Source organism: Musa acuminata, chromosome BXJ3-5 (assembly GCF_036884655.1).
Source record: "Musa acuminata AAA Group cultivar baxijiao chromosome BXJ3-5, Cavendish_Baxijiao_AAA, whole genome shotgun sequence".
NCBI classification, from domain to species: domain Eukaryota; kingdom Viridiplantae; phylum Streptophyta; class Magnoliopsida; order Zingiberales; family Musaceae; genus Musa; species Musa acuminata.
The window spans coordinates 38,067,279-38,139,367 of NC_088353.1; the positions used below are offsets into that span (position 1 = coordinate 38,067,279).

A 72,089-nucleotide genomic window follows, 5' to 3' on the forward strand; every position below is an offset into this window, starting at 1 on the left:
AAGAAATCATAATCCATATCTTATTTTTAAGGTAGTTTTGTATATATTATTTTTTCCTTATCTTTAATTGAGTATTACTAAAATCTCAAATCAATCTTCACTTATACTTTAGTACCTTGAAGTTGATCAAATAAATCATCTATTCAGGGAAGAATTTTTTTTTTTATTTCTGGTCAATTGATTTAGCTACCTCTAATTAATGCATAGTCATATGGATCCATCTTTCTTTTTTATAAACTAAATAGGGGCACCTCATGATAATACATTGGGTTAAATGAAATCCTTATCGAAAGGCTCCTAAATTTACTTCTTTAACTTATCCAACTCAATTGGTATCTTTTTATAAGAAGGTTTGAAAACAAATGCAAATCAGATAAAGGATCAATTTTAAATTTAATGTATTTATCAAGTGACAATCCAAATCAGTCTTTAGGAAAATATTAAAAAATCTTATATAAAAATCTAGCTTCTTAGATTTTTCTCTAGAAATGAAGACCAAAAACTCCTAACATCCTTTTATTAATTAATAGTTTAGTACCACTCAAGATTAAAATAATACAAGGGATCTCTTCTTGAATCTCAATAAATTGAAAGGGTGGTTGATCTAAGGGTGAGAGAGTAATAGTCTTTAAAAAACATTCAATAATTGCATAGTATGTTAAAAGTCAGTCCATACCCAAGAGAATATCGAAGTCACAAAACTCTAGTGGAACAAGGTCTATTAGTACAACATAACCCTCAATAGTAACAACACAAATTTCAAATATCTAACCACCTATTAGAGAATCTTTAATTTAGAAAGTCATAGCAAAGCAAGATAATATGAAAGAATCAGTAGAACTAAAATCTAGAATCACAATAGCAAGCATACTATAGAGTATGATTATACCTTGAATGATTGATCATGATATGATTATACCTTGAATGATTGATCTTGATGCTTCAACATCTCGATGGACAAGTGCATAAACCCTCATCTAGCCTCCCCCTCTAGGTCTTAGCTTTTGCTATTTAGATTCTTACTGTGAAACTTGGTATTGATACATGATGAGATGGATGTAATATAACATTATATGACAACTTGATTACTTAAAACTCCTAGCTATTGATGATTGGATTATCTACTCTAATCCTTTTTTAAGGTCTAAAATGTGATCCTCGCGTATAAATGGTGTAGCACTAAAACGGTGTTTTCGATCTTTTGTCTATTGTAAATTATTATATAATATTTTTATCATTGAAGTTTGATTGAGTACTACAGCATATGTTAGCAAAACCAAGATAGCAACGGACTTTCTAATAGATAGACGAAGTCTCCTTTCAAAGTAATAAGCTTTTTATTATTTATTAAAGGCAAAATAAGGAGAGAACTTGGATAGCTCAAATGAAATAGTGAGTATACTCCATCACCATCCTACTTTCTTAGTGGATACTAAGGAACTATTATTTTTTGAAGCAAAGTAAATCTAGGAAAATCTACTTATATAATATATTTTTAAATTATTCTCAAATTATCACATTACCACTAGCCTCCAACATTCTTCTTTTTTGAGTTTATCAAGTGTTTGTATTCTCTTCCAAAATGAAAGAGGTAAAATGTACATTCTAATTTTCTCTACATTCAATAACCTCAAATGTCTTATCAATTTGATGGATCTAATATTCAACATAGACTAGATCCAACTTGTCATAAAAAATAAGATGTCTCAAACTCTTAAAGTGATCCAAAGTGTTATTCCCACCCCGAAAAGGTTCATTCCACTTCTTCTCATGCTTAAAGTAGCCCTTAATAGCATTAATGACTCCATATACATCATCTAGGGCATTGGCAGGTGCTAAAGCTTAAGGTGCATTCTATGGTATTGGGAAAGCTAACACATAATTAGTAATAAATATTTATGAAAACTAAGTTTGCTTTAAAATACATAATATTTTCAAGTTATGGCTTGTTCAAATACCTCTCCAAGTTTATAGGATAATATAATTACACCCATGAGCACCCCAAAAGATTAAACTACTGTTCTCTTGAATTGACTCCTTCACTCAAGCAAATAGCCACAAGTTTTATTAATTTACATAAGTGATGTCAAATCTAGCTACTCAGTGGTAGAGAAAGATCTACCCTTTACTAGAATATAATATAGTGCTACTAGGATGTTACTTTAAAAATTAAAAAAAAAAATTTTAGAAACACGCTTATAAATCAAACCTCAAATATATATAAATAAATGCACATCCTTAAAGTCAACAATAATAATCCACTAATGTATGTTAAATACCCACTTTTCCAAAAGCAAACGGAGAAGCTTTATTTTTATCCTATATGATAGGTATATATTCTCCCATATATAGCATAGTGTCACCCACCCACTAAAGCAATAATATATTCCTCTAAATAGTAGTTGAAGGAATCATCTAGTCGTTACATTTGATGACCCACTAATCATCTTATATAAGGAAACATAATCATCTCGTATAGGTCATGTCTAATTCATGATGAAATAATCATATTAAAATATCTTAAATTACCTTTCAAACATTACTAATGTCAAAGAACATTAGTTATGTCTCAATTGACTTGAACTCTAGCTCATTCAATATAAAACCTAGCTCAATCGATCCAATTGATTTAAACTAGACTTGATTTAGTTAGAATCTAATGAAATTAACTTCTAATCCTTATTTAACCTATTTAGCACCACACTAGACTTGAATAATTTAGATTTGATTAGATTTAGTTTAGGTTAAACAAGCATGAACCAGTTAAATCCGATTAACCTAAGTTGATTCAATCAATATTTAAGCTAAAATCAAGAAAAGAAAAGAGTATTGAGCTAAGTGCATAAGCTAAACCAACCTAGTCATATATTAGTGATGTGCGTCACAAATATCTATCAAAACAAATATATAAAAGGCACTAGGCTAGACCGAAGGCCTAATCTACAAGCCAGGTCTAGCCTAATAGTTGGACTAAGCCTATGAGTCAAATGCATATTGAATCAACCCCAAATCCAACCAACCCTACACTAATTTAAAATTAAATAATTAATCAAATTTATGCGGATCAAATCATTGTAACCAAACTAATAGTATTAAATTAGCCAAATAAAATTTCCTTTTAATGAAGAAAATATTTTTTTTACTAATTAACTTTTATATAAAACCTAAGAGAAATTAAGTAATATTTTAACAACTTCATGATATATAAATTTTTTAGAAAACTAAAAAATAACATGAATAATATGAAATATCTACATGTTTTACATCTAAATCTAAATATGAAAAACTTCAAATAATTAAAAGAACAAAAACTTTTATTTTTAAGAAATATAAGGAAACCTATCCTTTTAATTTTTCATTCCTCTCAAAATAAGGTTGATGATGAATAAATGAAAGGAATCCATCTCCTTAAATAGGAGAACATGAGACCTACCAAAAGGTAATATTTATTTATATTATTTATATATTTTTTAATATTTTAAATTTATTAACAAAAATGACATCACCAAATTTGGAATATCAAATATTCTCTTCCTAAAGTTTATTAGTAAGAAAGAAAATTAAAAAAAAAATCAGGGCATAATTAGGGGAGTTGATTACGTCACTAGTGGCCTACTTTTGTAGACATAGATATTATTCCCAATTTTTTGAACGATGTCAGATTTTATCATAAATGATTGTTGTAACCTTGGTCTACTATATAATTATTTTTATCCTCTCTTAGTGGATATCATTCTCAGTATTTGTATCTCTAATAGTCCTAACGATACTCACTGGATAGAGTCTCTCACTCCAAGTGGTATGATCTCAGTAAAAAATGCATACCACTTGTTGAGAGAGGGAGATTTTTCGTAACAATGATACTTAGTTAAATTAGAAGGTGCTATGACAATCAAGTGTGCATTCTAACATTAAAATATTTTTATAAAAATAGTTGTGGAACATATTAAGATTACATCATCAAAGTTATACATTAATATGATACTTTGTTATGGGAGATAATCAAATATTATTTTTATCTAGAATTTATAACTTTGAAAATTGATAATATGATTACATGATCGGAAGGACAACATTAGTAAGAAAGGCACGGAGGTGATCTTAAGGATGACCATTATTTTTTATTAAAAAAATAAAATATATTTTTTATTGTATTAAATACATACACAACGCTCATATATGAATTCGAATCTAAGATATATTACTTTTTGTAATAATACACTATTGTCTCAACCGATTGTCTCAACAGAGATAAGTAGGATAGTCATCGTCAACATCTTTCGATAATTATGAATAAACAAAAATAATTATCATTATAATAACCATCAGACCAATATGTTTTCTATATTCAGGAAAATAGTATCATCCATTATTGGCTCTTGCAAAGTACCCAACAATTCGTAGGGACCCCATGAAAGGATGCATGATTTCATTATACCATACGATGGATTGTTTACTTCCGATGATGATACAGGTTTAGGGTATATAGTCATATTCAAGCAAGGTCATCTACTGCTGTTGGATGTGCAGGCTGCAAGGTGCGCTTCCCAAGCTACGAAGTAAAAGAGCTGCAAAAGTAAAAGCAGCCTACAAAGAGAAAAGAGCTGCAAATTGTGATCTCAAATATAGAAGACCAAATAATCGTAACTCTTTATTATAACCTAAACGGCTTAATTCTTCTGCAAACGTTTGCAGTACATAAAAAAACAAGTTATAAGAACAATAAATCATGGACTTGATTGTTCTCAAACACCATATACTCCACACAAATAGAAAGTTCTAATGTCCAAAAGCAGTATTCTCGCATCAACACATCTATCTTTAGCTTCAAAAGATGGAAACAAGAGGACATATCCAGCAGTCAGGCACAAACCATCATCTTATAACTTAGATTTCCTATACTTCAACTGATCATTGACTTCTTTGGTTTCATGAATGCCCATAAGATGCAAGCTGAGGTAAAAGGCAAAGGGAAATGCAACACATTTGATGGAAGAGATCAGTTAGTACAGAAGAAAAGAGAAAGGGATGGAGGCACACTAAGGCTAGGCGAGAAGCCAGAAGTTTTTGTGAGTCTTGGTGTTGAGGAGATAGCCTGCGTTTTGGCCTTTCTTTTGGACGCCAACGCAGAGGCACTTGCTGTTCTCGATCAGGAATTCTGCTGCGTCTGCCCCTTTACTTGACATACCTCCACTTAGCTTGCACCTGCCAAGACAAAAAACACAAAAAAAAAAAGATGGTGATGCCACAACGTCTTCCGCAACCTTTGTGGCTTACAATTCATAACAAGAAAATATAGTTCATAGAAGCCATTTTTCTCGTGGGCTTTCCACAGATTTCTTGATGCATTTGTTTGATAAGTGATGAATGGTTAACACGAGGAATTATGTTTTAGCTATTAAGAACAGTTGAAAAGATAGTTGAATGAATATCTAATCCCATGTACGTTATTTGATCTTATCGCTCAGACTTACTCGGTGGATCTTAAAATTTCCAACATGATATCAAAGTCAACGTGTGCAAAAATTAAAAAATGAAGAGTTAAATATTATAAAAAAGAGAGAATAGGAAGAGATGTTAAGAAAATATTCATATAAAAATATTGACCAAAGTAAAGCTGGAAATATATATATATATATAGGATTTTTGTTGGAAATATTTCTTTATATTATAGTAAAACTTCTTAAGAAAAATAAGTACGTAAAACCATTAAATTTGTAGCTAATATCTATTTCTTGAATGATAAAAAAAATTAATTCTTTTCAATCCTGAATCAATTTAATTATGGTGGGTAGCATGAAATTAAGTTGGATTTGTGTCTGTTTCATATTTTATCCGAACACCTTCTACATTATTATATCCCACCCAAATGTTTTCATTAATTTATCCACATAAGTAGAAGTCTTCAATACGGTTGCGAAAGCTTGGCGAATTTGATTAGGCTTGTTTTGGGTGCATATATTTTACGTGTATTTCCACGAAATTTTCTTCAACAACTTGCGAATTGTCTTGTGGGGTTATACATTCATGCATTGTTGGAAAACGCTTACCCCAGGAATGAAGAGGAGCTCCGGCGATGACCGATGACGAGGAGGTCAACGCGGAACACCTTGGTGCACGTGAGGATCGTCGTCGCCTTGTCCTTGCTCTCCAACTCCACCCTCTCGACCTGCACCCTGACCTTGGGTTGCGCGAACTTGCACCTAGCTCGCATCACCTCCAGGAACTCGTAGTCGCCCTTGCCGTCGGCGACGCCGACGGCGGCGTGCGGGGAGACGCGGGGGGAGGCGGCCGCGGGAGGACGGCGGAGGAACGCTGACAACGCGGAGGACCGCCGCGCGTTCGCCTGCTCGATGTGGAGGAGGATGATCTCGTCGTGCTCGAGCACGGCGTGGTAGAGGGCCCACTCGAGTGCGCCCACGGACTCGCGGCCGGGGTCGGCGACCACCATGACCCTTCGCTTCCCTCCGGGAGTCCGGCCACCGTCCATGGCCACAGCGACAGCGACCGCCGCCACCACCGCCACCACCGCGACCACAAACATGAAAATAACTTAACGATGACACAGGGGAAGCCGGGGTAGGGATGCCAACGGAATCTTGTCCTGGCTCCCGGCTAAGTTTGGAACGTTAGGAGGTGAACGAACGACGAGCCCGTTGCTCGTCGTTCGTCGGGCAGTGCTAATTGTGGGGATTATGTTAAGCGCCACCCGCGCGACTCGGTCAACGCCAAGTCTGAGACATTGCTGGTTCAGTTGCTCACATGCTTCTGTTTCTGAATCTTTTATAAACACGACAAAAAAAAAACACGTTTTCCTGTTTCTGTTGCCTATTTTTTTATGTCTTACCTGCAATTTTTTTTTTCTTCTAAAAGGTACGTTAACGAAAAAAAATCTTATAATATTAGTGTCTACCTTGAACTTTAAATATTATTTAATATCTCATAATTTCGTTTCCTTACTATAATTTTGTTTGTTTTTTATTTATCTTATGCTCTAATTAATATATTACTTGATACTTTTGATTTTGATGGACTTATTATCCTCTACTTTTATCATTGGTGAAGACAATATTTTGGGATTAAACATAATAATAATAATAATAATAATAATAATTAGTAAAACAAAGAAATACCTTTTTATTTTGGGAGCTGCTCAACCTCATAGAACTCAGCCAATAGTTGGAAATGTGAATCACCATGCATGTAGTCCAAGAGGTGGTTTGTCTCGGCAAATTACCAGTATGTATAGTATAATTGAACATTAATCTTAGTGTAGATATACATTGAAAATTGTTGGAAGAATGACAAGAGAAACCACTAAATAACAATAGCATAGAAATTGTGGAATGTGTTAGCCTACTAAATGGCTCACTAAAGGGTTGATTAGAGCCTACCTGAAATGCATCTTCCGCTACTTTCAGATGTAAAGGTCCAAAAGGCTCCGACAAACCAACAAGAGAACCAAAAGATTCGGTTAAGCAGTGGAGCATTTTGCAAAGCAGCAGACATATAGGATGTCCCTCTTTTCACCTTGCACATCAAAATGAAGATCTTATCCACTGCTCAAAATATACATAAGATACCTACAATGAGACGATTATATTACAAATTTCAAGTGAATGAAGCCCACAAGAATACATTTTATCAGCATACCTCTTTTTCGGGGAAACTCAAGGCAAACCCAAGTTACTCACGTTGGTTTAAGTTAGACTTAAAACTGATACACTTGAACAGCAGTAAAGAACAAAACTTCCATGCTCTGCCCCCACGGACTCCCCAAGGATGTTACAATTGAAAAGACTTGTCATGAATATTGCATGATAACCCGTAAAATGTCGGCTCCATGCTGCTCCTGGTTTACAGTTAAGATAGCATGTGACATATCATCCATGGGAATGATTTCCTCTGTAGGATCTGAAGCCTTCGTGTCGATCTTCCAGAAGGTCTATTCCTGAGCTGCTGACTCATCTGAAGTAGATTCAACACCGTGTCTAGCAGAGAGCACTTTGTCTAGCGTCTGGTCTGAAACCTTGATTCCAGTAGTCTCCATATCGGCAACAATCGCAATGGCTGCATCCACTTCTCCAAGATCAAGACACAGCAGGATAACTTCATTATACAAGGGGCTGAATCCATCAGGAAAACGATAGTTAGAATTGCAAACCAAGAATGCAGAAACATACTGGTAGTTTTGCACTGCAGAAGTGTCTTTTCCATGCTCTTGAAATGAGAGTACACTAGACTTAAAAAGATCTAACATTTGGTGTCTTAGAACCTAATGGAAGAATCAAAAACAGAATCATTGAGAAAAACCCACATGCAAGTTGCATTGAATCCTGGATTTTAGAAACTCTAGTTTGAACTGGCCATTTCTAGGAGAATAATCGAAGAATCTTCTCCCACTGAATCATAGTTTGTCAGAAAACACAAATATACAATTAGAAGAAAATAACTATTCATTTAGCAGAAATGCTCATTCAGTTAATATTTTAATACTACATGAAGGCACCAACAATAACACCTTATTTTCCAAGTAAAATGTTGTTAGTTCTCCCTACACCTTTCCTCAGATCACTAATTCTAATCAACTCATTTGTCTAACTAGCGCATCTATAGGTCTTTGAATATGTTCATAGCATTTTAAATTTCTCATATTATTAATAGAACAGTCAAATCAAATCAAAGGCACAGATGAAATCTTGTTGACATGATGTCATATCACTGTGCTCAACCCAGATACTAAATGGTAGATCCAGGATCATGGCTTCATGATAAATGAGATCAATTATATCAACTTAACTTTAAAAGACTGGATACCATTTAAAGGGTAATGGACATAATTCAGCCATCTATATAGCTATATCAATAAAGCATGGTACGGTTATTCACAAAGACACTACAGGCACATGTAAACATGTGCTGTCACATGTACAAAAAAGCAAACACAAAAATATAAGCACCGTAATTTTCAATGAACAATATTTTACTTGTATCCAGCATTTAGGTTGCAAGCATGATCAAAATCAGTAACTATACAAAAATGTTTAATCATGTCTCTGAGATAAATGTAAGTATGAAACCAACTCCGGATCAAAGTATCATATTATCTGCAAAAATGTAACACATCGAATGCAGCACGAATGCCTGATGTATAACATGAACAATTTAAGAGGGCCCCATTAGGTTTAGTAACACCTGATACTTCTGCTTAAGAAACAGTCCTTACTAGGACAACAATTGATCACAAGTATCACTTTGAATAAAAAACTAAAGGAACCAACTGATGCATCAACCAGCTTGGTCTATTAGTATCAGATTACTAATAATCCATGCAAAGTTAAATAGGATTAGCTATTCTTGCATCATCTATGAGCTATATAAAGATTATAAACTTTACCTCCCAAATGCATAGCCAAGACTATGTGTTGTCTGCAAGATTGTCAAAAAAGCAGATGGCAGAGGAGCTCTTATAGCAGCACGGAGTATCATGGCACAATCTCCAATGGTTGGGGTCCCACCTAATTCAATAACCTGAAAATCACAATATATTACATTCAGTCGACTGACCTACTTACCACCGGCAATATTTTCTAATTTGAACATTAATAAAATATATCCTTATAGATTTCAGAACATATAGAATCAAGAGACTGGGAGAGTAGGGATGTAAAGAAAAACAATACAGCATATTATACAAATCTTGTAAAAAGGATAAAATAGACATTTATTAAAAACAGTATAAAGATAGCAAAAGAAACTACTCATACTGGATGTTAGCAAATCAAACAAGCTTGTAAAGATCGTCTTAAGTGCACTATCTCTTTATGGCTTTAAAAACATTGTTAATCTTCCCTATCTACCATTTATAGGGTAAAAAACTATGCAAATGAAATTACTTAGAAAATGGATAACTGATAACCGCATCAAAATGTTATACTGTAATTCAGATCTTTAATTTATAGCTGAATGATAAAAAAAAGGGGTACAAAATGCATCTATGAAGTACCAGAAATCAATCATGATTAACTGGTAAAACAAGTCTCTGAATTATAAATCTAGTTGAATAAAGGTAAATGTGGAAATAAATGGAAAAACTTCTTCCTTTGGAAATTTTTCCCGACTTTATGTAAGGGCACTTTCAAACAATTAAACTTACTATTTTGTTCACTCAATACTCAATCATCATAGTGCAAGCTTGGAGAAAAACTATTAACCATATAATATCATTTCTCTTGATGCTCAATTACAGAAATATCATACATAAAAGAAAAGATCACACTACAAAGACAATTAACAAATGTGGGTGTGTCAATGAAATCCAACATTTTTCACTTCAAATGATGAATAGTGGCACATAGTAATATAAAGAAACGGAGACAGCCGCTTCCAGAGGAGATGAAAGGACATACCTTTTGCATGATTTTAATTGCTAACTCCACTTCCCATTCTTGTGACCATTTACGAGGCATTTTGTTCTTCAATTCTCTCTCCCAAGTCCAACCCCAAGCATCTGCAATTGTGAACATATCTGATACATCAAAAATCTTCCTCTCTCTCATGACCTTAAATGCTTCATGTATATCCTCTGGAAGCCAGTCTTCATCAGCATCATCCTACATCAATAAGGCAATTATGTCATTGATATGAAAGAAAATCTGGATCATCCAAACTAAAATCTCTTTAATCCTGAACCAGACCCAAACCGAACGATCAGGGACAGTTCAATGGACCATTAATATAACCTAGTCTTTACTAGTCTGAGTGAAATTAAGAACCTTGGTAACAAATATTTATTTTTAGCAAGAATTTCATAACATGTCAACCTGAAAAAATGCAGCTCTTTAGTATTGTGAATCGCATTTGTTTGTGGATATATATATATATATATATATATATATATATATATATAACTAGATACAGATGATTTATGGAAAGGCCAGATTTAAGGTAAAGGCTAGGAAGTTAACCAAAATTATAAAAGCTACAGAGCCAAAGGAAAAGGACAGGAAACTCACAAGTATAAATATAGAACTGGAAACACGAGCAACAGGAAAACCAGAAATAAGATGCAAACAACTCAAGTAAAGAAAATCTCCGGAGCCCCAAAACACAATTTTCTTATATATCAGCAAAAGCTTTGGAGTCATTAGTTTCAACAACTAGAGCATCTCAGCTTGTAATCTCCAGGGAGAGCAAGATATTCGTTGTATGGTTAAGCATGCGGAATAACCAAGGGTAGAGAAGCATTAATGGTAAATATTTTGCACAAAAAATAATGGAATCTGATGCAAAGGACAACGTAATTCTTGAGCAACAATTAAACATGCTGGCCATGATGATCATTTTGCACCATGTTGGATGTGCACTTGCATGTGTTTATCATGGGCATGGCAGAACTCAACTCAGGCAGAACAATCATGCAAGAGCATTGCAATATAGATTTAAAAAAAAAAAACTTATCATGGTCTTGGCAATAGTTAACTGAATGAAAAGAAACAGTCATAGCTAATAAAAAATATTCAGAGTGTATCAAGATCACAGAATTGAAAGATTAGATATAGACCTAACATGATATACATTTGGTAGCAACAACGGGAAGAAATTTTTATCCTTGGGAATGTTTATTCATGTAAAATATACCTCAATAGAAGCTCGGGCAACCCTCCGTCTTGATTTCTTTGAAGAAGGAGCTGTTTCTTCAGAGTCCTTTAGCAACTGAACGCCAATCATTTGAAGAGGCTTGGCTCTCTCAATTACCTTGTCCTTAATCACATCGCCTTCTTGGTTTTCTGTCTGTTCAACCGCTTCCTCCTCTTCATCTACATCATCTTCTTCTGCTTCTTTTGTCCCATCCTCTAGAGCATCCGCATCATCCAATATATCATGAAGTTCAGAATCCTCTACTACAATATCCTTCTCATGAACATTTGTTAAGCTTTCTCCAAGAAAACGGAGTTTCCAGTACTCTGTATTTCCATCTTCAAGCTTGATACGTGATATCAATTCATCTAGTTCTTCATCGACCTACAATGAATAGAAGAGAAAAAAAAAATACCTCCAGAAGACAAAAGCGGTAGGAACCAAAAGACACCTAAAAAAGGCATGTACTAGACAAACAACATATGCTTCCTTTAATATTCATTCTTTCAAAATGAATGACTATTATGACAAAAATAACCTACAAACATGTTCAAGAAAAGATTAGCTACCTCCTCTTCTTCCTCCTCCACAGGAGGAACCCAAAGTGGACGACCACGTGAGCGGTTTATTCTTCTTGCTTTTTGCACTCGCTGATAGAGGACTTGTCTAGTTCCATCAGTAGGCAAATCTTGTGCTTCTAGCTCCTCCTTTAACTCTGAGACTATCATTTTACTAGCAGCCTTTGGTTTCAAAGCATTCTGGTCAGGCCCCTTAATTATTTTCTTTAATCTTTCCTCGACCCTAATATAATCAGCTTCAGAAACATCACCTAAAGCCGAAGGTCCTTCGTTGCGCAAGGTTTTTAGAAGCTTACGGTGGTAGATCTTCCATTCCTCAAGGCAGCACTGCTTGAAAGACGTTTCCATCGGGTTTGAATAGGCAAAACCAAGAGCATCTGGATCTAGAGGGGTCTTCCCTCTCCGTGGCACCCACCGCTTGCGTTCTCCTGTAAGCCCTCCTTCTACAACATACCTTTTAGTCCACAAAAGACACAATATGAGCAAACATATATAAATAGAACAAGCACGATAACAGATATAACTATAAAATTTCCATGATGCAACTCTGTACATCACAAGCTTCTGAAACTATCAAAAGCTCACTGAAGTATTAGTATTAACAGATTTTCAAAAGGATAAGGTTTACCTGGCTATGTAATCAATTTCAAATCCCACATCTGCTTCCTCTTGCAGAGGTTCTATCCAGGAACTCACAAGTGTACGATATTTTCTGCTCAAAATCATTGCTCTTGGTGCAATAAGTTGATTGTCCTTAGCCATTGCTTCTAAAGCTTCCAGCAGCTCAACAGCTCTTCCTGGTTATACAAACAACTAATTATAAATTACTACATTTAAGAGGTTACTCCAATGCTTAGTTAAACATAGCCCATGATGATAATATTTTAGTCTGGTCAATTTGGAATTTCTTAAATCCAAACCCAGACCAGACTAATGATTGCTTGATCTCCAAGTTTCCAATCAGAACCAAAAGAATCAACACACAGAACCCAAACAAAAACAATTTAGTCTATCAGTTTGAATCAGTTTTTTATTTTGGCCAGTTAGTTTGCATATCCCTAGTTATGACTGAATATTTAGCATGGTGCTCCCAGGAGTAGATATAGAAAATCTGAAATAAGTACTCTACAAATTGATACATAGCCTATGATAATAATTTTTTAGTCTGGTCAACTTAGAATTTCTTAAATTCAAACGCAGACCAGAGTAATGATTGCTTGATTTCCAAGTTTCCAATCAGAACCAAAAGAATCAACACAAAGAACCCAAACAAAAACAAATAGTCTATCAGTTCAAATCAGCTTTATGCTCTGGCCGGTTAGTTTGCGTATCCCTAGTTAAGACTGAATATTTAGCATGGTGCTCCTAGAGAGTAGATATTAAAAAATCTGAAATAAGTACTTTACAAATTGATTATGATATCATAAATAACTGTTTTCAAGAACATATTTAAAAGAAAACAATCTGCAATATGCCTAGACAGTGTGATTCATTGTATTTTCTCTGTCTTTTGTGCAAGTTACCATTAAAATTTCAAATATTATAATTATAGGGTAATTATATCATTTATGTAGTAAGCAGTGCTACTTGGCAATGCCAGTAAAGAATTCCACTTGAGAAACATTAGAATGATCAAGAAATTATATGTTAAAAAATTCTAAAACTCTCCAAATAACTGATTATATTATCATAATCTATTTGATTCTGAGTTGTCGAGATTTTCACTTAAAACCAAGAAGTATAGAAGCCAGAAACATGGAAGATAATGCATATGGCTAACACTTCCGGTAATACTAATTTTATAGGTTTTGAAGAGGTCTCCAATTGAAGTGGAAACAGAGCTGTCAGATCTGAAACAGTCCAACGGCCCTGCAGATGCAAGGAGTTAATGAACAATCAAAGAAAAACAAGAAGCAATAGAGATGGTTGCTTAGTACAGTGTCTTATTTCACTACTGATGAAGAGGAAAAATATCACAGTGGTAAAGCATATGATATGGATACAACGTATCGTCATCCACTTGCAGATAAGTAAGCCAGGCATATTAAATACAGTGACAAGAATGTTCTCTGGATTATGGGAGCCAATGGGACCAACTTTAACAACACAGGAGGAAAATTGATACCCTAAAGATATATATTGCCATCCATCTATCTTGGAGTTATGATTGTCATCAATAAGATTAAGAAAAGGCATACTCTTCAAATAATCATCCAGCATAACCTAGTGTGGATGCAATATAAAGTGCAAATTTAATTGGTACAGTCTAAAGGCCTTTCAGATGTTTAGAAATGAGTGAAGACACAAAATATTAACTTATTGGCATAGCTGGAATACTGGCCTTGCATAAGTGTATGCCATTGTTTGTCAAACGATGACACAGGACAGTAGATGCCACAAACCATAAGAATGACAGCAGACAGCACCTTAGTCATTGAAAAAAAATATTTAAACTGTCTATGTAATGTTTGTCAAGAATTAAGCCCACACTTCATGTCAGTACCAATACTTGTTTGGAACGAGACCCCCTGCTACTCTTTGCAAAGCAAAGCAGTGTATTTACTCAACCCTTCAATATTTTGTTTCAAATGATTGACACCACTTCTAACAGAATATAGAATCTTACCAACGTATACAGTACAATACTCTTTGATCTAGAAAAGATGGAATCTTACCAACATATAGTACTATTTGATCTAGGAATTCATAATCTTACCCTGATATGGTACTATATGATCCTATCTCTATCTGAGTCGGTGCTGATGGGTGGAAAATGATCTTATTCCATCTTCCCTTTCTTCTACCTGATAGTGGGTTTAAGCTGAGAAGAGTCTAGCCCCAAAGCTCATGTCTACCAATAACATTTTAGCAAAAAAAAATATGTGCACTACATGGTTTGACAATAGATTTTTAGAGAGAGTGGGTATTAAGCTTGGTTTGCAAGAGCAAGCAAGATCATAAAAGTGTGCAAAACAAGGATAGTGTATCACACGCATAGTATCAATGAGTTACGCGAAAGAACAAAAAAACACATTCATGACATTAGCATAAGCATCCACATCCTTTTAACTCAAATCTCAAGATATGGGACCAGAGAGTAATAAAATTTTCCAAGGAAAATTTTAAAAAGAATAAAGCATAAGGCCTAAGATTGTCAATTAAAGAAGCAATCTTAGTAACCACAGAAAGATATCACGACTGAAAATGACAAGTTAAAAGTACCTTCACAGCATAAAGCTCGTACATAAAGCGAGAGTGGATCCCCAAAGTTCCCTTCATTATATAAAACCCTTGTGCCCCCTGGAAAGTTCTTAAGGGCTCGAAAATGCCGAATTGCTTCCTTTACAACACAATATTTTGTAAAACACTCCACTAACAACCTAACACAAAATACATATCCATTATTTTGTGTCTAAAAAAAAGACATTCAAAACCTTCATTTCAAGTTACTTGTTAAAAAATATTTATAAACCATGTCACATAGAAGATCAAAACTAAAAGTCAGATTTTCTTTTGAACCTGACATATCATTTATGCTATTAGTCCATAAACTGAAAAAGAAATGAGCTATTTAACAAAACCATTAATGGAGATGTAATAGTATAATGTTGTCTTCAGGTGAGAAAGTAAGAAAATCAAGCACGCAAAGAAAAAAATTCTAAACATTATTTTTAATTACTTTGTGCTTAATAACATTGGTAATTGGTTTTAACATTGCCGCATAACTTACAATAACAGCAAAGTGCAGTAACTGGGATTGAAGAGGCAATTATTGAGATAACATAATTTTAATATTTATAAGTTTACACAAGAAAAAAAATCCTAGATAATGCTAAATAATTTATATGAGAAACTACATATTAGTGATGCCAACCTCCAAAGAAGTCCCACAACATGGACATTGTCAAACATGACCAAGCACGAGCAAAAGGATCAATGCTTGGCTAAGATATACTCACTTTGTTATACCTGTAGACCACCATGGATATGCATGTACATAAAAATCCAGATGGACAGATAGATATGACTTGTGATGCCAAAAGAGGGAACATTTTGAGAGAATATTTTTAACAAAAATAATATCTTAAATTAAAGAGGTTGACACAAAGAAAAAGTAGCCAGTGTAAACCAGGAAATATCATCCACTTGAGAACATGTAAAAAGCTAATAATAGATATAGTATAAACTTTAAATTTCAATTGAAATTAAGAAGAAATATTATACCAAAATATTTAAAATAAAAGGCAGAACAGAGGTAATGTCCTTACGCATAAGTTTTGACATTTGGCTGCAAACGTTTGTAATCTTCAACCATCATCCCAAGTAACTCAGCTACATCCTGTACCCTAAGACCAATCCAACCAAAGTAAATCACAAACTGCAAGTGAGAAAAGGTGAACAATTCATAGAACCCAAAATGTTTTATGGGCAATAGTGATAAGTTCCGAATTTTAGAAGAAAAATGACAAAGATTGTCTCCAAAAAATAATAATGTTTAATATTTGTGGATTTATTAATCAATCAACTAAAATTTCCATCTGTATTTTTCAAACTTCAGTATTCCCAAAAAAAATTTAAGCTAAACTCCACCAAGAAAACAATTCATTCTGAACTAATTTTCATTACAGTCGCTAGTAGAAATTCTACAACCTTAACCATTATCACAATGCCATTATTGATTAGATGAAAACTAGTGTACTTTCTCCATATAATCTGTCATAGACAGCAAATCCAACTAGTCGTGATCAAAGTTTTAAATACTGCCTCATACCTTTTCTGGCAACCATTCACAAAAATATGGTACCAATATGCCTTTTGGTGTACTGACCTGTAACAAATACCAACTGGTAATATAGTGTCCAGTGACAGTCTTTTAATTAGATGGGTAAGCACTGAACAGTACATACCGAGTATCCAAAACCTTGGTCATGAGAATATAGACATGGATCTATTCCTTAATATGCACTTAGATGCATTTTATGTGCTGCTTGTCAATTTTTCAGTCCTGTAATGTTATTTCAAGAATATAGTTGGGGCTTTAGGTTTTGTTATTGTTGTTGTTGTTGTTATTGATGTTGTTTCAATCATCCTTGTATAGAACAAGGTTCTAAATTTCGGTCCGTACCGCTGTACCAAGCCCTACTCGGTATGGTACGTGCCGAGACATATCAACAGTATGTCAGAGTGAAACGATGGTACGCCTAAAAAGAGCTGAGAAACCCCCAAAAATACATGGAGGTAATGGTCCAAAAATACCATCCCAACCAGTAAACCTAGATAACGGTCGAAATCCAAGGCGTACCGATCGATATGCCTCGGTAACGATCGGATTTCTACCGTTACCGCCCGGTATAGACCTCGTATTGCCTGATATGAAGGTAAAACACTGGTACCGCCCTGTCACAGACTTAGCTAGAATTGTCTAAGTCGTGAGGCACCCTTGCGGCAAAGATGCGAACTTAGCTAGAATTGTCTAAGTCGTGAGGCACCCTTGAAGGTAAAACACTGGTACCGCCCTGTCACAGACTTAGCTAGAATTGTCTAAGTCGTGAGGCACCCTCGTTATTGTTGTTGTTGTTGTTATTGATGTTGTTTCAATCATCCTTGTATAGAACAAGGTTCTAAATTTCGGTCCGTACCGCTGTACCAAGCCCTACTCGGTATGGTACGTGCCGAGACATATCAACAGTATGTCAGAGTGAAACGGTGGTACGCCTAAGAAGAGCTGAGAAACCCCCAAAAATACATGGAGGCAATGGTCCATAAATACCATCCCAACCAGTAAACCTAGATAACGGTCGAAATCCAAGGCGTACCGATCGATATGCCTCGGTAACGATCGGATTTCTACCGTTACCGCCCGGTATAGACCTCGTATTGCCTGATATGAAGGTATAACACTGGTACCGCCCTATCACAGACTTAGCTAGAGTTGCCTAAATCGTGAAGCACCCTTGTGCCAACTCTCCGGACTTAGCTGGGATTGCCTAAGTCATGATGCACCCTTGCGATACACGTCTGCAAAGGGTCAACCAATTTGCAACCTCACTCAGGTCCCGAAGGACCTATAAAAGAGAAAGTTAATTAGTTCGAAGAACTAGCGACGGACAAGTCCCAACGTCTCGCAAAAGAGGAAGCTTTACAAGCAATTCAGCAAGCACCTTGTGTGCACAGGAGAAAAGAGAGAAAGGAGGAAAAGAAGGACTTTAGAAGGTAGAACAAACAATTGCAAGTCCACAAACAACTGCTCACCGAGTGACGGGTGCGAAGGCAAGTTCTCGTCAAGTTAATATGCGAACTTATGAAGAGTTTTTCAATGGCCGACAATATACCGAAGCCCCATCCAACCTTGTGCCACCCGGGGGGTTCCAAGGTACTAAGATGGCTGACGTTTTGGTCATTGCAATGAGCTGCATAAAACAGCCCGCGACACGCGAAAACTGAGCCATTTTGGGGCTTTTTGGCCCGGCGCGGTGAGCTGTCACACTGTAGCGCTGCAACCTATTCAAACATGTATTTTTACAAGTAAAACACACAAAACCAAGGCAAAACAGGCTATCATGTCTCTGTACAAGCATGCAAAAGCAACGAACAGTTCGTTGAACGAAGTTGTTGCGAGTGCGCAACAACCGTTCGTGGCATTCTCCCCCACTTAAACTATCGACGCCCTCGTCGACGTTTGTTGGTAGTTGTTGATGATTGCTTCTTCATGTCGTAGGGCATCTTCGGACTCCCAACTGGCTTCAGTTCGGTCGTCACTTCACCAAGTACTCGGTCTGCTCAGCTCCATTGGGTAACTTTATCTTGCGATCCGCCAAAATGGTTTCAACTCGCTTCTCGTAGGAGGCTCTGGTGGGGGGTAGCCGAGTTGAAACACTTCGGGAAGCATCTTGCGGATCTGAGTGGTAGGCTTTCAAGTTGCTGGCGTGAAAAACATTGTGAATTTTGAGCCACGCCGGTAGCTGCAACTTGTAGGAGACGTTGCCCACCCTACTGATAATTGGGAAGGGCCCTTCATACTTGCACACCAATCCTTTGTGTACTTTGTTCCTAAAGAATTGGAGTGATGCTGGTTGGAGCTTTACGAACACCAAATCGCCGACTTTGAACTCCTGCGGTCGCCTTCCCAAATCTGCTCACTTCTTCATCTTTTTGGCCGTCTTCTCCGAGTAAGCCAACGCAATATCTACATTTCGGTGCCACTCTTTTGCAAAGTGGTAGGCTGACGGACTACTCCCAGTATATCCGATTGCTATGGTGTGAGGAGTGGACGGTTGTTGTCCTGTAAAGATCTCGAAGGGGCTCTTGTTGGACACAAAGCTCCGCTGCAAGTTGTCGGAGAATTGGGCTATGTCCAACAGTTTTATCCAATCTCGTTGGTTGGCACTCACGTAGTGCCGAAGATATTTGCTCCAGGAGCGAGTTTATCCTTTCGGTTTGACCATCCGTCTGGGGGTGGAGGCTTGTGGAGAAGTATAACTTAGACCCTAAAAATTTGAATAGCTCGGTCCAGAATCGTCCCGAGAACCGAGCGTCTCGATCACTGATGATATTATGCGGGACTCCCTAATACTTCACCACATTCTTCATCATCAACTTAGCCGCCTCCTCTGCTGAACAGTGTAGGGGTGCAGCAATGAAAGTTGCATACTTTAAAAATCGATCGACCACCACGAGTATCGATCCGAGTCCCCCTACTGCCGACAAGCTTGATATGAAGTCCAAGGAAATGCTCTCCCACGGCCTTTCTGGTACGGGCAACGGCTCCAAAAGTCCTACCGACTTCCGTTGCTCCACCTTGTCTTGTTGGTAAGTGAGGCATGTTCGAACATATTCCTCCACATCAGTCCCAATCTTCGGCCGATAAAAGGCCTTCTCCACGAGAGCCAAGGTTTTGTGAATGCCCGGATGTCCAACCCAAAGGGAATCGTGACACTCTCTTAAGAGTTTACGCCTCAAATTGTCCACTCAAGGGACATAAACACTATTCCCTTTTGTGTAAACGAGTCCCTCCTGGACTCAAAATTGTCTTGTCTTGCCTTCTTTGATGAGCTACATCAGGGTTACTGCCTGGGGATCGCTGTACAGTCTATCCCTGATCCTAAAAAGGAAGTTGGAGTGCAACTGACTTGCTTGGCCTCTACCCTCCAACTGTACGGCATTCACTCGCTCCATTTTCCGGCTCAATGCATCGGCCATGACATTTGCTTTTCCAAGCTTGTACCCCATTGCCATATCAAACTCAGCCAGGAAGTCCTACCATCGTGCTTGCTTCGGGGAGAGTTTCTTTTGAGTTTAGAAATAGCTCAAAGCAATGTTGTCTATCCTGAGCATAAATCGCGATCCAAGAAGGTAGTGCCGCCAAACTCGTAGACAGTGGACCACCGCTGTCATCTCCTTCTCATGCACCGGATACCGCCGCTCGGTCTCGTTGAGCTTGCAGCTCTCGTAGGCCACCGGATGACCCTCCCGCATGAGTACTCCCCCAATAACAAAGTCTAAAGCATCTATATGGACTTCGAAGGGCCCCCCATATTCCAGCAATTTGAGCATCGGTTCTTCCAACACAACAGCCTTCAGATCTTGGAATGCAGCTTCACATTTGTCAGACCACCTCTAAGGCTGCTCCTTCTAATGATTGAAAAAGGCGCTCGGGCGAGGCGAGGCGAGGCCCGAGCGCCTCGCTAATGTCCCAAGTGGCGCGCTTCAAACAGGCGCCGCTTGGGCGCTCGCCCGAGCCCAGGCGCTGGGCGCTTCGGGCGAGCGCCTGGGTAAACCAAGTGACCGAACCAGGATTTTAGGTCTGGTTCGGTCCTGGTTCGGTTGTTAGTTGGTTCAATCGAACCAACTAAACCGATATAACCCTTACCCAACCCTAACCCGCTGCCGCTCCCGATCCCGATCCCGATCTCGCTGCTCGTCGCTCCTGCTCCCGCTGCTCGCCGCTGTCGCTGCTCGCGCCTCCTGCTCCCTTTCCCTTTCCCGCTGCCGCCGCTCGCCGCTGCTTCCTCGTTTCTCCGTCAGGCTCAGTATACATTATACTCTTAATATTAAGTTTATTTGAATTTTGAAATGATTAATTTTCAATATTGTTAATAGATTAATAATATATTATTTTAATTTTAATGTTGTTAATTTTTATTTATTTAAAATTATTAATAGGTTTCAACATAAATGGCAAGTGTAGGGAGCAACTCAATAGAGTCTCCAATGGTATCAAAAAAAAGATCCTGCATGGAAGTATAATTATTTGAAGGATCCGAAAGATCATAATGCAGTGACTTGCATATTCTACGATAAGAGTACCAAATGTGGTATTTTTCGTGCAAAACAACATCTAGTAGGAAATTTCAAGAATGCAGCAGCTTGTAAAAAATGTCCACCTGAGGTAAAAGAAGAGTTGCTGAGTTATATGAATATGAAAAGAAGACACAAAAGAATGAATCTTACGGGAATTTATCAGAAGACAATGTTGAACATCTCAGGGATAAAGAAGAAGATTATTCTATGAGTATTAACCCAAGTGAAAAAAGAGTATACGACAAAATGGGAAAAGAAGTTATGAGTACTAAGAAAGGTAAAAAAGGACCGATGGATCTATATATGCTTCAAGGATCCCAGAAACGACAAGGGCAAGCAGGAGGCTCAAAATTTAGACAAACAAATATAAGTGATGCTTGTGATAAAGAAATAAGAGGAAGAACAATTCAGCACATTGCTCGCTTCTTCTATCAGGCTGGTCTTCCCCTTAGTACAACTCGTTTAGACAGTTTTAAGGATATGATTGAAGCTATTGGAAGATATGGTGCAGGATTAAAACCTCCAAGTTATTATGAGATGCGAGTTCCATTGCTGCAAAAAGAGTTGAATTATACAAATGACTTACTAAAGGGTCATAAAAAATCATAGGCAACACATGGTTGCTCTATTATGTCAGATGTTTGGACTGACAAGAGACGTAGGAGTATAATTAATTTTATGGTTAATTGTTTTTTAGGGACTATGTTTGTGAAGTCAATAGATGCTTCATCTTTTGTAAAATCTGGAGACAAGATATATTATTTACTTGACAATTTCATGGAAGAAATTGGAGAACAAAATATCGTTCAAATCATAACCGACAATGGAAGCAACTATGTTTTAGTTGGTAATATTCATCTTTTGATTTTGTTAATTATTTTATCTTCAATTAAGTGTGTTAAACTCTTAAGTCTTATCATTTTTGTTATCTTTTGTCTCAGGTAAATTGCTTGAATCAAAAAGACAACACTTGTATTGGACTCCATGTGCAGCACATTGTGTTGATTTAATGTTGGAGGATATTGAAAAGATCTTAGAAATCAAGAAAACCTTAGAAAGGGTAATTTTTATTGTTGGATTTCTTTATAATCACATTGGAGCTTTGAATATGATGAAAGAATTTACAGGGAATAAAGAATTAGTGAGACACGGTGTCACCCGATTTGCTACTTCATTCTTGACATTACAGAGCGTGCATCGTCAAAAACATACTCTGAGAAATATGTTTACCTCTGAGAAATGGGTGACAAGCAAATGGGCAAAAGAAGCAAAAGGCAAGAGGGCTACTGATATCATCTTAATGCCATCATTTTGGAATCATGTAGTTTATATATTAAAGGTAATGGGCCCTCTTGTTCGAGTCCTTTCGATTGGTGGATAATGAAAATAAGCCTGCAATGAGATATATTTATGAGGCTATGGATAAAGCAAAGGAGACGATTAAAAGATCTTTTAATGAAAATGAAGAAAAATATGAGAAATTTTTTACAATCATTGACGAAAGATGGAATTGTCAACTTCATCGTCCCTTACATGCAGCAGAATATTATTTGAACCCTGAATTCTTTTATAAGATTAAATCTGTTGGATTTGATACAGAAGTTTTGGGTGGGTTATATCAGTGCGTTGCAAGATTAATTCCCAGCCTTGAGGTTCAAGATAAGATTATTCATGAATTATCTTTATATAAAAATGCTGAAGGTCTTTTTGGAATTCCAATTGTCGTTCGATCCAGGACAACTACGCCTCCAGGTATTAATAATTTGATATAATTAATTTCATATATATTATGTTACTATGTTATTGCTAATAATAACATAAATTTTGCAGCTGAATGGTGGAGTCTATTTGGAAATTCCACCTCGAACTTACAGAAATTTGTTATCAAAGTACTTAGTTTGACATGTAGTACTTCGGGTTGTGAGCGAAACTGGAGTGTCTTTGAGCATGTAAGTATTCCTAAATATTTTTGTTTTAATTTATTTATTTATTTATTTAGATATATGTATTAATATATTTTTAAATTATATGACATAACAGATTCACTCGAAGAGAAGAAATCGGTTAGAACATCAACGATTGCACGATCTTGTTTACATAAAGTATAATCAAGCCTTGAAGACTCGTCATGATTTGAAAAATAGATTTGATTTAATCTCATTGCAAGATATTGATGATTCAAATGAGTGGTTAGTAGGAGAAATGGGTGCTAACTTGCAAGATGCTGAAGACGAGCTTGTATTTGAAGATGATAGATTGACATGGGGAGATGTGGCAAGAGCTTCAGGTGCTAGAGAATTACAAACATATACAAGACAGATGTCAAAGAGAAAAATGAGTGCAAAAGCATCAAGCTCGGCTCCTGCTATTGTTGAAGACATAGAGAATGAAACCAGTGATTTAAAAAGCGCTAGGCGCCGAAAGGCGCCAAGGTCCAAAAACGCCCGAGGCGCTAGGCGCTCGCCCAGGCGCTCGCCCGAGCGAAGCGAGACGCTAAAATATAAAAATATATAATATAATTAATAAATATAATTATTTAAAATTTTAAATAAAAATATGCTATTAAATTAAGAAAATCTAAGATACAAAATCACAATGTCACATTAACAAAAAGTTTCAAAATTCAAAACATTAACATTTTATATCAAAGTCATTCATCATAATCAATATTATCGTCATTTTCACACAAATCATCTTCATTGAATTCGTCTTCTTCCTCTTGTTCTTCGATTCCTTCCTCTTCATCAAGATATGTTTCATTTTCTATGTCTTCAACAATAGCAGGAGCCGAGCTTGATGCTTTTGCACTCAATTTTCTCTTTGACATCTGTCTTGTATATGTTTGTAATTCTCCAGCACCTGAAGCTCTTGCCACATCTCCCCACGTCAATCTATCATCTTCAAATACAAGCTCGTCTTCAGCATCTTGCAAGTTAGCACTCATTTCTCCTACTAACCACTCATTTGAATCATCAATATCTTGCAATGAGATTGAATCAAATCTATTTTTCAAATCATGACGAGTCTTCAAGGCTTGATTATACTTTATGTAAACAAGATCGTGCAATCGTTGATGTTCTAACCGATTTCTTCTCTTCGAGTGAATCTGTCATGTCATATAATTTAAAAATATATTAATACATATATCTAAATAAATAAATTAATTAAAATAAAAATATTTAGTAATACTTACATGCTCAAAGACACTCCAGTTTCGCTCACAACCCGAAGCACTACATGTCAAACTAAGTACTTTGACAGCAAATTTCTGTAAGTTCGGGGTGGAATTTCCAAATAGACTCCACCATTCAGCTGCAAAATTTATGTTATTATTAGCAATAACATAGTAACATAATATATATGAAATTAATTATATCAAATTATTAATACCTGGAGAGGTAGTTGCCCTGGATCGAACGGCAATTGGAATTCCAAAAAGACCTTCAGCATTTTTATATAAAGATAATTCATGAATAATCTTATCTTGAACCTCAATGCTGGGAACTAATCTTGCAACACACTGATATAACCCACCCAAAACTTCTGCATCAAATCCAACAGATTTAATCTTATAAAAGAATTCAGGGTTCAAATAATATCCTGCTGCATGTAAGGGACGATGAAGTTGACAATTCCATCTTTCGTCAATGATTGTAAAAATTTTCTCATATTTTTCTTCATTTTCATTAAAAGATCTTTTAATCGTCTCCTTTGCTCTATCCATAGCCTCATAAATATATCCCATTGCAGGCTTATTTTCATTATCCACCAATCGAAGGACTCGAACAAGAGGGCCCATTACCTTTAATATATAAACTATATGATTCCAAAAAGGATGGCATTAAGATGATATCAGCAGCCCTCTTGCCTTTTGCTTCTTTTGCTTCTTTTGCCCATTTGCTTGTCACCCATTTCTCAGAGGTAAACATATTTCTCAGAGTATGTTTTTGACGATGCACGCTCTGTAATGTCAAGAATGAAGTAACAAATCGGGTAACACCATGTCTCACTAATTCTTTATTCCCTGTAAATTCTCTCATCATATTCAAAGCCCCAATGTGATTATAAAGAAATCCAACAACAAAAATTGCCCTTTCTAAGGTTTTCTTGATTTCTAAGATCTTTCCAATATCTTCCAACATTAAATCAATACAATGTGCTGCACATGGAGTCCAATACAAGTGTTGTCTTTTTGATTCAAGCAATTTACCTGAGACAAAGGATAACAAAAATGATAAGACTTAAGAGTTTAACACACTTAATTGAAGATAAAATAATTAACAAAATCAAAAGATGAATATTACCAGCTAAAACATAGTTGCTTCCATTGTCGGTTATGATTTGAACGATATTTTCTTCTCCAATTTCTTCCACGAAATTGTCAAGTAAATCATATATCTTGTCTCCAGATTTTACAAAAGATGAAGCATCTATTGACTTCACAAACATAGTCCCTAAAGAACAATTAACCATAAAATTAATTATACTCCTGCGCCTCCTGTCAGTCCAAACATCTGACATAATAGAGCAACCATGTGTTGCCCATGATTCTTTATGACCCTTTAGTAAGTCATCTGTATAATTCAACTCTTTTTGCAGCAATGGAACTCGCATCTCATAATAACTTGGAGGATTTAATCCTGCACCATATCTTCCAATAGCTTCAATCATATCCTTAAAACTGTCTAAACGAGTTGTACTAAGGGGAAGACCAGCCTGATAGAAGAAGCGAGCAATGTGCTGAATTGTTCTTCCTCTTATTTCTTTATCACAAGCATCACTTATATTTGTTTGTCTCAATTTTGAGCCTTCTGCTTGCCCTTGTTGTTTCTGGGATCCTTGAAGCATATATAGATCCATCGGTCCTTTTCTACCTTTTTTAGTACTCATAACTTCTTTTCCCTTTTTGTCGTATACTCTTTTTTCACTTGGGTTAATACTCGTAGAATAATCTTTTCTTCATCTCTGATATGTTCAACATTGCCTTCTGGTAAATTCCCATAAGATTCATTCTTTTGTGTCTTCTTTTCATTCATATAATTCAGCAACTCTTCTTTTACCTCAGGTGGACATTTTTTGCAAGCTGCTGCATTCTTGAAATTTCCTACTAGATGTTGTTTTGCACGAAAAATACCACCTCTGGTAGTCTTATCGCAGAATATGCAAGTCACTGCATTAGGATCTTTCGGATCCTTCAAATAATTATACTTCCACGCAGGATCTTTTTTTGATACCATTGGAGACTCTATTGAGTTGCTTTCTGCACTTGCCATTTATGTTGAAACCTAACAATAATTTCAAATAAATAAAAATTAATAACATTAAAATCAAAATAATATATTATTAATCTATTAACAGAAAATTAATCATTTTAAAATTCAAATAAACTTAATATTAAGAGTATAGTGAGCCTGATGAAGAAAGGAGGAAGCAGCGGCGAGTGGCAGCAGCAGCGACGAGCGGCGGCGGCAGCGGCGAGCGGCGGCGGCAGCAGCGGCGAGCGGCGGCGGCGGCGACGGCGAGCGGCGGCGGCAGCAGCGGCGAGCGGCGGCGGCGGCGACGGCGAGCGGCGGCGGCGGCGAGCGGCGGCGGCGGCGGCGGCGAGCGGCGGCGGCGGCGAGCGGCGGCGGCGGCAGCGGCGAGCGGCGGCGGCGGCGAGCGACGGCGGCGGCGGCGGCGAGCGACGGCGGCAGCAGCGGCGAGCGGCGGCAGCAGCAGCGGCGAGCGACGGCAGCGGCAGCGGGAAAGGGAAAGGGAGAGGAAGGCGCGAGCAGCGGGAGGCCTCGAGGGAGGCGCGAGCAGCGGGAATGCTCGCGGGAGGGCTCACAGGAGGCGAGAGGGCTCGCGGGAGGCGCGAGCAGCGGAAGGGCTCGCAGGAGGCGCGAGCAGCGAGAGGGCTTGCGGGAGGCGCGAGCAGCGGGAAGGCTCGCGAGAGGCGTGAGCAGCGACACCGACGAGCAACGGCAGCGGGAGCAGCGGCAGCGAGCGACGAGATCGCGATCGGGATCGAGAGCGGCAGCGGCAGCAGGTTAGTGTTGGGTTAGGGTTAGGGTTAGGGTTAGGGTTATATCGGTTTAGTTGGTTCGATTGAACCAACTAATAACCGAACCAGGACCGAACCAGACCTAAAATTCTGGTTCGGTCGCCTTGGTTTACCCAGGCGCTCGCCCGAAGCGCCCAGCGCCTGGGCTCGGGCGAGCGCCCAGCGCCTGGGCTCGGGCGAGCGCCCAGGCGGCGCCTGTTTGAAGCGCGCCGCCTGGGACATTAGCGAGGCGCTCGGGCCTCGCCTCGCCTCGCCCGAGCGCCTAGGCGAGCGCCCGAGCGCCTTTTGCAATCACTGAATGAAACATATCTTGATGAAGAGGAAGGAATCGAAGGACAAGAGGAACAAGACGAATTCAATGAAGATGATTTGTGTGAATATGACGATAATATTGATTATGATGAATGACTTTGATGTAAAATTTTATTGTTTTGAATTTTAAAACTTTTTGTTAATGTGACATTGTGATTTTGTATCTTAGATTTTCTTAATTTAATAGCATATTTTTATTTAAACTTTTAAATAATTATATTTATTAATTATATTATATATTTTTATATTTTAGCGCCTCGCTTCGCTCGGGCAAGCGCCTAGCGCCTCGAGCATTTTTGGACCTTGGCGCCTAGCGCTTTTTAAATCACTGGCTCCTTCAGCAACTCCATCAGTGGAGTTGCACGCTTCGAATACCCCGCTATGAAGCGCCGGAAGTAGTTGACGAAACCAATGAAAGATCTTAACTCTTGCACCTTCTTTGGAGTTCGTCATTCCGCAAAAGCTTGCAGCTTTGATTTGTCCATCCGAATGGAATCATCACCAATTCAAAATCCCAAAAATAATATCTTCGTTTAAGCAAAGTAGCACTTCTCCCTTTTCACGAGCAAAGTGTTCTCCTTGCGAACCTTGAAAATTATCCGAAGGTGCTGGACATGCTCCTTGAGCGTTTGGCTGTAGACGACGATATCGTCCAAGTAGACAACCACAAACTTATCCAAATACTCCTTGAATAGTTGGTTCATAAGATGGAGAACGTGGTTAGAACGTTGATTAAGCCGAAAGGCATCACCAAGAACTCAAACGCTCCATACCTAGTCACGCAGGTAGTCTTCGCTTCGTCGCCTTCAGCAATACGCACCTGCCAGTACCCCGACCGGAGGTCAAGTTTGAAAAAATACTTGGCTTTGCTCAATTGGTCGAACAAGTCCACGATGAGCAGGATGGGATACTTGTTCTTCACCGTCACTTTATTGAGGACTCGATAAGTGAAGCATAGTCGGAGGCTCCTATCTTGTTTCTTTTGGAAGAGAACTGGAGCTCCGAATGGTGCTTTAGAACTGCGGATGAGACCATTGCTTAGTAGTTCACCTAACTGCTTTCTGAGCTCTGCCAACTCTGGAGGGGGCATGCGGTAGGGTGGTCTCGCTGGAGGCTTAACTCCTGGCTCCAACTTGATGTGATGATCCACGCCTCTACGTGGTGGCAAAGTCTTCGGCAACTCGGGTGGCATAACGTCTGTGAACTCCTTCAGGACGTTCGCCACCATAGCAGGTTCATGAATTGCCTTCTCGTCAAGTGGCTCTAGCTTCATAGCAGCCACGAATGTTAATTCACATTTTCGTACCCCTTTCTTCAATTGTAATGTCGATATCTGTAGGGGGTCCTTGGTTCCTCTCCGAGAGACGGGAACCACACAGGGGTCGTCACCACACATCATGCATAGGGAGTTTAGGAACGGCATTGGCACCAACTTCGTCGCGTGCATAAACTCTATTCCAAGAATCACTTGGAAGTCGTCCAATGGCACCGCCATCATGTTCGTGCTCCCGCTCCATGTTCCGATCTTGATGGGAACTCCCTTTGCCAACCCGGAGATTCGCTTGGCCTCCGAGTTCACCGCCTTCATTCGACTTTGGTTCTTCTCCAATATCAGCCCAAGTCGCTTTGCTTCTCGATCGACAATAAAGTTGTGGGTAGCGCCCGTATCCACCATTGCACGGTTCGTTTGGCCATTGAGCTTAATGTCTACGTACATCAGCTCGCTACTTCCTGCTTTTTGTAGCCTTGCCTTCATGTTCTCCCCCACTTGACCCCGCATAGCGTTCAACAAACGCATTGCTCTCATCCGGGGTCCTTACGACTCCTCATCGTCGCTGTTGGATTCTGAACTACTCGAACTAAGAGCGACAACTTTGCCCTTGTCCGATCTGAGGGGATGGATATAAGTTGTTAAAGCATTGAGTGCCTATTTCTGTGGGCAATCTCTCACCATGTGCGGCCCTTCGCACAAGAAGCATCCACCAGGTTTTGGGGCCTTGCCTTTTGAGCTTGGCCCTTTGTGGGAGTTCTTCCTTTGCTCGCCCCCGGGCTCCTTCCCTAGAGAATATTTTGGAGGGCAATTTCCTGAAGCTTGTTTCCTTTTTCCTAATTTTTCAGAGGAAACAAAGTCGGTGAGCCTTTCTGCAGTCAGAATTGCCCCGATCACATCGGTGACATTCCTTCGATGCAGTTCTTGTTGAGCCCATGGCTTCAGACCATCGAGGAAACTAAACAATTTATCCTTTTTGGACATGTCCTGTATGTCCAGTATTAGTGCAGAAAATTGCTTCACATAATCTCGAATAGAAGTACTTTGGCGGAGTTGTCTCAACTTCCTTCTTGCGACGAACTCTGTGTTCTCCGGTAGGAACTGTGTTCTCAACTCCCGCTTCAAGTCCCTCCCATGTGTCCACTCGACATCGACCTTATTCGATCTCCTCCCAACGGGTTCGCCACTAAAGTTTTACATCTCCGTTCAGATACATGGTTGCTACAAAAACTTTAGTATTTTCCGAATCAGACCTTATAGCTCGAAAGTATTGTTCCATGTCAAACAGGAAATTCTCGAGCTCTTTAGCATCTCTTGCACCTCCATAACAATGTGGCTCGGGTGCCCTCAAGTTTTGTGGCGGTGCAACGCGGGTATTGCTTCCTCCCGCATTCAGTGCCCTTGTGAGCATAGTCACCCTGAAAATGAGTTCTGCCACGACTTCCTGCAGATGTTGCACGGAGTCTTTGGTGTCGTCTAACAGTCGATCGACTAGGGCCTCAACTTTGTCGATCTGGGATTCAGCTTCTCCTTGCGAGCTCTCTACCCCAAGAAGCCTTCATTGGCCATGGTAGAATTCCTCCAAGCTCGCTTCAAGAATATCCCATATTCAGTGCTCTTGTGTTCATAGGAGAAAAGAGAGGAAGGAGGAAAACAAGGACTTTAGAAGGTAGAACGAACAGTTGTCAGTCCACAAACAACTACTCACCGAGTATCGGGCACGAAGGTAAGTTCCCGTCAAGTTAACATGCAAACTTATGAAGAGTTTTTCAACGCCCGACAATATACCGAAGCCCCATCCAACCCTGTGCCCCCCGGGGGGTTCCAAGTTGCTGAGATGGCTAACGTTTTGGGCACTGCAGCGGGCTGTAGAAAACAACCCGTGGCACTCGAAAACGAAGCCATTTTGGGGCTTTTTGGCCCAGCGCGGTGAGCAGTCGCACTATAGTAGTGCAACATGTTCGAACATGTATTTTTATAAGCAAAACACACAAAACCAAAGCAAAACAGACTGCCATGTCTCTGTACAAGCATGCAAAAGCGACGAACGATTCGTTGAACGAAGTTGTTGCGAGTGCGCGACGATCATTCGTGACAGCTCAATAGAGGGCGGTTCGCGTGCCGGTATCCTCTCAAACCGATATGTACCAAGCGGTGCACATCGAAATTGAAAACCCTGGTATACAATGCATTTTTTTTCAAGCAGACCGAAGAATGACCTAAAAGAGCCCAATTGCAGTAGTCCAAATATATATGCCCTTCGCTTTGTGAGCGAGCTTGTTTATCTTCTCCAGGCACAACCTAATATGATGATGTTAGTGAACTTCGGCACCATATCTTGTAGTGGCTGCACCTCCCTGTTGGCATTCTGACAAAAGCATAAATGCATCCTTCTTTCTGCAGTTCCCTTTGCTAATTCTCCTGTTCGATGCAGTGAGGAAGCATAACAGTGGTCTGACCAGAAAAGAATGAGCATTCTTAATTTAGTGAACTCTTTAATTCTGGAAATACTGGTGGCATAATAATATTGTCAATATTTCAATTTGGTGAAAGGTATTTTGTTTTATTCTGAAAATGCTGAAAGAATGACAGATGGAATTTAACAAATAAGGGAAAAAGTATAGCACGAGTATTGTGTTGATATTAGCATTGCAATAAAGATTTAAAATCTTGTTTCCTTTGTATGACAACCATGGTTAATATGAGTATTGTGTTTGACTGAATACACCCTTATCCCTCTTGAGTTTTTCTTGTTCTTGGAATTTATTGAGTTTATATTCTAAGAAGAAGTGATTAAAATCCTCTATCTTGTTTGGCATGTTGGCCAATAATTCATAGTTAGATCGTACAGAGCATTCTTCATGGTAAGCGATATAGTAAATTTGGGCATGAGATGTTATTTGTTTAACAGAGAGAGGAAGAAAGACAGACAGTAAACATAGTGGACATTAGGTAATGATTTTAAAAAGGTCCTTAAGAAGAATTTAATAGATGTAACCATTGATACACTGACTTCAGTTGTCATAAACTTGATTGCAAATCACAAAAAAAATAATTAAATAAAACAAAAGAGGAAGAGGCCAGTAATAATAACATATATAAATGCTTAAGCAGAAGGTTTTACCTGTCATAGGACTCTGCCCTTGTATATGCCTGGATTACCCAGTTATATGTCTCGGTATCAGGTTTCATGTAATCTATAAGATGATGCAGTAATCAGTTGCAGAAGCAGTTCGGTTACCAATTCATCAAAGCATGATTACTTAGATATACTACAAAATCATTGACATATAACAGCCAAAGTATCTAATAATAAAACAGAACTGGTTCATGATCAAAGTAGAAAAATAGAGTAGCAGTTTCAGCTTTGCCACTAATAAAAAAAAGTAAAATCAAACTACATAGAAATTGCATATACAACTTTAAAATTAAAAAAAAAAAAACACAAGCAGAACACCAAAGAGGATTACAACAAAATAGAAGTGTAGAAAGTACATAATCTCCAGAACATTTATCAGTGGTATTTATATAGTTTGTTGCTTTTGGTCAAGCAATCCTGATTTCAGTTGGAAACAAGGCCAACTTCAGGAGGTACTTTAGAACCTAATTCATTCAGTGGGAATAACAACTAATGCATGGCAAGGATTGAAACAAAATGGCAACAAGCATTTATCGAGTTCCTACAGAATCACAACTGTTGAGCCCAATTTTCTAGCTATCTTAGTCTACCTTATGCATTATTATGATGTCAGCATTTCAAAGTAACCACCCTTGCTTTTGCTACAAAATTTTTCCTATGCTAGCTATAATTCCAACCCCTTCGACATAGATATGTGCCTCAGACTGTTCCTCAGTGCACATTTATATACCATTGCTTGGTAACTATATTCTTGATTTTTTTACTGTCAATTAGTAAGTTTAGTTCCTATCTGCACACTATATCCTCTTTGCTTTCACAAAGAGATACAGAAACATTTCAATGTTCTTGTCTTTACCACACCTAAGTAGTTTGTTTAGAGCAGTGATTTAAAAAGCGCTAGGCGCCAAAAGGCGCCAAGGTCCAAAAACGCCCGAGGCGCTAGGCGCTCGCCCAGGCGCTCGCCCGAGCGAAGCGAGGCGCTAAAATATAAAAATATAAAATATAATTAATAAATATAATTATTTAAAATTTTAAATAAAAAATATAAAAATATATAATATAATTAATAAATATAATCACATTAACAGTATAAATCTGCTGACGAAGAAACGAGGAAGCAGCGGCGGCGAGCGACGGCAGCAGCGGCGGCGAGCGGCAGCAGCAGCGACGGCAGCGGCAGCGGTGAGCGGCGGCAGCGGCAGCAGCAGCAGCGGCGAGAGGCGGCAGCAGCAGCGGCAGCGGGAAAGGGAAAGGGAGCGGAAGGCGCGAGCAGCGGGAGGCCTCGAGGGAGGCGCGAGCAGCGGGAAGGCTCGCGGGAGGGCTCGCAGAAGGCGAGAGGGCTCGCGGGAGGCGCGAGCAGCGGGAGGGCTCGCAGGAGGCGCGAGCAGCGAGAGGGCTCGCGGGAGGCACGAGCAGCGGGAAGGCTCGCGGGAGGCGTGAGCAGCGACAGCGGCGAGCAGCGACAGCGAGCGACGAGATCGCGATCGGGATCGGCAGCGGCAGCAGGTTAGGGTTGGGGTTATATCGGTTTAGTTGGTTCGATTGAACCAACTAACAACCGAACCAGGACCGAACCAGACCTAAAATTCTGGTTCGGTTTACCCAGGCGCTCGCCCGAAGCGCCCAGCGCCTGGGCTCGGGCGAGCGCCCAGGCGGCGCCTGATTGAAGCGCGCCGCCTGGGACATTAGCGAGGCGCTCGGGCCTCGCCTCGCCTCGCCAGAGCGCCTAGGCGAGCGCCCGAGCGCCTTTTGCAATCACTGGTTTAGAGCAGTATTCTCAGCCAGTATTCTAGGAAGCGAGTTGGCCAATCCCAATCACTTTCAATGACAAGGCACTTTTGATGGAAAGAGAACATGATTGAAGATAATGTGCTAAAGCTGAATATCTACTTATCTGTTATTTATTGCCAATGTATCTAATAGGAAAAAAATGGAGTCAACAAAATCTAACCTAGCCAATGTGATTAAAAGACAGAATTATTGATCCCAATTGCTAGGTCACAGAACATAAAAGTGAAAACAGTCATTTCACTGAGGCAATAACCAGAATCATCTCAGAACACAAAAAAGTCATTTCAGGATCAATTCATAACAAACTGCAATAACCACAGTCAAAAGAGTGCAATTCAGGATCAATTAATGAGTAATTAGCATATTGCCAAAAGAGCGCATTCTAGTTCCTAAACACTAAAATGCACAAAATCACATAAAATGTTGTTGATCTTCCAACCAAATGCCTTGCACCTAATATTGGATACAAAGCATCATGAGGTAAGTACCTTCGCTGAGGCAAAGATAGGCAGGGTTATAGATTTATTTCACTCGAGAATGAAATGACTGCAAACGATGAAAGAAACTAAGAAAGAAAGAAAGAAATAGCTAAGAAAGTCAATTGTTTAATCAAAACACAAGTGGTCAGGGCTCCTAGCTTCCTTCCAGGTACATTGATCTTCCACCCAATCGGATTTCTTGTCGCTTTCACAACCATGCAATCTGCTTCCAAGGAGGTTCCGTGAAAATTCTTCTATTCCATGAAAACCTCCAGCAAGATTAAATGCTTTTTCATTCTCCAGGCAGTAACCAGATTCAAAATATTAACACATGTAAAAGTAGCCAGGTTTAACTCTTATTCTGGACAACATTTTGGTCATAGACATTCAAACCTTCTATACTGTAATAGAAAACCTCTTATCAATCTAAATTGTGCTATGATTGGTTAGGAGAGTGAAGACCTGCAAGACATGAATGTTGTACATGGACTATCTATGCATGTTATGATTCGTGCAGTGCATGTCAAGCACATGGGTATGAGCTGCAGCAATCACAACAAAACCACACAAGTAATTTATAGATTATGTCAATGTTGATGATCCAAGAAAAAAAAGCATGGAACAGTTCAGAATATATGTCTGCTTTTCTGACATGCCTTCGAGTCAAATTAGGCAATCCACAAGCACAGCATGATAAAATATATATTATGCCAGTGGTTGGCACTTGGCACAACACATAAACAATCAAGTAACATGATCAAACCATATAACTATATAAGCAACTCTATTTCACCATTAAGGAGCAAAGGATTTCACAGTAAGTTAATAAATGACGCCATATAGCAGCTCCATGAGAAATAACATGATCATACAAGAAACATAACTTCTTTCTGATTGCATAGATAGATATGAATACAAAAAAAGAAATACTAGCAAAGATAATGATTATTCGCATGACCTTAATCCATAAAGTTTGTAAGATTGTTAACAGATAATTTACTAGCAGTGCCAAGCAGCTGAGTTGTTTGATCTGTCATCAGACATACGACTTAAATCAAAGAATTTTTACAATAAACAACCAAATGCAATTGAACATCTCTAGTTTGCATAATCATCAATTAATCAAGTAATATAATAATAAAAGAACATCATGAAGAATAAAATAACTGCAATAACCTCTGTGTAAGATATATACCTTCACCCCCATACTCCATGTTCTCAAATGTTGCAAAAGCTATTTCTGGAATTCCACAATTTGCCTGCACCATGATGCCAAGAAGTAAACTGTAGATCAGGAAGCATGTCTATGAACAACCAGTAAAAAGGAACTAGAATTTCCATGCAGTGGATATAAGTTTTGTGTTATAAAGAAAGAGTATATTCTCCAACAAAAAATGGAGCAATAAACTGTAACTAATCCAAGCAAGAAATCCCTCCTATTTTTAACTGTAATGCAAGCAATCTGCACCAAGAAGTCTATACCTAAAAATCCATTTCGTCTACTGATTGGTATTGTGTTCCAAGACTTGAGAGAGAATCCTGTGTTAATCAGACATAGAAATCTACCTGAATGTGCATAATGCCGTATTCTTGCAAAGACAGTTCGCGGTCAGATAAAGAAGGGTTGTGCTTTACATTTGTCAGAAATCTTAAAACATTGCCTAAACAAACATGAATGTTGACCTTTAAGATTCTGCAGATAAGTACCAAAGTTATTTTTGACATCAACATTTTTGCTGCATTTTTGTTACATGATCCATTCATAACAAATTATTCTCTAATTAAAGCCTAGAACAGTAGCAAATCTTCAATACCAATCTCAAGAAGAAAAATTAGTGGCAAAAAAAAATTTAGCAAAAATTTCAATTCCCTGAAGCTTAAAAAGAAATAAACAAATAAGCAAGATACACCTTAAGCTCCAAAAGGTAAAAAGAAACATGAGGGAGTTAGACCTCTTGTGGCACAAAGCTTTATGTTGACTGATAAAATTATACAACTTTTATATCTTGCTACAGTAAGGCACACAAAAGACAAAATTACACACAAGCATGTTATCAACATTTTTGTAATAATGATATTTTTTGTTGAGTTTTTGAAATTTATGTCAACATTATAAAATACTCAAACACTACCTGTACACTAAGGAGACAGTTGAAATGAAATGTGGTAGCCATTCTTCCTGCAGCCTCCATCTCATATGCAATGGTCAAAGCATTAGAATGATCTCCAGCTTTGCAGTCTTCTTTAATTAAAAGATCATAAAGTTCATCGGTGGCTCGCAAACCTCCTTTAGCTCCTTTCAAAAATACAGTATTGGCATCTTCCAAATGGTGATTATGGACTAGCTCCTCTAAATTCAAACAGAAATATTCTTAGAGAACTCTGAGGTAAATGAATCTCTAGATCTAACCAACAGATAAGTATCCTACCAACAAGGACTAGCCAAGCCTTCTGGATATCAAACTTCAATTTTTCCATTGCACCCAGAATTTCCAAGCCCCTGGTTGCATGACCTCTAGAGCCAAACAAACGAATCAAAGCAATAAAAGTTTCATGCAGAGGGCGTAGGCCGGCACTTAATTCTCTTCTCAATGACTGCATCTGCATAGTATGCAATATATATCCAGTATGAGAGTGTTGTCAAATGAGAACACAACAGAAAAACAATAAGAGACAAATTACTATACTCTATAGATTTCGTGGTTTATCTTGCAAACATGGAAAAAAACAAGAAAATGATGAATTAAGTGGCAATCTAACTGGAGAAAGAGAATAATATAGTCAATATCTAGGTTCGAAAGTTGACTCTGACTAATTATCAGATCCCAGACACTGAACAAAATATTATGATGGCAATGTATTACCTCCAGCCATCCCATGTTGGATGCAGACTATGAAATAAGATATTATGTAAACTGCTAGTATTGTATCCAGATTTGAAGTTGATTTGATTAAAGGTATTTTTGTAATTTATATTTCAACTTTTGGATGGTTTTCCCAATTGGATTAGGAATAGGGTCTGAATGCCAGGAATAATGCCACTAATATGAATCCTAATTTTGCAAAATCGGATTAACAGTAGAATGTAGACAATAATATGAATCCTAATTTTGGATAGTTCTTTAGATATATGAATTAAATCGTATCAGGGGGTAACAGAGCAATACCAGAGTATAATTTTGAGGATCTACAGGAACATGGGATGCCAGGAATAATGCCACTAAAAATCTGATTAGTTCTTATGATCTAGATAGGATGTGTGAGATTAGTGTGGTGTAGTGGTAGCCTGCTTCATCATCAGGAGTTGTTATACTTGAGAAGTTTTAGTTGATTTAAATAGGGTTTTTTTGTAATTTGGATTTTAAGTTTTAGATGATTTTTCTAATTGGATTAAAAGCAGTGATTTAAAAAGCGTTAAGTGCAAAAATGCGTCAAGGTCCAAAAATGTCCGAACGAAGCAAGGGGCTAAAATATAAAAATATATAATATAATTAATAAATATAATTATTTAAATAAAAATATGATATTAAATTAAGAAAATCTTGCAAAATCACAATATCACATTAACAAAAAGTCTCAAAATTCAAAACAATAACAATAATTTCAAATAAATAAAAATTAACAGCATTAAAATTAAAATAATATATTATTAATCTAATAAATAAAAATATTGTTACTAGTATACAGTTAGCAATATACTGTTAATAGTATACTATTGAAGTGAGAAGAGTGTGAGTAAGAGGAAGACCGACGCTGCTGACTGAGAGCAGCGACAGCAGTAGCAACGGTCGCGACAGCAGCGACAGTGGCAGCGGCAGCGGTAGCAACAAGCAGCGGCAACGGTAGCAGCGAGCAGCAGAAGCGGGAGCAGCGAGCGACGACAATGGCAGCGGCAGCGGTAGTAGCGAGCAGCGGTAGCGGGAGCAACGACAGTAGCAGCGGCAGCAGCGAGTAGCGACAGCGGCAGCGGTAGCAGGAGCGGTGACAGCGGGCAGCGAGCAGCGATAGTTGGAGCGGGAGCAGCGACAGTGGCAACGGTAGCGGTAGCAACAAGCAGCAACAGTAGGAGCGGGAGCGGCAAGCAAGGTTAGGGTTGTGAAGTCGCGAGAGGAAGGCTGATATCGGTGCTTTAGTTGGTTCGATTGAACCAACTAAAGCACCGGAGATCGAACCAGACCTAAAATACCGGTTCGATCGCCTGGTTTAACTCAGGCGCTCGCCCAAAGCGCCCGACACCTAGGCTCGGGCGAGCGCCCAGGCAGCACCTCTTTGAAGCGCGCCGCCTGGAAATGAAGCGAGGTGCTCGGGCCTCGCCTCGCCCAAGCGCCTATTGAAATCGCTGATTAAATGTAACGTCTGATTGGAGATAAGAGTTAGAGGCTTGGATGGTCTTCATAATTGGATCAGGAGTAGAATGTGGTTAGACAATAATATGGAAAGAATCCTAATTTTGGAAGTGGATCCTAGCACTGTGTGATTTCTCAATATACAATTGAAGTTGTATATAGTAGCTGCCACATGCAAAATAAGGTTGAACCAAAATTGTTAAGTGATATGCTCAAACGATCTCAACTATGACATCAAATGATTTATATGTTACAATCCAATATCAAATAGCGACTTCCAGTAGGCAAAGCCCGGTATAGTTTCAATCTTCAATCCTTACAAAGCTAATAATAAGTAGATCTAGGGCAAAGATGTGTGATAACTGATAAATGAACCAAGTAGAGAAGATAAAATTCAATTGGGAGAGAGATAAATACAATGGTGGTGGAGGTTTTATTATTGTCGTGTCATGCAACCCACGCAGAGCTTTTCATGGGATTCGATTCAAGTGAGAAATTCTCTGATACCCCAAAATGACACACATCAGACGTTGACTATGAAATAATATGATGCATCTAAAAATGTAAAAAACAACTCATGGGAACATCAATTTAGAAACAAAGACATGATGTTTTAAGCATCGTAATGCTCCAGGGTAAATACTTCAAGCAAATTGTTCATTGAGAAAACTGAACTTAGAAGACATGCTTTGATTATGGATTATGTCAAAAAAAGTTGGTAATAACTCTAATAACATTGAGTCATTTAGGTTAAAGTTTGAATTTATCCATAGTTCAAAAGTTTCTAACATGGTTTTCATAATAAATTTACATATGATGGTTAAGCAAGCATAGGCATCTTGAGACTTGTTAACTGCCCCAGCACTGGCGAAGCTGCCTAGCTGACCACTTGACAATGCCATGAGTTCTAGTATTGGGAAGAGTGTAAAGATTTAGATCAATCACAAAATCAGAAAACGAGAATATTAGACACTGTGATGTGCTGGTAAGTCAATGCATTCAACGATTAGACAATAACTATTAATAAAGAGAACTGAGATATTAGATTAATATCTATTTCCTTGCACATTATCTTTGAGAGAAATATAAAATAGGAACATGATTCCTTAGTCCTCATTAGTACTCTGTCGTACAATGGATTTCCATTATTCTCAATCTTTAAGCTTTGAAAATTATTTCATACATTAATGTGCAATTGATACATAAGAAATGAACGAGAAGAATATCCTCCTACCACTATTCTTTTCATGCCCTCTCTCCTTTTGGCTTGTACTCAATAGCCAAGCACCATCTTATTTGCCTCAAGTAACTTAACAATTTTACATGTGTTTAGTTTAAAGACCATATAGTGCTTTAGGCTTGTTTAAAGAAATATATATATTCTTGTAATTTAAGAATTTACTTGCAACAAAAATATGCCTTTGGCCATTCAGCATTGCGTTTATCTTATTTCCTACCTTTTCATTTTAGTACCTTATAAATTACTTGTTTTCTCCTTTCTGCAGTTTATGATCGATGATTCACAAACAAGGATGCGAATATGCAATGAAGATATAGGTATCACTGCTTTTTTCCCATACAAAGTTCAATTCTTTAACATTCATTTATATTTCTCAGACCCTTAGTTGTCTTTGAGAACTTATTTAGCCCTAATCTTTTCAACATTGCAAATGATGCTCAATCACTAGGAAGGGGCAATCTAGCTCTTCTACAGTATCAATGTTAGATGATACCTAGACTCATATTCTAGCCAAATTAGGCCCTAGCCTCCTACAGGCCATCTGCATTTTTCCAGATATTCCTTCGATTAGCTTCCTTGTTAAATAATATACATGGAACTAATCGTATTCAAGTGAAACTAGTCGATCACAATTAATTTGTTGACAAATTCATTATCATAAGTCAAGATTCATATTTCTAACAACAACTAAATTACAATCACAATACTATGGCGTGCATAGTTTCTTCAAATATTACTGCTTCCATGAATAATGTCAGCCTCCAAGAGTCGCTTTCTTGACTTCAACAACACAATATCCAAAGCGCAGAAAAGAAAACGCACCGCGCCCTCCTCGTCACCGGAAAGGGTGTGAGAGACGACGAGCCCATGGAAAGAACGCGGCCCAGGGCTAAGCCCAGCGGCAACCATGTCGTATATCACGTCCGCCACGCCAGCCGGGTCGCGGCTCCTGGCGCGCCACATGAGCTCCTCCATGAAGGCGAACCTCAGGCCCTTTTCCACGGTCGACACCGACAACCCACCGGAAGAAGAAGAAGACAGGGAATCGGGATCGTCGTGCCTCGATTTCTTCTTCTTTCTGCGGGATTTCCTCTCCGTCGCCGGGAAGGCGTTGAGGACGGGAAAGGCCCGGGTACTGGGGGCGGAGGGGAAGGCCGACCGGTAGGAGAAAGGGGACGCGGAGGACAGCGGAAGAAGAGCCATTAGTGTCCTCCTCTTCTTCCTCCACGGTTCGCGTTTCGTTTCTGGGGTTGCTTGGAATGGTCGGAAGTAAGGATGAAGGCAAGGAAATGGATAAGGGAAGGAGAAGGGTTTTGGGGAAGCGAGGGTTTTAAATAGGAACATCCAAAATCTTTCATTTTTAATCCCGTTTACCACTTCTTATTTATTATTTTCTCTGTAGCCTCCCAAATTACACAAAATACTCTATACCTAATTTGTATATAATATTTTTTGATAATATAAATGCTAAAAAGAGTAAATGATACTTATTTTTTTATCTATATCTATTTATTTTTCCTCTATCATCAGCTTCCACTAATTTTTTTTTTAATAGGTAAAGATAAATTACCTTTATAATTTTCTTCTTTTTAAACTTAAAAATATTTTCACTTATTCCATGACAATAGACTCATGTCTCGTACACTTAGTATCACAAATCAACTCGATAAGAAAGAAATTTAAATGATACTTCTTTTAATCTTTTTTTTTTTTTTCCTCTGGTCATCAACTTCCACTAGTTTTTTTTTAATAGGTAAAGATAAATTATCTTTATATTTTTTTAAAAAAATGTAAAAATATTTTCACTTATTATATTAAAATAGAGTCGTACACTTAATATCACAAATTAACTCGATAAGAAAGAAATTTAAAACTACTCAAAGAAAAAGAGTTATAACACTTTGTAAACTTAGATATCGATACTTTATTAGGCAAGCTCAAATAAGTTATTTATAGCCCTAGAAGATTTTTAAAATAAAGTAAAAATTTTAATGACTTGGAAGTACTGATGATACTATTATAATTTTTAAAATAAAACTATACTATTAAACTTTGATAATATTACCATCATCATAGATAATACCGTTGATACCATCTCTCGGAACAACTTTAACCACGTATTTCGCCTTTCAATATTCAATTCTAGTCCAATTTTAAGTCTAACAACTAGTGCGAGCTTTCACGGTAAATGAGCTTTATTGTAACCTAATACAAACTCAAAATATCCAAGATAATCTTGACCAAAATCTTGACTCATAAATTACTCGTTCGACTTCAAAATATTGATCGAAACTATAATATTGAACTTTGATACTACCATCGGTTATAATTTTTAAAACGAAACTATACTATTGAACTTTGATAATACTATCATCATCATAGATGGTACCATTATCGCTTTAAGTAGTACCATCAATGTAGTTTTTACTCGTCCGAGATACCTGTGCTGTGATATATATATATATATAAACCACGACACCTATTCTCTTTCCCGCTCAGTTACCATGAGAAATAGGAACGAATCGAAGGGGTCCACTGACCCGTAAAATCACAGCACAGGTATCTCGTCGAGTAAAAAAGATGGATTCTCTTTCATATATTTACAAATCACAGCACGTAAGAGAGTCCAAACTATACTTACTGCCTGTTTGATGTAGTACCCATAAGAAGCCTTGCTTTATGGAATGCTTTGATTCCGGAGTTGGCTGATCTTGTCACCGATAATTTTCTCTCTTAATATAAATTAATTATTATAAATAAATATATTATTTATTTAAATTATTAAATTTTTATTTATATAGTATGATTAAGGAAATGGTTAAAATTAATTTTCTTAATTATGTGTATAAGTTAGATATTTTACCAATCAATTAAATTATTAATTGATTTATTTTCAAATGGGTGATATGATTTTTAAAAAGTAAATAGTTTATATTTTTTTTTTGTGTGTTAACCATAAGCAATAAATATTATATTTCTATCTTTATACGTGAAAGTAAAATAAAAATTAAATTATTATTTACCTTTCAGGGGAGAGCTCATCTTATTCTATACAAAGAGGTTCCTACGTTCTTATTCTTAATTGAGCTTGATAATAGAAATATTGAGGAGAGGATTCCCCAATTAGAGGATCCCGAGGAGAGATATGATATTTTATTATTTTTTAATTAATTTTAATTTTTGATATTATGATTATTCTAATTTTATTATGTATAATAATATTTTAATTTTAAAATTTTATGATTAATAAATAATGATAATTGATTTGTGATGTTAGAATGATTATTTGACTTATAATGGTCTCTCAAGCTTAAGCGAATTTTAAGATTGATTTAATTTTATTTTTAGATTAATAAAATAATTCTAATCTATTTAATTAGATATATCTATGTTTAAGAATTATATATGAATTTTTATGATTTAATTAGTTTTCAATATAAGATCATGAATTTATATTCTTTAATTTATGAATTTAAGTTACTCTTTTCTAATTTAAAATTTTTAAATCTAATTTGAAAAGAAGAATCTAACTAGGGTCTGACCTAAGTCACATTGATCTACTAGACTGGGTCGACTCAACCCTTATGACCATGTACGATTCAACACATATGGATAAGCATGACCCAACTCCTATGATCATGTACGATCCAACTCATATGACAATGTATGATTCAGCTCATGTGGTCATGTAAGACCCAACCCATGTGGTAAGGTATGACCTAACCTATGTGGTCAGGCATGACTTAACCTATATAGTCATGTATGATCTAGCACAAGTATAACCCAACCCATATGACTAAGCATGATCTAGGTCATGTGGCCAGACACGACCCCAAATTATGTGTCTAGGCATGAGCTAATATGCGAGCTAAGCATGATTTAGTTTAGTGGTAACGCTAAGCCTAACTTGGGAGTAAGGCTCAACCTAGTCGGTAAAGTTAGGCTTGCCTAGCTATGTGATTAGTATTAGATATATCGTCGCTTCTCTATCTATCTTATTGTACCTCAGCCCAACCTATTACTTGGGATAGACATGTGCAACTCACATGACCCATTTAAGACTCTTGAGGGTTTGCTCGGTTTAGGTTAGCATTATATAAAATAATTAAATTTTCTCTTCTTTTATTGATTTGAGCTTGTTAATTAACTAAATCAAATAGGTTTGATCGGTTCAAGTCGATTTAGGGTGATTCCATATCAAATTAATCAGTTCAAACCTACTTAACCTAATCGAAGTTTTATTTGAAGGTGTCATTTAGAAATGATTATTGGTTTTCTACTTTATTTAAGTTTATGATATTGATATGATTATTATCATGTAATATATGTGATTATGCTAGTGGTCTAGCATAATTAAGTACGGTCCCCCATCTTAGTACTACTCTCGCCCATGCACGCTCAACTTTGGAGTTCTGATAGGATCTGATGCATTAGTGCTAATATGATTGCACCCGTGCAGCGTTCATCATCTGTCACCTTATTGCATGTCACGACCTGCGATGTGATAGGCGAAACCGCCTGCGTGCATTGCGCGCGTCACCGGTTCGACCCCAGTGCGCTAACAGCGTAGCGGTCACGGTAAATTCCGAACCCCAAAACCATCGCCTCGGAGGTCTATGGGAGAGGCTTTCGTAGCTCGGGGCGTAAAAAGGAGTGTAACACGAGAACTTCCTAAGGGGTCACCCATCCTAGTACTATTCTCGCCCAAGTATGCTTAACTTTGAAGTTATGATGAGATCTAGTGCTTTAGTGCTGGGATAATCGCACCCATTTTTTATGCGTCATCCCTTGCTTATGTGCACGTCACGGCCGGCGCATCAATGACCGGAGCCCCTTGCGCGCCGCGAAACCATCAGCGCTTTCTTGAAGGATCTCAGAATCACTCTTGCAAGCTCTCTCCGAGCCCCAACCCAACGACTGCATATCGATCACGGCAAGCGCACGCTGAAACCATCGGCACTTTCTCGAACAATCTCGGAATCGCTATTGCGACCCCAGTGAGGAAAGCTCTCTCCGAGCCCCACGAGACTGACTGTGTAGCGGTTATAGCAATTTCGAGCCCCAAAACCATCGCCTCGGAGGTCTACAGGAGAGGCTTTTGTCGCTCGGGGCACAAAAAGAAGTGCACCACGAGGATTGCCTAGGGGGTCACCCATCTTAGTACTACTCTCACTCAAGCACCCTTAACTTTGGAGTTCTTATGGGATATGGTGTTGTAGTGTTGGTATAATCGTACGTGTTTTGCATATGTTGTCCCTCGCTTATGTGCACGTCACGATCGGCGCATCAACGAGAGCCCCTTGCGTGCCCCGAAACCGTCGGCGCATTCTCGAACGATCTCGGAATCGCTATTGCAATCTCTCTCCGAGTTGGACTAGCACTATACGACATAATCTAATTTACTCTCTCTTTATTGATTTGAACTCACTAATTAATTAAACCAAATAGGTTTAATTGGTTTAAATAGATTTAGGATAATTCCAGATCGGTTATATAAAGATTTGAAGTTGGTTCACTTTGATCCTATTTATGATTTGATGAATTTAAAAATTTTATTTGAAGATATCGTTTGCAAATGATTATTAATTTTTTATTTTTTAAATTTATGATATTGATGTGACGTCGCCTTCATAAGTAACAAATATAGTGAATGTCATAGATGTGGCAGGCCTATAAAATTTTGGCTTTATCATTGGAGCCAAGGTGATGCAATTTTTTGTTTTGATAAATAATTTGGATTTGGGTCCTGATTTCGGAGTTGTTTAACAGATACGTATTTGAGGGTGAGGCGAATGGAGTTGGTAAGGTGTGTTTTTGATGGGATGAATTTAATAAATATTGTGGCGTGAATGGAGAATAGGAAGAAGCTCTAAGGCTTTTCTGAGAGATGGCCCAGCGACAAATAAGATCACTTTGACAAGGGTCCTCCTGGCCACTAAATTTCTCGCGAGCTATCATGTTACCATCATAGTAGGGTTATATGGTGAGAATTTTCTGAACGATGCTTTAATTGATATGTACTCAAAATAAGCAGTTACTTTTTATATTGCAACAATATTATCAGCAATGTCAAGATTTAGTAAAAACTGTGATTCTCCCACAAGATATTGTGCTGCTTCCACTTTTAGGACCAAATCTTGATGGTTTTGAACAATGCCATATCTTACCTGTAATCTACAAGTGGAAGGATAATTGGATAAGTTACTATAATGTCACATCACACATGTATGTCTTGTGGTCATTATGTAATGTTTTGTTAGTTGTGAGAGGATTTGTAACTGATTTATGACATCATTTTGAATTTGTCTGTTGTTTAACTAACATTAAGTTTATGCTAACTTCTCGAGAAGGCTCTTGAGCTAAGTTGGGGATGGAATTTTGTGAACACATGATGTGAAGGCACCTCTTTAGTTACCTGCCAAAAGGAAGAGTGCATTTGGAAATACTCGATAATACCGTGAATGTTAGTGACAAAGGCTTAACCACAATCTGCATGTATTCCCATACATTGGTTTTTTTGTTTCTGTCTTTAGAGGAAAGTTGTGGAATCTCCCTGTTGCTTCCCCGTCCATGGATGCTTAGTTTAAGTGGTCGGCAATTAAACTCAGTTCTACATTTATGTGCTAACTGGTTATATTTTGAACCATCAAAAGATATTATCAATATCCAATGTTCTTTTTCATGCAGTTATCGTAAGATGAAGTAGTTGAACAGACTTATATTCTTCACTACTGTTGATTCTTTTTAGGAAGTCAAAAATTGAGGAGAGCGTCCCCATCGCTTAGGGACACATACTCTCCTCATCAAATGCAATAATGTGCAGAATAACAAGATTGATGTGGAGTGGGTGTCTGAATAAACAATAAAATGTCGATATTATAAGTTTTGACACTGGTGAGTCATAAGGTTTCACGGATTTTTTAGCAGAATGCATGAAAAATTCTATCCTGGCAGCACATCTTTGTCACTGGTGATCATGCTTAAGGAGAATTCGATGACTCTGAGGGTCGTCAATATCTCTCCGTCCTTTGACTAAACCAAATCTACTCTTGGAATGTCTCGCTAACTCACTTGCTCGGAGAAGAAGGTATGTGCTTGCTGACACTTGCATCTAAGTGAATTCATTTTAAAGAAGGGACACTTTGTAGACGATAAACATTTGTAGGTGCAGTTCATTGTTAAACGCAGGTGATAATAGAACAAGAAAAACATTGAGAAAAGCTGGATCTTGCTTTCTCTAAAGAGACCCGCAATGACAATGAAGAAAACCTGCTGCTGCTAGCTAAATATACTGTGAGCCATTTCCAGCAATCAAAACTCATGAATGCTCTCAGGGAATGTGCATTTAATTTGCAATCTGAATATGCTTGGTATTTAATGGATTGGTGACAAGCAGCTACTAACTCAGTTGGAGTTTGTGCTTAAATGCTGATGAAGAGGGGTATCACATGGTTGTCGCCATGGGGAATAACATCGTTCAAGCAAAGTTATCACTTATTATGGGACCAGTATATTGGTTTATCAGGAGCGTTAGATGGACCACCTTTCAATTCTTCTCAACCTTGATGGTAGGTAACCTCAGAGCTGGTGTCACGGGCAGGACTACTCGCGGTGCACCACAAATAAGGGATGATTGGTCCACCAATTCAATGTGGCAGTGGATAGGTGTGGTCTGCGGGCTGCCCATTGGCAGTTGATCTCCACCTCAGCCATGTCTTTGAAGAAGAATGATCAGTCACATGACTTGTCTGCCATTTGGCAATGGGACCCTTTTATTGCTTTTGAGAGAAGAAGCTCTTGATGTGGTCCCTTTCATCCTTCTAAGGTAGTAAAGAAATAAAAGCTGACACTAGAAGTCAGCTACATTTGTGTGTTTTTTTTTTTTTCTTTGGGGAACTGTATCTACTTCGACTCATGCAGAATCCGACTACCCAGAATGTTAAAGCTCTGAAGTTTGACCACCTCCATATTTGTAAGTGCCTAGTCATACAATTTTTCTAATTGGGTTATTTTGATTCTACTTTCAGTGTACATTTATTTATTGTCAACCAAGACCTCGTCACCATTTGAGTTTTTTCTATCAACTCTTATCATTAGAAGCAAGGTTCACAATTTCATTTATTGTATTGCTCAAGACTCGTATTGGCATATGGAGTATCGATACAGTACTTACCAAATTTAAAAAAATAAAAAAAAGATGAAAAAGAAAAATGTATAATGCATGACGTTTACCACCCTATACCAGATGGTACGGGCCTTGTACCAAGTGTACTAGGCATCTTGAGTGATATAAGCTTTGTAATGGACGTACCACCTAGTTTACCCTAGTCTGCGGCTATGGAACCGATAAATACTATTCGTAATGGACCATATTATATCGGATGATATTGTAAACCTTGATTACAATTCTTTAAAGACAACTCCAAGTGCGAGTTTTAAATTCGGCAACAACTAACAGAATACTTCAGCTGCGGAAATTTTGTGAATATTGAGATTTTCCGAAAACTATGAAAGGCTGATGACTAGGTTGATTTTGTAGACACAGAATTCTTTAGGAAAATTTGAAAGAAACTGCTTTTGCATAAATAAGTAGTTAACGTTGCTTCCACTTCTATATTCAAAGTTAGAGATGCATTCACAAACCATGTTTTTTTTTACTTTCACAGCCAAAATCACCTGTAGCCATGGCATCTAAAGTAGAAGTCTCGTTGACATTTTATTACTCTCTGTGAATGCAATGATGTGAAAGTATCCTGCATGCTGGCATTGATTTCTAATGCTACTGACTATATGATCTTTTAGTTAATGAGAATCAAAGCTTTGACTTTTAATGCGAGAATGACCACTTGTCAAATTAAAAGAACATTTCAGAGCTAAATAGTTAATTCACTATTAAGAGTTGAAAAAAAAAAAAAACTTTAAGCAGATTTTCTTGTAGTTGACAATATGAACTCCATAAGAAAATATGTATCCTGCAAGTTGAAATATATTTTTAAATTTCAGAGACCTTTGAAGTATCTCTGATAATTGAAAACACTAATCTTAGAGTTCACAGGTTCTCGATCTAATAAGAAACTCCAGAAACACATTTTGTGGGGGTTCCAACTTCAAATAAGTTTATCCTAAGCTGCAACATGATAATTAATCCTCATTAGAGAAGAACAAAAGAGAGGAAGGAGAAAACATCCTCCATATTTGAGCATTGTTTGGTATTCTGCTTCAAGAACAGGTTTTTTGAATCAGCTCTGGAGTAGATTTCTCAATACTCAAAAGAAACAACCATATGAAGAAAAAGGAAGACAAGACTAATATTGAAATGGAGATATCTAAATTGCTCTAACTATGACAAATAATTAGATAAGTAATAGATATGGATCTCTTTGAGGAGCAATATGCATAATTTTTTGACAGAGGAAAGTCCATAAAGAATGTGATAGGTATTGATAATGACACTATGATGTTTGAGAGCCTAAATAATTCATGTGCTTGTGATGAACATTGTCCCAACAAGGCTTATTATTCAAGCAGTTTCTTGCTAAATAAAAAACTCATTTTACAGATTACTGATCGAAAATAAGAAGAGAGGTAGAGAAGATCAGTAAGAGGCTCTCAGGAGGATTTGGTTCTTTACAAATAGAAGATGACCTCCACTAGGATCACCATGAAGTCTTCCATCCTACTGCCAAGCTCCACCAATGGGGCCATCTTGATCACAACTTGATGCTGGTGGCGCTGAGCTTTCTCTTTCAGCTCCTAAATCATGTCATCAGCCTTCAAACCAAACATCTGCAAATTGGTGACGATGGTACAGATGCATATATGTTTGCTTGTACGAGCACAAGCATACAGCCATCTGGTCTGAGACTGCATCAGAGCAAGCTGTAAGCTGTACTCCATGGACCAGGGCAAAGGTCACCTGAGGTCAGTGAGGCAGAACATGTGTGGTAGCATCTGAAATGCACATTGACAGTGCATTTTTGGATTGTTATGCAGAACTCATCAGAGGGATCTCAGAATCCATGAACTCCCCATCAGTGAAATCCTACATTCTTCTAATGATCAGAAGTGGAACAAATGGTCCGGTAAGATTTCATGATGCCTCAGGATGGAAGTAGAGCTAAGTTCAGAGTCTGACCAGGGGTACGATGCTTTTGATCCCCACTTTTGAACTGAGATAGAGAACCGAGATGGCACAGCACTTTAAGATTCTCTTTTACATACATTGTACCCTGTTACAGAGTAGAATGTGAGTTGATAGTGCTGGAGAATATAGGAGGGCCATCTCCAGTGAAAAGGCCCTATCATTGCCTGCAACTGTTAGGAACTTTTTGAATTTTTCCAGCGGACGGGAATGCTTGTCTTTTGAAAGCAAGATTGAGCCATGCAGAATGAATCTGAGCTCCATGCCTTCCCAGAAATAATTCATGAAGGTTACAGTATCTGCAGTGCATTGCTATGAGATGCCAGTCTTGTTTGTCAGCAACCACATGGAGATGAAACATGATCAGCTTTGTTCACCTTGCAGTTTGGACAGTGAGAGAGAGAATTAAGAGAGCAAGATATCAGAGTAGTAGTAGTGTTTCCATTGATGTAATGCTGTGAAAGGGTGTACAAAGTTCACAAAAGTGAGAAAAGCCTCATCATCATCAACTGTTCTCTGTACAGTAGGCCCATTTGTTGTTCCAAAACTTGGGCACCATTGAGAGAGGGCTCCATGCACTTCTGCAGCTCTATGTTACACTAGGCTACAGTCCATCTCAGCCACACGAAAAAGGAAAACAAAGAAGTAGAGAAGAATTTGCAGGAGATGATGAGCCATGCCCTCAGATCTGCGAGATGCATCTCCGGTGGCAGGCGACAGGCCGCTTTGCGGGCTTCGTCTCCTCCCTCCACATGCGACCGATGTCCTTGGCCGCCTTCACTGCATCTGAGGAAGCACCAGAGAGGCCTCTCCTCGTGAAGCCCACTGCGTAGAGGCCAGACTGCCCCTTCCACCCGTTGGGGAATGGAGTCTTTGGAAACCCATCCTTGGAGAAGAAATCACATCCCTGCAGATTCAAACAAATATGGATCAATCTCTCATTTAATACCAGAATTAATGTCTGAGGAAGAAGAAGAAGAAGAAGAAGAACTAGTAGTAGTAGTCATGGCCTTCGAGTGGTTCTTGGACAGTAAAACTGTCTCATCAAATACAGTATCACCAAACTACTTAAACTGTCGAGCTGGAACAGTAGAGAATCTTGGTTAGTACCTGAAACCACTGAGGGACATTGCTGCGGTATCCGGTGGCCAAGACGACGGAATCGATGTCGAGGACCTGGCCGTCGGCGAGCTCAACTCTTCCCGGTGAGAACCTCTTGATTCCAGGGACCACCTTGATGTCGCCGGATCTGATCTTGCCGAGAGCCCCGATGTCGAGGACAGGGGTCCTCCCCTGCGTATTCTTGAGCTCCAGGGGACCTGTGGACGGCCTCCTCAACCCATACTTGGAGATGCTTCCCAACACCAGCCATGCCAATACCAGCAGGATCTTGTCCACCAGCCACAGCGGCAGCCACTTCATCAGCATAACAGCCAGCTCGAACGTGGATTTCCCGAGAACCTCCCTCGGCAGTACATGAACCTGCGATCAAGCGGCGTTTATCAGGAAAGATGCCGATGCGGGAAGCATATTAAAAGTGGGATTCATGCAGCAAGGATCGCTCACCGACTCGCGGACCACCATGGCAGGGAAGGCGTCGTGGTCGCAGAGGTCGAGGCAGAGCTCCATGCCGGAGTTTCCGCAGCCGACCACCAGCACGCGCTTGCCGCGGTAGGCCTCGCCGGACTTGTAGTCGCAAGCGTGGGTCACGTCGCCGCCGAACTCCCCCAGTCCCTCCAGCTCGGGGACGACCTTCTCCGCGTTCTCACCGGTGGCGACCACCAGCCACCTGCCAATGTACTCCATCTCGTGGCTCCTGTTGCCCGCTTCGGCGCCGGTTCCGACGGTCCTCACGCGCCACAGCCCGCTCGTCTCGTCGTACCTCGCCGACTGCACGGACTGGTTGAACCGGGGGCTGATCTCGAAGTGCTTGGCGTACGACTCCAGGTAGTCGACGAACTGCTTCTTGGTGGGGTACTCGGGGTAGTCCTCCGGGAAGGGGAAGTTGGGCAGCTGGCAGAATTGCTTGGGGAGGTGAAGCTTCAGGCGGTCGTAGGTGCGCTTCTGCCAGAGGGAGGCAATGCAGTCGGATCGCTCGAGGATGACGAAGGGCACGCCGTGCTCCTTCAGGGATGCTGCGACGGCCAGGCCGGAGGGGCCGGACCCGACGATGATCGGACCGTTCACCCACGCGCACCTCCGCGAGAAGAAGTCGAATTGATCAGCCATGAAGACCATTCTTGGTTGTGTAAGTGGGGATTGGATGCAACGGCAGGTGGGAACAGAGCAGAGCTAAAGAAGTGATGAGAGCAGTTGGAAGCTGGACTTGGAGATAGCAAGGAAGAAAGCAATGGAGGATTTGATGAAGTGGTGAAGGGTGAGAGGTAGGGGAGGTGTTTAAATAGGGGGGGAGCTGCCTGCCCATGGCTCATGAGAGCTGTGCATATGACTCGGAGGTCCCTATCAATATAATAAGCCTGCCGCCTCTCTTTGTACAAAGTTCATGATGGCAAGTCACTCTCTAAAAATACAAACATACCAAGTTTTCCATGAATATTCTATGGGCGAAGAAGACGTTAAGATCACAAGATCTTAGTGTTCATTTTCTAAACGCAAAATTTTATCTTTACATATATATATCTCACAAAGTCGGTAACTCTATTGATTTCTCCAAGTATAAGTTTAGCATATATGTTCAATTGATTCCCTCCATCCCGTGTTTCCTTTCATCAAACGTTGCTTGCCGGCACAAATTGCTTCTTGATGTCTTCATGTGAAGTACTTGTTGAGATCGTTATTGTCACATTGTGATAACACACTAGCTATGGAAGCACTAGTTTAGATGATGAAACTACATAATGAGTGAAAGGTTGGGAGATGGAATTTGTTTTCTTTTAGTCCAAGCTTTATGTCAAGCTGTTCTCCGAAGGAAAATTAGATTATGTTTCATTAGCCACACGTTGTTTCATTAGGAATTAAAGCTCAAGTAGCAAGTTCCTCCCAAGTTGAATTTGCTGAGCCAAAATGGAGCTGTAGCAATCAGACTCATCAAAATTGACTTTGGATCCATTCATGGCTACGAAACCATCGAGACATGCTTTGAAGTGTTGATGTCTACCTCAAACAGTATCTGATCCTTGTATAGAGCACTCTATAGAGCTTTGCTCGAGTATGTTGTTAAGCTGTCCTCCATTTCCATGCAAAGAAGAAAAAATGAATTACTTAACAAAAAGCCATGTCGTGATGAAAGTTGTCAAATGTTCTGATACCATCTGAGCATCACATGAAACATAAGCCATGACATATCCATCTAGTTCTTTTCACTTGTAAGTTCACTTGACCTCTTAGTCTCAGCCATGGCAGATGATGAAACAGGCCCCAATCCCACCATACACACACTGCATGAATAATGCTTCTGCTTCTCCTGCACTCAGGCAAGCACATGTACTGGTCAAATGGGTTGCATTATTTAGTCCTACTTGCATCCCAAACCCCTCTTAAATATCCACATCTACTATTAGAGAATCCAACACAACCACCACCCCAACTTGATGAAGTATTTTTGACACCACTGCTACCAGTTCTTATAGTCTTTCTGCTTCATCATCTCCATATGAACTGCTTTGATGCAGTGATCTGGCAATGGTTATGATATAGCTAGCAAAACCTCGAAGTTGGAAATGGATGAGCCGAAAGCTACCATGCTGTCCACCTGGAACGATCTCAAGGCGCCGGCCAATCAGATCGACTGCTGCTGCGCGGGTCCCAATGAATGGTGACCAATAAGAAATGAGAAGGGAAATAATATCTATATCTGACGGCTGGAGGATCTACCACCCTGGATTTAGTCGGCGATTCCCCACCCCACCACCATAATAACCCTCGTTGGCCTCCATCCATTGAACTGTGTGTGTGCGGATTCTGATGCTGAAACTTTCTCTGTCTTTGCATCCTCATGATCCTTGCTTCCCAGTTTCTTCAAAGAATAAAAGATCTTTGCGAAGTATGCAGCATATTCTATGTGCATTGAGCAGCATGAAATCACTTCAAGCATGTTCTGACCTTGTGCATTTTCCTTTTTCGAACGCTTTAAATCCGCATGAGATTCCTTCTGTTGGTTCTGTAGATTGGGTCAAGCGATCTACAATGTGAGAAAATGGAGGTTCATGAATTTGTTTCGGCAGACACCATAAATCATATGAAATCAAGCCTGTTTATTTAATCTGCACATGGGACTCAAAATGCTACGCCAAAAGATTTAGTGGTGAAACTGGTTCTCATCCTCTTGCTCGAGGGTGAGAGAGCTTGGTGGCGAGGCATGTGCTATAAGACCTCGGTTTCCCAAGTGACTCTACTTTTCATGCCTAGATAGGAGGTAGAATGTGCAGTGGTGCTTCCTCATTGGGTTCTCATTCCATAAGCGTTGCAATGAGTAGAACCACATGTACATTGGTTGCAACAATTCATGCATGATTAGTTAGGGATATGTGCATGAAGGTAGGTTAACTCTGCACTGGACAAATGGAGGAAGAGCGCCATGTCCATGTATCCTAATCCCCTTTTGTTTAAACGTTAGATCTTTGTGGTCGGCGATCATAAACTTTAATTACCCCACGAAGCAATCTCGATGGGAAGATTTCTTACTAGCTAAAAGGAGTGAGTGGCATGCTCATGCGTGAAAAGTTCACGAAGATTAGAAACCATGGTGTTAGGATCGATACCAACTAGTTAAAAAGGAACTTCTTTGTGGGTTCCTAGGTGTTGTGGTGGACTCTTGGAGTGTGCCTAACCTATGTGATGTGTGCTTTTAGGAAGGACAGTTCAAAAGGGGGGAAGGAGGGAATGTTATTTCTTTACATTTTTAGTGAGGAACGGTCCAGTCTCAAAAGAATGCTTGCATACCTCTCAAATCTTTGTGAGCTTTATAACTTCCTTGAATAGGATTTCTTCTTCTTTATCAAAGCCTAGTACCACAAAGAATGAGGGTTGTGGATTCTAATAATGTTCATAAACCACCATGGGCCCTTTTTGATTCTAGTTGATCATTAAAGGGTCACAAGAAATTATTTCTATGAGGGAAGGTCATGCTTAACTAATTGAGTTCGATCTATACTTTTCCATTTATATGTACTGCTTTGCAGCTTCCACATGAATTCTGGTGGCTCCTTGTGAGCACAAATAATTAAGAGCAACTGATGATTGATTCAACATTAGAAAGCCACTAATCATGCTTGCTTACTTTCTGCAAGAATGCAGTCCAGAAGCCTAATCACAAATCCATGTCTGTCATATGTTAATGAAGGTATCAAGCAGGTATGATTTGTTTCGATGCCATCGAGCTACCAAATCCTAATCATAAGGAGAAAGGAGAAAGGAGAAAGGGAAACTTGAACAAATGATAAGAATTGGGCCAAGCTGAAACTTAAATCCATCATCAACTGGCTTATCTATTTATATTCTTTGGCAATCATGGCAACTAAATGATGCATTGCATATGCATGTTCTAGCTTATTCTTTGTTATTGCGATTTGTCCAGGAATTCTCATTCTTGACGGTTTCTTGTGATCATGCATATCAAACCCAATTAGGACCTAATATATTCTATTATTCATTAACAAGAATACAATCTATATTTTCTATTCACTTGAAGATCACTGAGATTTTCCAAACAAATGTAGCTTTGGATTAGACACAACTTTTTACTTTAATGGTTTTAGATACATACACATGTGATATGTCAATGAGTGGTCATCTCAAAATCGCTAGCCACACCTCTCTTTTTATTTTTTTGCAAGTATCATTTGGATGACCTGAATTCTTGATAGAACGCATCTCTGTAATATTAAAAACAAAATACTATTGTAATATTAAAAATAAGATGATTGACAAGAACATTTACAAGATATTCTCAATCACTTCATGAACTATGATCTTTTTTATAGGACCTAGTGGTAACTACCCTATAACTACTAGATCATGATAACTACCTAGATAACTATAAATCAAATCTGTCGGACTATCAGTGATGTCAAGATCTCTTTGACATCATCTGAGTTGTGGCCAGAGTAATCTCAACATATCGAACTCCCGGGGATGTCACGATCTCCTTGACATCATCTGAGTCGTGGCCAGAGTTGTAAAGTTGGCTTTATCCAACATCATGTGGATGGATAAAGTCTATATTTGACTAGTTGAGTCCAGAATTTCCACCCTTGCCAAATGCTAACACAAGTAGTGTTTTATATAAAACATATCAAAATGATCAAATTGCAACAGTAAATAGATCGTTTAATCAAATCAAATGGCAATGATCAAATTGCTATGTGCATCGTTGGTCAAATTGCAACAATGCACATAGGCAAATTGCAACAGCAGAAACATAGCAAAATGATCTGCTTATGTTGATTGGTCATGGCTTTGTCGTCGTACCAAACTGAAAAAAATCTCAAGCTTTATAGCTTTGTCGGTAGGTTGAGCGTATTCTGTAACTTGTTATTCCTATTTTTTCTGCTATGAAAGAAAGGACTGATACTGTTAAGTGTTGATTGCATTGTGCAGGAACTCCCATATTATATATAACTGTTCAATGTTAATAGTATATGGACAGGAAAAAATAAATATATCACAGATCATAATGCACGGTGTGATATTAAATAGTTTACAAAATGGCACCAGTTGTTGAAGTTAACAAATACATGGATAAGAGACTATATAATTAGTAACCACATTAGGTTAGCATTTACCAGGCTTTTGGAAGGTTGGTGTTGAGGAGAATGTGAAGGTTCATGCATACTTAACCAAGTGGGTAAGTAGATGTCATCATCTCATTACCTTGTGATGATCTACCTTCATGCTCTTTCAATCAAACAACTAAAAGATTCCAATGCCATATTAAATCCTTCCTCGAATCGAACCACATTATCTGCTTACAATAAGAACAACACAAAGTTGACATTCCTTGGCCTCTAACTCAGATAACCTAATAACACAAACATTTATTTGCATGCATTACTAGTTAACATGCATCATGATAAAAAAAATTCTTAAAAGAAATTAGTTCATGGAAAAAAGAATGGCATCTCATTCACTTAATCCGATGCTCATGCATGTGTATTAATCGGGTTCGTTAGTCCTGAAACTATAATTAATTAAGAGGTGGTTAGACATATGGCTGAGTCAAATTAGAATCGAATTGGTGGTCACATGGCATCAGGCCAGAGGAGAATCAAATCATCTGGTGGCACATTGCCTCATCACATAGACAAAACAGATTCATCCGCTCGTCTTCCTCAGTCAACAGTGACTAACATAAATGATCTGACCACTTCCCAACGGTCAGGTTCTCCTTATGTGGTCGGTAGCTAACCGTTTAACTACCATGTGGAACTATAATTATTTGATTGTTTAGTGTTTTCAAAGCATTACCATCTGACACATGCTGTTGTTTTCTTCACCAATCGAAGTTTTCATGTCTATGAGATTTGAATGGCACTCTTACAGTGGTCGTTTCACAGGGATTGGTGCACTTATTTTTGTGTCAGCCCAGTTTCCTAGGTAAATCACATGGTAAGAAACATAGAGTATTGGCATGGAGAGAGAGAGAGAGAGAGAGTACATTGGAAAGTTTGCATCAATTTCTGTGTTCTTCTGTTGTTTCATCAGTATCTTCTTCCTTGTGGAGAATCTTGCTCCACCCACATATGGATGCCACATATCTATGCCTTTAGTGGTTCAAGATTTGGGTTCATGCTCCTTTGCATATGGGAATTGCAGACGAGATTCAAGTTTAGTTTGTTGGTTGATTTAAGTTTTTGCGAAACTCAAAGCTCAACGTGATCAAGTTCACATTCATGCATGCTTTACTTGGGGTATGTCGTTTATTTTATTGTAGTTATCTGGCCCACTTTTAGATGCATTAGAATTTGCTTAATGCTATGTCAATATTAGATGATCCATAAGTCAAACACAAGCAGCAGTTACTGTGGAGGGTCCTCGTCGAACACTTGGTAGATCTTTCTGCTTGTCTTGGACCGCATGCATATGTATGACTTGCTGTTTAATTAGAAGATCCAAGGCACCATTCTTTGTCTTTTAGATTCTCAGTCATGTTCTCCCTTGACTGGATTGTATGGTTAGCCATCAGGTAGAATCCACGAGACCACATGGAGATGAACTGCATACACCAAAAGAGAGAGAGAGAGAGAGAGAGAGAGAGAGAGAAAGAGAGAGAGAGAGAGGAAGGGTTGCTGCTGGTTAATGATCAGCATTTTCGGTTGCCTTATTCACAAAGTAGAACATGCAGAACTGCAACTGCAGTGGGGACTTCATGATTCCATTATCAACTCTGCTGCTGTATATATCAACTACCTTTTCTTTTTCTGAAAGACTGATGCTGTATCATTTGATAGCCTGTTTCATAAAAATAAATTAATCTTGATATTACATAGAAAAGCAGGGAAAAATTAGTGTGGTATAAAATTCTCATTCGTGGGAAGAAATAAAAGCAGGAAATAAAATATCTGTATCATTCCATTGTACAAAATTTTCTGACGTTGCAAAAGGAAGAAATAAGAAGAAAAAGTGTTTAAGATATGTAGGTTGTGTTAATCTGGGTAGGAGCAACGGTTTGCATCAGGTAGAATCCATCTAAAAAAAGAGATTTTTATTTTTGAAAAAAATAAAATGATAGAAAAACTAACAGAAAATACAGTCAATTAGATGTTGTGATAGGGTCCAATAAAAAAACTAGTCTATTTATTCGATAAGTATGATTTTTTTAAAATAAACTATATTAATTAAGTTGCAAAGATACAAGAATAGTTGTGTCAATTAGAGTGTAAAAAAACTAACCAACTGTGAGGGTCACTACCTTCTCCCAAAATATTATCTATATTTGGCCACGGCTAACTGGTTAGTAGTATTATTCTTTTATCTATATTAATGAGTAATAAGAAAAGAACCAAAATAACTAAGGATATACAAAGGATCTTCGATCAAAATTTTCATCACCCATCAAATTGGAATCGTCTTGCATAGAATTTGAAGTAGAATCTCGTATTTTAATTCTTCATTGATCATCTTCATTTTATCCTAAATAGTAATTTGGATACATTAGGACTTCAGATACTCCCCTTTTCAATATATTTGCATCTAATAAATAGAGGATCGCTTGTATCATTTTTGAAAATACATTTTAAACCTTCGTTATAAAAAGTACACCTAGTTTTACATCTAAAATAAATCTAAAACTACAACCAATTTTACATCTCAAAAATATTATAAGAAGTGAGCTTTAGTGAAATCAATAAGGCCAGAATCCAAGGATTCTAAAATAGCTCTAATTAAAGACCCATTATCCAGAAATCATCATATAATTTCAAAGGTAACAAAAAAATAATCTCCAACACCAACTGTTTTTAGAAGAAAATATAAATCCCAAGGATCAATACTCCCATATTTAGCCCTAACTACTTTAACTCATAGATTATCATAATTATTCAAATATTATAAAATTCTCTTTCTTTACAAAGCAAATTTCATAGTTTGCAAGTATTTAATACCCAACCTATCCTTCTAAGGTTGAGTATCACTTCTTAGGAGAGAAAATATAACACTCATCAATGATCCTAAAGAAAATTTCTAACAAATTTCATAACCGCATCAATGATCCTATTCGACATCTAGGAGACACTTAAGAATTAAAAATAAATAAAATTTAATATATAATTAATCAAGACAATATGACCCGCACGTGATAAGAATGTTCTCATGTATGGTAAGATACAATTTACTTAGTCTTCTAAGAGTAATAAGAGTCCCTGCTAATTCTCTATCTTATCAACAACATATTACACTAAGAAAAAGGTTATAAATACTTCCAAATGCTTAAAAGGAAAAAAAACACTTCTTAGACTTAAAAAAGTTACAAATGTCTATTCTAACACTTATTGGGATATTTTGAAGGAAAAAAATCTACAGATTAATCATTTGATTAGTAAGAGTTTTATACAAATACAAAATATTTCTAATAACATCACAAGATTACTTATTAGCCCCTAAAATAAAGAAGGAAATCATTCACATACATATGGTAATACATTTTGAGTTTTCGCTATTAACTACTAACCCAAAAATATTGAACTTTAAGATAAACCAACTCATTATAAGATAAACCAACTCATATCTTAAGATAAACCTATCTAATTATATAAACCAACTCACAGCTCTAGTCTCATCAACAAGTAACCTACTATGCATTAATATCATTAATCATAACATGTAGGATAACTAATTTATTAAATTGATAGGCTCGAGTCATTTGTCCAAAATAGTTAAACTCAGCTTAATAATAATATGTTTATCTAATCTTACAAACTAACTCAAATATCTTTTGAAATTTAATATGTGAATAAATTATCGTGTCCCACAGATTATTGATATTATATTAAATTATTGATATAAAAAATTATAATAATTTAAGGAGTAAATGCTACTCAATGTTTGTTATAATTTTTTTTAAAAAAATTGACACATGCTTATTCTTCCATATTTTAATGGATTAGGTTGAGCTCAAGTTTGGTTGAATAGGCTAACTTAATCCAATTTGGATATAGCTCATCTTTCTCGATCTTGCTCGCCTTTAGAGGGAGGCGGAGAAGTACACCCATTGGCCATTGCCCTTTTATTCTCCGTCTCCTCCATTCCATTTCCTTCTTGTCAATAACCATGAACTCTAGTTCTCCCCTCTTATTCACGGGTGCAAGCATGGGTGATGTGTGGTATTAAGTGAAGGAACCTTATTATTTTATAATCTAATTAACTTAAAATAATATATATTAAACATATAATTAAATTTTGATTAAAGTTATTGATTAATGAAAATGAAGCTCACTTATATTAGGATATCTTAGGAGAAAACTTTGGGAGGAATACTTCTAATTGTCTTTTTCTAGACTCTCCCTGTATAATGATAAGACATCCTAGTATCTAATTATCATAAATATATTTTCTCTCACCTCCCTAATTAGTTCATACTCCATCGAACCTGATTTTGACTCCAATCTAGCCTGATTTTGATTAGCCAATTTAGACTAAGCTCAACTCTCTTTAAACACAATGTAGATTTATGATTAACCTGATTTAATTTAGATGGTCCAATTCTAAGTTATCCAATTAGTTTAGCCTAATAAAATTAGCCCATTAAAGTCTTTATAGAATCAATAAAAACATAAAATGTCATAACATAATCTAATAAATAATTTTATCAAAATTATTAAAAATTATTGATATTTTAGTTTTTTTCATGTGATAGAATAATAAGTGGTTTGACATTTGTGTGTGTCACTATGAATATTATTATCCTTAATTGATTTAATATTTGATTTTATAAATTAAATTTCTTGTGGTATTTAAGTTTTTAATTCTTGTTTTAAAAAATTATGTGGTTATTAAATACATGAGCATGAGAGAAAATTTAAAAAATAATATTTATTTTCACATGAAAGGATGCTTTTTATTTTATCATGACCATTGCTATTATATGGCTCTATTGATTAAAGTTTATATTCAATAGTTATTATGGTCATTTTTTATTAAATAATTTCTCTATAATTAATATAAAAATTATTAAATATTATTTATAATTTATATATTTAAGTTTTATTTGATTAGTAGTTACCAAAGTAGCATACAATAATAGACTTATGATATATAAATTATAATAAATATTTATTATTTTAAAAATATTTTTATATTTATCTTGTAATTGTAAAAATGGCTTGAATCGATAAAATTATAGAAACATAAAAAAATTATCATGGTTGTTATTAATGATAATAATATTTGTAATGATACACATAATTATGATATTTGGGTAATCCCAAATTGGATTCACATTTAATAATTATGTGATATAATATGATAATACTATTTTTTATGTTCTTATAATTTAGGGTTATATACCAAAAGGTAACAACATTAATCAATAAGATGATATTAATTCTCCATAATTATAAATTTTTGAGTAAATACTTGATATATTGATATTTTATCCAAAGGTAAAATAGAGATATATCAATCGCTCATCATATTTTTTAAAAACTTAAGAGATTAATATTATATTATATTATTATTATAAATGTTACTTTCTTGATTATATTCTTATCACTATATTTTAGATCAAATTATTCTAAATGGCTCAATCTTATGCAATTTACACAAGAAGTATTAGATCTTGACTCTGAAAGGGTCACACACTTAATTGATGAAATGTTAAGTCCCGTGAAATAAATAATAGAAATAAATGATTGAAATACGTCTAATAGACTTAGTCTTGTACTTATTACTAATAACATCTAGACTTCATTATCATTTGTAATTAGTCTATTTGAATATTTAATATTGATTTGAATTTATTAACAAGTCATTAATTGACATATTATTGAAAGACATTCGAGAAATTCTAAATCATATCCTTAATATAATTGATAAAATTACAAAGCTCCAAACATTGGGTATGAATGTAAACGAGTTTTTTCTCATGCAAATAAGAATAAGTGAAACTATATATCTAGAAAGAATTAAGATTAAAATAGAAAACATCTCATAATATTTTGACTATTGCTTAAGAAGTGGGTGATAATAAATAAAAGTTGGAGCACAATCCACCAAATAAATCATCTAAGTTTAGAAATACTATACAAACTTATAGAAGTCCCTTTTAATACATAGTGGATTGACTTTGGTGTTTCAACTTATGTTACTAATAATGTATATTAATTTATTTTAATTCAAAGAACTAAAAGAGCATATTTGTCATCACAAGGAATCATTTTAAAGTGAAAATGATAGTAATGAGTACTTATCATCAAATCCAAAGGGGTGATAAATTTTATTGTATCAAGACAGAATTTTAGCTATTTATACTTAATATGCTTTATCAAGTATGGCACAACAGAATAAAATTACGAAAAAGTGAACTTCTATGCTTATTAATATGAGTAGAAGCCTGATGAGTTATTTTTCTATATCTAAATCAATATAGGTGGAGTTTTAAGGACAATTTTGTATATCTTGAATAAAGTTGCTCATATGTTAGTTCTATTAACTCTATTTGAGTTCTAAATTGATAAAAAATATAGTCCGAGATATTTACATATTTAGAATTATACTACATCGATTAAAGTCTTCAATCCATATTAAAAAAATAGATCTTAGAACTATGAGTATTTTATTAGTTATTATGAAAAATCCAATGAGTATAGATTTTGTTATCCTAATTATCATGAGAATAGTTGAATATGGTAATACAAAATTTTTAGAAAATAGTGAAATCAATGAGAATGAAAAATCCTAAAAAATTGATTTTGATATTGAGGGATATGTAGGTTGATGCTCGTTTATCATTTCTTATTTTGAGTAGTTGTTGTTTTTTAAATCACTAAATGATTTGATGATGACGAATAATAAAATAATATTAATATATTATCATAAAATATTAATATTGCTAGTGATTAACTTGTTTAAAAATCATAATCGGTAATTTTTAGTATATTTTAAAGGGAAAGAAGATTCAACATTTCTCATGATTATTGATATATTTATAAAATTATATTATTATATAGGAATAAAAAAAAGGATCTCTTATCGTTTTTATAAGTTTGAAAGTAATGATTCTGAAATTTGTATAAAGTAATGAAAGAAGAGCTAAAATCAATGAACTAAAATAGTGTTTGGGAACTTATCGAATTATCTAATAATTATAAAAGAGTTGAGTATAAATTGATCTTTAGGACAGAATATGACTCAAAGGGTATAATATTAAATGATATAAATTTAAAAGTTTTACTTAAAAAATATTAATTATAATGAGATATTTTATCTAATTTCTAAAACATACTCATTGAAAATCATCCTAATATTTGTAGCTCATTATTATCTTAAATTATATCAGTTGAATGTGATAACTATTCTAAATGGAAAACTAGATGAGAAAAATTATATGAAATACCTTGAAAGATTCACGAGGAAGGGAAAGAAAAAATTTACTTGCAAACTTAAACTATTTATTTATTATCTTAAGCAAGCTTCTAGATAATGAATGATATATAAAATTTTATGATACCATAACTTCTTGAAAATTTAAGAAAAATATTATTGATCAGTGCATAAATATAAAGGTCAGTGAAAGTAAGTTTATTATATTGGTTTTATATGTAAATGATATTTTACTTACTAGTACTGATCTTAGTTTATTATATAAAATTAAAAATTTTCTTACTAACAATTTTAAAATGATTAATATGAACAAGATAGATTATTTTATTAACATAGAGATATTTATGGATACATCTTAATAATTCCTATGACTATCTCAAAAATAATATATTGATTAACTTTTAGAGAGATTTAATATGTAGTTTTATTCATCAAATATTACACTTATAATCAAAGGTAAAAAATTTAGTCAAATTCAGTATCTTAAAATGATTTTAAAAGAAATCAAATAAAAAAATATTTCTTATGCATGTATAATCAGAAGTTTATACAATATTAGATATCAGTTTTACAATTGAAATGCTAGATAGATATTAGAGTTACATAGGAATAAAATATTAAAAAAATAAAAAAAAGATATTTGTAAGAGATGAAGTAACTATATGCTCATGTGTAAAAAAATTAGATCAACTTAAAATGATAGAATTTTTAGATATTATTTATATAAATTACCTCAGGAAATTCATTTTAAGGTTTGTATTTATGTTAGGTAGAGGGGTAATTTATAAGAAAAGTATAATATAAGTTATTAATACATTATCAATAATAGAAGCTAATTTCTTAATTTACTTTGATGTCACTAACGAAGCTTTGTAATTATCAAATTTCATTTGGATGTGATTAGATTCAATAGTCAAATCGCTAAAGAAATTTTATAATCACCATAATTATTGTTTTTTGTATAAATGTCAATTACTTTAGTGGTTCTAAGTATATTGGCATAAAATACTTAATAATTAGATAAAGAGTTCATAAATAACTAGTGTCAATTAAGAATCTATGTTTTATTATACTGATTGGTGATCTATTTACTAAGACATTATCGTCTAAGATGTTTAAAGAATATATTCTTAGAATAAATATTTAAATAACCTACAAAAGAAAGCAATGGTAACCTCCTATCACTTTTGTAATGACTAGGGCTCAATGCATCACTAGGTTAGGCCAAGAAACACCGACAAAGTTTTTGTTTGGTTACGGTGACGGTGGTTGCGACAATGACCGGTGGCAAGAAGGTTGGAAACAATGATCTTGTTACAAGTTTTTGTTGCATTCATCAAATGGGGATAGCATGATTTAGGAATTTAGGAAAAAATAAAGGATAATTTAGGTCTCAATTGAACCAAAGCAAATAGATAGGCTTTCATTTAATTGGTTTGGTTTATATCAAACATGCTAAAAAAACCCTAAGTCAAACAAGGTCAATGGATATTTATTTTTTTATTTTATTTTATAGAGGATGTTTTGGTCATAATAAAAAAAAGGATGCCCCTTGGTAAAAATCAAATATGGGAGCGTCATATAAGAAAGGGTTTTTTTTGTGTAAACTGCCCATGATTTTTTACATGATCACTATCATATGGATCATAAAAGTTCATGGGTTATATATGGTTCATCACTTTCTATGTTTCAGGCATTAGCTTCGAAGTTGCTTGTGCATTATTCCTCTTCACCATGAGAGAAAATGAAACAACTATTCTTTCATATGCTCTTTAAAAAAATAAAATAAAATAACTTCTCAACATCCGGTTGATTTGTTATTAATTCATTGTAATCTCTATTTTCTTTCTAGAAAAACACTAGAATAGTTAGATATATATATATATATATATGAGATATTGCTAGATCTAAATCAAATTTATTGGAAGATGCTGGAGTACTTAGAAGTTACAAATTTATCCTTAGATGAATCAAGAGTTGAAAAAATTATTTTTACTAATGATGTTAATGAATCACTAGATAGAGGTGATAATGACATAGAGAATGCACATAGTCATCGTTAAATATTATTTGATATACTTCAATTTTATTTTGGATACTTAGATTTAGATGATTTTAATTATTTAACTTGTGTGATAATATTTATTTATTCACATTACTGAGTGTATACAATTTAAATATAAATACTATAAAACTCATGTTAATCAAATATTATATATATATAATATATATCCTCGCCGTATTTATATTTTTTTAGAAAAAGATGACATGTTACTGTGTCAATGTTCATGTCTATGTTTGTGCTTCTTAAATGAATTATAATTGTGTGAGAATGGACCTCGGTATGACGGCATCAAAATAAGCAGCTAAGTTTGAATTATAAAACCAACCTTCTGCTTAAAAGGATCAGACTTGTGTATATTAACTATCTTCTTATAATGGATTAGCGGATACCTTGTCATTTGTCTGCCTTTACATTTGTTTATATAAATACTCATATCGGACATAGCTGTTTCCTCTATACTTTTCTTAACTCGAGTTTTCTTTGGCAGACCAACATTATTTTTCATCATTTCCAGATAATAACTTTCCGTTTCTTTGACATGTAAATGCTTTTCACGTTATTCATTGCAGGCTTGGACAGGATATCACTGGTGAGGCAAACACAGTTTAATCATCTTACTTCTTTGTACACAAAGGGCATCTCTTTTTTAGATAAGAGAACTACGTAGACCCATGCCGAATGGTTTTTTTGTTTGCCAAAAATATTTGAGAGAGAAGACGATAATGTAGTGATTCACCTGACATTGTTTTTATAAGAGTTTATTATGATTAATAAGCTGGCTTTTGTATCCCTTGTGGATATGATTTATCCCTAGTTTAAAATTTTGCTTGGCCATGTAACACCAATAGATTGCATTGCTTGGCCATGCAACACTAATAGATTGCAGTATAGGTTACCAACTACACCTGCAGATTGGCTAAAGCAACTGGAATTTAGTTCCTTGTAGGGTTTTGTGGATTGCAGGCTTGAAACCACAGCTGAATTAATCATTTATGTTCGAGTATGTAGTAAACGATAGTTTCAATTCATCGTATAAGACTTTGAATCCTCATTCCATGGTAGGTGTGTTTGGAATATCACCAATAGTCCCATGTCTTATTATAAAAATTTATCGAATAAGACTTCAAATCCTCTGGTAAATATCTATGGCACACTTTTATCAAAGTAGTATTTTAAGTATATAAATTTGTTGGATGATAATTTCTCATAGATATATATGAAACCACTATGTTCTAATATTTTTATATGTTAAAAAAAAATCTCCGTCTATCTATTTGATGCCAGAGCTTTGTTCTATGAAATGAGCATTAGGATTGTTGTCTTAATTATGAGGATTACTATTATTTTTCATATTGAAATTTATTTTGGGAGACCTCATTATCGTCCTTAAGTTTCATAATTTATAGATATATTATGTAAAGCTCTCCCTAATTTAAGGAGAAGATAATATTACGAGTCACATCTTCCTAATCAGAGGGAAAACTTTAACTTAAAGTTAGGTCAATTTACTTACATCGATTATATAATTTATCAATTATAATGATGAGAAAGTAGGTAGTCTGATCAAGAAATGATAGAATCAACTTACCTTTGCAAACGAAGAGAAACTAATGAAACTTTGTTGGAGACATAATAAACAAGAGGGATTGACATAACTACAGTCAACACCCAAATACAACTTCAAATAACTAGATAAAATTATAATTATATTTCCTATAAGAGATACATTGCTATCATACCAAAAAGATTTGAGTCTCGAGATTATTATTTACAATCCTCTCTTTACTATTTATAATTTTGTTTTAAAAATTTTAATATTTCAAAACAATCATCTTACAAATGGACATAAAGATTTTTTTTCCTCCACCTCCTCCTTTTTTTTTTTTTTCCCTTCTCGAAGAGACAAGGAGCATATGACGATTATCGATGATGATGACGTCAATATAGAGTATAATGTTACGGTGAAGAAAAAAAAAAGTTTATAATATTGATATTGTAAATAATAAAATAATAATTTATTTTTTTTGAAGGGATTATCAAGGAGTTGTCAACAGTAAATATCGCCTCTTGTCGAAGAGCACAAATCCCACACTTGTCGAACCAACAAAAGAAATCGACCTCTTCCTCGATTCCAATAGATCGAGTGGTAGATCATGGTATACGGTGATCCTGAAGCAATGACGTGTGCTTTTGGTGGGCGTATTTGTGTCGGAGACACGTCAGACGCGAATACGTTGCAGACACAACCGGACACGGCGTATTTTTATTTTCAGTTTTTGGATATCCTTCATCGCGTGGCACTCGCGTACGGCGCTGTTGCTTGGTCGAGATGAATGAATTGTCAGCGTAAAATCTTGCGATTCTTGGAGGATTTCTTAGGAAAAATTGTTCGCGTGGCCCTTTGTCACTGATAATTACGAACCAATTCTTCGACGAGGTGCGCAACAAGGGGTTCCAGCAGGAGCAGAACCTACAGCTTCACTGGCAGCAGTGAGTGTACCTTTGCCCCGAGCCCACCTACGCCCACCATGACCCATCTCGGCAACCTCACCGACAAAGCCATCATCCGATTTCATCTACAGTGTGTGCAACAAGGGGTGGGTTCCGGCGGGAGAAGAATCTCCAACTGCAAGAGAATCTTAGAGCTCGTTGCAAGAGAATCTGAACAACGATCAGGTATTGAGCTCGATTCCTGCTCTTATAGATCGTTGGATGTCGTCCTCTGATTTGATTTTGGCTACTGGTAGGTCATGAGTTTCTCGCTTTCTGTTCCACGGATAAAAATTTACTCTTTTTTTAATTCCTTCATGTCTTTCTTTTGGTTGTGTTTGATGGTAGAATTGGTCACAGAGATTTCACTATGGACATTTCTCAAATTTGTTCTCCTTTTTCCCACTTGAAGAAATAAGAAAGGGAAGGAAACGTTAGATTAAAATAGTCATGTTTAAGAAAGAATGCTACAGTAACTCTCTTGTTTACATCATGGGATTCCCAAACTATAGATCGTAGTTCCAGAAAATTCTAATCGAAGCATATTAGTTTGCTGATACCTTAGTCAATTAGACCTGCTTATGTAAATACATTAGACTTGTGTCATTCAACATGGATTAAGAAAATAATTGTAGCAGTAGCCTTATTTTGAGCTTGCAGAAAGGCAACTCTTTGAGATGGCTTATCTAATGAGTAGAATAACTAACACAAATTGAGATTGGATTTTTTGCTCTGTTTCAAGTCGCATTGCTAATATATGGTTTGTAGCTGAATCAAATGGTGTAGTTAGTGTCTTTCATATGCTTGTGACATGTCCATACGATACAACCTGTTCAGCTGCTCTACAACTCATGCTACAACAACAGTAACATGCTGCGAAACTCATGGATCAATATGTCATATAGAGCTGACTGTATAGCTGTTTAGTCTCCATCCAAAGTGAGTAAAGATTTAAGCTGATTTATAAGAGTCTGATATGTATATTATTATTAACTTGGTTTATAAAAATATGCATTGGCTATTAGAACCAACCTAATTAACCTTCGTACCGACAAGTGAGATAATGGCTGCCTATTTGACATATCAACTGAAAGGACTATCAAAATGTTCAGACACCTATTATAATTTTATATTAAGTTTTTTTTATTATATCATCACACATTTATACTCATTATGGATGTACATCATTTTTAAAATTTTAAATTAAAATTTTAAATTTTTTATATTATAAATTATTTTTTAAAAAATATCAATTCGAAACAGAACCAAAATCGACTGAATTGAAATTAAAACTATAAATTTCGGTTCCAAAATCGGCCCTTACCTGTTGGATTCTGGTTCTTAGGTTTTGCCGAATGTGGTCAGACCTACTTGGAGGCTGACAGCCCCCTCAAGCAGGTGGCAGAAATAATGTTTAATTGCTTAGCGTTTTAAATGGTATTGACTCCTTATATAATCATTATTTTTATTACTATCTCATCATTTGTTGATTACACTAACATGCAGTGGAAATGGTGTGCTTATTTTGTGTCCCAAGGAAACTCCTACTGATGCTGTCCAATTCGAAGGCATCTTCCAGTTATTTGATATAATAATTATTATGCGAGAGCGGAATCCATTATTGATCTCCAGATAATAGAATCTTCAACCTCTTACCTTCACAAATTAGTGGGATTCTTGAAGTTACTTGCAGCATTCTTTGCACACGAACATGGGGAGCAATTTGTAGTTTACCATCCCAAGCTATGACCCTTCATGTTAGTAAAACAAGATTTCAGATTCTAATACTGAATCGCTCACTAAGCCCGAAGCTCTTGACTTGAAGAGACTGCTTCTGAGTGAACCGTTTCTTCTGCATAAGTTATGGAGGTGTGTAAATATCATTTAGCTTTTAACTATGTTATAAATGATAAAATATTTATTATAATTCATATCATATAAGTTTACCCTCCTAGGCTAATTTGACAGTTGCTAGTTAGATAAAATTTAAGGATATAAGTTATAAATAATATACATCAAATTTTATTAATCTAATTCATATAAAAATAATTTAATAATAATAATAATAATTATTACTATTGAAAATTAATTAATATAAAAAACTCATATATATATATATATTTATATATATAACTATCAACATGATAAAATATAAATCATATCTAAAAAATAAATATTATTTCATAATTTTCTTGAATGCTCATGTATTTAATAGCCACAATAAATATCCAAAATAATAATTAAAATTTTTAAATAACGTAAACAATTAAATTTAACAATAATACGTTATATCACATGGATAAAAGTAAAATATCTATAATTTATTTGTATTTAATTTTGATGAAAAATATTTATAAGGTTTTTAGGTATAATTTTATTATTATTGAATTACAGTTGTTAAGATAATTATATCAAATTAGAAAGGTAAAATCATAAACAAAGGAAATCAACCAAAAATAATCAATTTCATAAGGGTAAAATAGAAATTTTATAGCTAAAAGCATAAGTAAAAAATAATTAATTTTTTAAAGGAAAGATTAGTAAAAATGAACTAAAAAATATATATTAAAATTATCTGATTTCTGAAGGATAAAAATATTCTTTTTGATTAGTAAAGACTCGTGTGCATGTGAGCGTGATTTAAATAAAGAGTCTCTCTCATTAATGTTATCTCCTAAGAAATCTTATCATAAGTGGATTTTTTTTTTGTATTGATCAAAAATCATAATCAGATTATAATATATCTTACATAATTAAATAAAATTATATAATTTAATGGAATAATCTCGTATCACTCCTCAATCTTAACTATTCTCATCCAACTCTCATCCGTCAACCCATCAATAGTATGCTACCTAATTAAATCATCTTAAGTTTTGGACCTAACTTCACTAAGCCAATATTTATGGATGGGTGGAAGCTAAGTTACATAAATTTATTTTCTTCGAATTCCTGATCAGGGACGTGAGTTCAAGCTAAACTTCAATTTAGTTCAACTAAAGCTTCATTTGGACTTTAATTTGATTTTGATTAAATCAAACCAAGATTAAGTCAAATCTTGAGCTCAAACACTAGATTTAATTCAGTTCCAAGTCCTAAATGTATTAAGACTCTACAAATCCTAAAAGTATTAGAACTTTTCTAAGTCCTAATCTAACTAGGATTTTACTCCTACCACATCTAAAGAATCACAAGTCAACTTAATCTCAATTCTAATAGGATTAAGATTATGGTAGCGCTTAGCCAACAATGGTGATCAT

General features: G+C 36.6%; 4 protein-coding genes and 2 pseudogenes across 5 annotated transcripts; all 6 read right to left on the reverse strand.

The window, feature by feature from the left end:
- Nucleotides 1-4,765: 4,765 nt before the first annotated feature.
- LOC103985663 (uncharacterized) lies at nucleotides 4,766-6,569 on the reverse strand. Its single transcript, XM_009403430.3, has 2 exons — nucleotides 6,051-6,569; nucleotides 4,766-5,205 (listed from the first exon to the last, which is right to left on the reverse strand). The coding sequence occupies exons 1-2, from the start codon at nucleotides 6,542-6,544 to the stop codon at nucleotides 5,046-5,048; spliced, it is 654 nt and encodes a 217-aa protein (XP_009401705.2). The 5' UTR covers nucleotides 6,545-6,569; the 3' UTR covers nucleotides 4,766-5,045.
- A 939-nt stretch (nucleotides 6,570-7,508) lies between these two features.
- Nucleotides 7,509-41,442, reverse strand: LOC135638980 (uncharacterized). The gene is made up of 13 exons (XM_065152626.1): nucleotides 40,961-41,442; nucleotides 36,982-37,153; nucleotides 36,685-36,902; nucleotides 35,748-35,811; nucleotides 32,268-32,340; nucleotides 16,487-16,564; nucleotides 15,441-15,598; nucleotides 12,847-13,015; nucleotides 12,210-12,672; nucleotides 11,641-12,024; nucleotides 10,410-10,613; nucleotides 9,398-9,531; nucleotides 7,509-8,126 (listed from the first exon to the last, which is right to left on the reverse strand). Exons 1-13 carry the CDS (start codon nucleotides 41,339-41,341, stop codon nucleotides 7,946-7,948), a joined length of 2,679 nt encoding a protein of 892 aa, XP_065008698.1. The 5' UTR covers nucleotides 41,342-41,442; the 3' UTR covers nucleotides 7,509-7,945.
- On the reverse strand, nucleotides 23,916-26,896 carry LOC135637751 (uncharacterized). 2 transcript variants are annotated; one of them, XR_010496364.1, is made up of 3 exons: nucleotides 25,823-26,896; nucleotides 24,712-25,728; nucleotides 23,916-24,624 (listed from the first exon to the last, which is right to left on the reverse strand). XR_010496364.1 is itself a non-coding variant. In XM_065150518.1 (2 exons), the coding sequence occupies exons 1-2, from the start codon at nucleotides 26,406-26,408 to the stop codon at nucleotides 25,280-25,282; spliced, it is 1,035 nt and encodes a 344-aa protein (XP_065006590.1). In that variant the 5' UTR covers nucleotides 26,409-26,896; the 3' UTR covers nucleotides 23,916-25,279. The 2 variants fall into 2 exon arrangements, 1 of the variants encoding a protein (XP_065006590.1); XM_065150518.1 differs by having other exon boundaries at nucleotides 23,916-25,728.
- Nucleotides 41,443-44,788: 3,346 nt separating the features above from the next.
- On the reverse strand, nucleotides 44,789-44,907 carry LOC135639257 (5S ribosomal RNA; annotated as a pseudogene).
- A 350-nt stretch (nucleotides 44,908-45,257) lies between these two features.
- Nucleotides 45,258-45,376, reverse strand: LOC135639270 (5S ribosomal RNA; annotated as a pseudogene).
- Nucleotides 45,377-50,702: 5,326 nt separating this feature from the next.
- Nucleotides 50,703-52,635, reverse strand: LOC103985661 (probable indole-3-pyruvate monooxygenase YUCCA9). The gene is made up of 3 exons (XM_009403428.3): nucleotides 51,846-52,635; nucleotides 51,390-51,761; nucleotides 50,703-51,186 (listed from the first exon to the last, which is right to left on the reverse strand). Exons 1-3 carry the CDS (start codon nucleotides 52,515-52,517, stop codon nucleotides 50,962-50,964), a joined length of 1,269 nt encoding a protein of 422 aa, XP_009401703.2. The 5' UTR covers nucleotides 52,518-52,635; the 3' UTR covers nucleotides 50,703-50,961.
- Nucleotides 52,636-72,089: the final 19,454 nt, after the last annotated feature.

Bases quoted from the DNA above. Each gene is read 5' to 3' on its own strand.
- LOC135638980 (XM_065152626.1), bottom strand. From the start codon at position 41,341: ATGGCTCTTCTTCCGCTGTCCTCCGCGTCCCCTTTCTCCTACCGGTCG. The intron at 36,903-36,981 runs GTAGGATACTTA...GTTTGAATTTAG, and splicing joins GGCTTGGCTAGTCCTTGTTG to AGGAGCTAGTCCATAATCAC. The intron at 35,812-36,684 runs GTAGTGTTTGAG...ATCATGGTGCAG, and splicing joins ACTGTCTCCTTAGTGTACAG to GCAAATTGTGGAATTCCAGA.
- LOC135637751 (XM_065150518.1), bottom strand. From the start codon at position 26,408: ATGAGTACTAAAAAAGGTAGAAAAGGACCGATGGATCTATATATGCTT. The intron at 25,729-25,822 runs GTAATATTCATC...CCTTTGTCTCAG, and splicing joins AAGCAACTATGTTTTAGCTG to GTAAATTGCTTGAATCAAAA.
- LOC103985663 (XM_009403430.3), bottom strand. From the start codon at position 6,544: ATGTTTGTGGTCGCGGTGGTGGCGGTGGTGGCGGCGGTCGCTGTCGCT. The intron at 5,206-6,050 runs GTAAGCGTTTTC...TTGTCTTGGCAG, and splicing joins AGCTCCTCTTCATTCCTGGG to GTGCAAGCTAAGTGGAGGTA.
- LOC103985661 (XM_009403428.3), bottom strand. From the start codon at position 52,517: ATGGTCTTCATGGCTGATCAATTCGACTTCTTCTCGCGGAGGTGCGCG. The intron at 51,762-51,845 runs GTGAGCGATCCT...GCTTGATCGCAG, and splicing joins CCATGGTGGTCCGCGAGTCG to GTTCATGTACTGCCGAGGGA. The intron at 51,187-51,389 runs GTACTAACCAAG...TTGAATCTGCAG, and splicing joins ATGTCCCTCAGTGGTTTCAG to GGATGTGATTTCTTCTCCAA.